Source organism: Anarhichas minor, unplaced genomic scaffold (genome assembly GCF_050575085.1).
Source record: "Anarhichas minor isolate MPS153535 unplaced genomic scaffold, ASM5057508v1 ptg000030l, whole genome shotgun sequence".
Classification (NCBI taxonomy): Eukaryota; Metazoa; Chordata; class Actinopteri; order Perciformes; family Anarhichadidae; genus Anarhichas; species Anarhichas minor.
In genome coordinates this window covers 4499176-4552177 of record NW_027466476.1, presented here as the reverse complement: position 1 = coordinate 4552177, position 53002 = coordinate 4499176, and the positions used below count along the sequence as shown (strand labels likewise).

The 53002-nt window shown below is 39.9% G+C and overlaps 1 protein-coding gene across 1 annotated transcript; it reads right to left on the bottom strand.

Annotated features, from left to right (window-relative positions):
* Nucleotides 1–13728: 13728 nt before the first annotated feature.
* On the bottom strand, nucleotides 13729–52738 carry LOC142964380 (leucine-rich repeat transmembrane neuronal protein 4-like). Its single transcript, XM_076104676.1, is given in 5 exon segments — nucleotides 13729–13811; nucleotides 13814–13897; nucleotides 13900–14059; nucleotides 50654–52194; nucleotides 52687–52738. Coding segments are annotated over 5 exon segments (1920 nt in total).
* Nucleotides 52739–53002: the final 264 nt, after the last annotated feature.

Here is a 53002-nt window from a genome sequence, read left to right as displayed (position 1 = left end):
CGTCCCTAAAGTGACATCAAGTGGGCATTTTCCTTTACATATAGACTTATTGCAACATACTGTAGAAGCAAATGGCCTACGTGGAACCCAACACGTTCTTGATTATTGAATTCTGCATCTCGTGCAACACTTTGGGTCTTGCTGTAAGAAATATCAGAATGGATTAGTAGTAAATTAGTTTGAGAATAATCCCATTTTCAAGAAAAATAATCCAGTCTTTTTTCATCTCTGGGTGTTTTGTGTGATGCCCCATGACCAAGTATGTCACCGTGAGACCTGAACACAGAGCCAGTAGCCATGCACATAAATAGCTGATTTAATTTTACGGAGCTGCATTTGGTTTACACAAGACTAATCCCGTTATCCCCTGCGCTAAACAGTGCCGTATATTCAAGGCCATGTACAACACACATTAATGTAAAGAGGACACGCGCACAACCGACCACAAACCCGAGGAGTCCATAAACAACTGGAGATGGTGGTCTGTGAAGACTATAAATCAAATAATTTGTTCATTTTCATTCCAAATGACATTACTTCAAGGGAATATAATTAAGTAAATGGCCTCTAAAAGAAATGAAAATGTTCAACAAAAACAGATTTGCTGCCTTCAGAGAGCACAGAGCACAGTTTTTCTGCACAGCAATGTTGATCCACCATTTTTTTCTCTTAGTCTCCGTCTCTTTTCCTTTTGTATTTACACCTATAACATACACCGTGTGAGAGGCTGCACAAGGCTGAATGGCACCAGTGCAGATTGATACTGCCCATAGGTCAACTCAGTCTCAGATGCAATTGAGAAAGTGGATACGATGCTGGCAAGGAAGCACAGCTTGACGCCGTTCTTTAAATGAGGGAAAAATGTCACAGAAAAGGTGACATATCCCACACAGGTTATGACGGTGGAGGTGGCTTTTGCATAGTAACTCAATATAGCCTCGGGGTTTTCCAAATTTTCTGTGCTGCAACTTTTTCATGTGATGCTTTTTAAGGCGGATAAAGCAACCACAGGAAGCACAAATAGATGTTTCATTCAGATCTCTTCCGAATTAACTGAATTGGCATCTCCAATGTCATAGTCAGTAAACAAAAATAACCAAAATAGATTTTTGGGTTTCTTGTTTTGTTTGTGCCGTATAATGTGAAAGAAAATTGGTGCAATGTTCCTCTGCTCTGAAGTACGAAGAGCTATTTGAATTCCTGCTGTGCATAATTATGATGGATGTGCATGGGTCTGGGTGGCAGTGGAGGCGGTGAATCTGTGTGTGTGTGTGTGTGTGTGTGTGTGAGGTGTAGTGGATGTCCACTGAGCCTGGTAGCTGATGGGCTGCTAAGGGCAGACAGACAAACGCAGAGATTGTGTGGGTGATCTCTGGAGCTGACAGGTGTGAGAGGTTCTGTGCATCTTTTGTAGGAACATTTTTAATAGATAATGTAATGTGCCTGCACTCAAAGAGGGCTGACACATTTAGACTTTCATCCTCTGACAGAGAAGAATGCATTTTTCTTCATTCCTGCCTCTTACCAATGTGGGCATGCACAGCTGTGAAATGTTGTTATGTCTTTTACGGTTTAATAAATTAGTTTCATACCAGCCTCGTATCAGGTTCCACACATTGCCACGTGGTTAACGTTGTGAGACGATTCAATAGGTTTGAGCATTTAGATGTTATTTTTTTAAATGATAGCGTACCAACGTCACGTTTACTTTTTGTTTCACACGGAAAACGAACAGCTCCTGGGTGAAAGTCCTGTGTTTGTTTGACACTTTCCAGCTGCCCTTGTGGACTTTCTCTTTTATTATCGTCATTTTAAATAACGGTCGTTCGGTATACTACGGAACCTTCTCTGACCGGATGCAAAAATGTGTCGACATTCAATGTATCCGTGGTTTGCAGGAACGTACAAAACCAAACATGTTTCCAGGCGACTGGGCTCCATAAAGAGGACGCACTCCCTATGTAGATATGATGGGCTCATTCTAAGCCAGCAAAAACACAATGATTCTTAGTTTCAGATGATAACACATTAATGAAGATATAATAATGGATATTATATTCAATTTCTGCCAATAAATCTTGAAATCTTTATGTTCATATTTTTGAAAATGAAGCTTAGTGCAAAAGTTCACTACACACTGGCAGAGAAAACCAACCAGTATGAAGGCAGCACATTGTTGTAACAGCCACCTGAGCAAACATCAAAGAATTTCAAAGTTATTGGGTTTGGTGTAGGCACACAGTGGTAATCCTTGAGATTTAGCAACATCTTTGATGTCGATTCCTGTGGTGTTTATGCACTGCACATCCAGAGATCTCTCAAGTTTGGCTTTCTGTAGATGGTGCTCTTTCATTTCTTAAATTTCTTTTATCTGTTCAGCCAAGGTGACTGCTGCTGCTCATGCTAATACCGAAGTCCTCAAGTAGGCACAAGTTCACTCATTAAAATGTTTTACTAATAACATGCACATAACAAATTATTATTTGTTTCATTAGGCCTTTATCAATTAATTATTAACTACATGTGCAGTTAAGCAAAAGTGTCACTGATTACATTTTAATCTTTCAATAGCAGAAGAAAACAAGAGCATGGCCAGACCACAGTTTACAGATGAATGCTTCGTCTCACTTAATCCCTCGTTAGTGCTTTTTGGTCCCAGGTATGGTGATGCCAAAACCAAAACCCAGTCACAAGCTGTGTCCCAAATCCACAACACATACTACCTCTAATCATGTGGTGTGTTCACACTCAAAAAGTGACAAAATTAAGTTTACTCAAACCAGTCACGGTGCATATACTAAAAGTCCTGTGGATGATGGCAAAACAGCAAAATACCTATGTTGAATATACACTGATTGTAAGTCGCTTTGGATAAAAGCGTCTGCCAAATGACTGTAATGTAATGTAATGTATTGTAAAAGGGACGATCCACATATCAAATATATCATAAATATTAAATCCTTAAAAATAAGTTTGTGATGGCTTTCTGAAGTTGTAGTTTGATTGTCATGCGTCTACACATATTGTATCCTTTTCTGTTAGTAACAATGTGTTGATCTACTTTTATATATTGTATGGCAAACGCAACATTCTAAGACACTTATCGTGTAGTGAGAAGAATTAGTATACAGTATAGTATGAAATTGTGACACATTGACAGTATCCCCTTTTCTGCATTTCGCATATCGCTTTGTGTAAAACATGTGTTTCTTTCTTTTTCCCTGTAGAAGACCAACAATTGGCTCCACCACATTCTTTTCCGCCCACATTTATATAAAGCTCTTTTGGGAATTGACTGCTTGTTTTTCATTATTTTTTAAAGATCAGTGAGAGACGTGGCGTAGTTAAATAAAGATGATCAATTCCTTTGCCTTGTGTATCTCAGAATTAAAAAGCCATAAGCAAAAACTCATGTTTTGCCATTCTATTATTATTAGTGGTGGGGGAAGAATTCACACCCTTTATTTAGGTCACAGTAGCTAGCTATGTAAAATACTCTGTTACAAGTAAAAATCCTGCATTGAGAAAATGTCACTTCTAAGTAAGAGTGCGTAAGTATTATTAACAAAATGTCACGGGGCATGATGGTGGACTCAAACACAGACCAGAAGTAGTGTGAAAAGGAATTTAATAAACACTTAACTCAGAACGTGAACACTACAAGAACACACAGGGAATCCAAGGACGAGACAAGAGACGAGGGAGCAAATCCAGCAGGACAGGCAGACGTGGGAAACCGGGAGCAGGACAAGACAAACAGGCGGGGACAAGACAAACAATGACCTGGCAGTGAGCGACTGAGAGACAGGGGTTTATAAGGTGACTTGAACAGGTGAGGAGAGTTGTGCTGATGAGGGAGAGCTTGATTACTGATCAGGGACAGGTGAAGGGAGTTGAACTGGTGTTGAGGGAGTGGCTGAGTTAGACTGGTGCTGAGGGAGTGGCTGACAGGTTGAGTGCTTGATTAGCGGCAGGTGAAGGGAGTTAGGCTGATGCTGAGGGAGTAAGGAGGGTGAAGCTAAACAAAGACACACAGAACACACAAAGGCAAAGCCTGATCGTGACACAAAATGTGCAGTGGCCCTGAGAGCTGAAAACACTGCGAATTCATAAAACACATGCAAATAGACACAACACAAGCAAATTAAGAAACATCGTCACCAACTTGTTGACACACAAAAAACATCAACTTCACGACACTGCATTTAGAATAAGAGCTGCAAAAAGATTACACAGACACATGGCTGGGACATGTGCTGTGTCTGAAATCACATTTGCACTACATACTCAATATGTATTGATGTGTGAATAAACTAGTAACCATTGTAGCCAGGGATCTTATACTTCTATTAAAGTGTTTATTGCGTTACAGAGCTGTGAATGATGTCACCACCGCATTGCATTGTGGGAAATGTATTCCAGTGTAGTGACCAGTGTTTGCATACTGTAATTAATATATCAGGGGAAGTATGAAATGTATGGCTTCTTGCAACGCATATGTTGCCAGATTGATTTTTGTAGTGTGGTGAAGTCTGTGAAGATGTTTCTCCTTTTTCTTGTGTTGAGTCTATTTGCTTGTGTTGTATTAAATTACAGTGTGTTGAGCTTTCAGGGCCAATGTAAAATGTACTTAAGAAGTAAAAGTATCCATTAACTTCCAAAAATGTCCTCTGTGTTCGCTATATCATATTAGAAACTCTTAAAGTCCTGTACGTGCAGGTGTGTGCAAGAATTGAAGTGCCTGTGTTCCTGTGTCACACATTGTGTATGTGCGAGGGATCTTACTTGGCTGCCCTTGATGCAATTTATCATTTTGCTGCACCGATACATCAGTCAACAGTCTCCAGTTCCCCTGTAATATGAGGGATATTTGTGGTTTCTGTGAGGCAAACAATTTAATAGAGCAGTTCATTGCAGTACGTTGCTCCTCAGCTTTACACACAAACAACATGCTGCAGCATATAAACACTCCAAAAGACGGATGAAAAACACAACTAATAAACCGTCTGTAAGGAAGGCTAACTTCTAACTCCACCGTGCATCACAACATTTGTATTCTTGGTACGGTGCTGGAGAAATATGAACCAATAGCTCTAATGGCTAGACTTAACAGCAATTTAAAGAATAAATTCCTGCTGCAATTGCTGGTCTACAATCCTTTTTATATATTTAAATGATTCTAAATTAACTGTGCGACTCTCTTCAACATAATAGAGGAGCAGGAGATTAGCTTAATTTAGTGAGTAAATTGATACAAGCAGGAGAATGACAGCCTCATACGCTCAAATGGAAAATAAATATGTTGGATTCTGACTACACATACATACACAGTGTAAAATAATTACTCACGAATGAAACCCTGCCAGTTCCAAAGAGCCCTTCGTGCTGAAGCTCCCCTCACCGTCACTCGTCAATACGAGCTCTAGCAGGAGATCGTCCTGTTACTTAACCAGGTTCAGTATTCTAATTCATTTCTGATTAAATATCCAAGCTCACTGATTAAACATGATCCGAAGTGCTCCTTCCAGCAGCCTTTCTTGAAGCTCTTGATTAGATTTGCCATGATAGATTCCCAGCCATGTGGAAAAATGGGGTAAAAATGCTGGATTTCCGCAAGTCATGAATTGCCTTCTGCCAGGGAGATGTAAATCATTGTTGCAAGCTAAAATTGATGGAGGGTCCTCTGGTTTTATTTCTGGCCTCTGAGATCACCCCTAATGCCCCAGCCGGTGCTTACAGACGCTAAAAGATGGATTACAGGCAAAAATAAGAGGTGTGAAACAAAGAAATTCAACATCAAATCTATCAATCACTTCCGTCCAATACTGCTTTTTGTGGCACTTAGTTTGTTACGTACTCTGTAATTATGGACACAGCTGAATACGAGGCATGTATCTGTTTTGATCCCCATTGACAGTGCTTGTGTTGAGTTAATTGAGCTCATATCCCAGGATGCACGATGAGAGGCTGTAACATTAGTCGTTTCCTGCATGCAGCTCATTGGGATGCAAGGGCAGTGCTGGCAGAGTAAACTGCGCCTTGGCAGAGATGCTGAGCAGTGGTGGTGCTGCTGCTGCTGCTGCAGGGACATGACAGCTACAGTCTTCCCAGCCATAAATCCCCCCCACACTCCGCAGGGCACACAGCCACACCTGTGTATTAAGTTGAAAGATAGCTAAATTCAATCCGCCCCGTCGTGCCATGACAGTGGGTGAACTTGGTCGGGTGTAAGACATTTGTGCTGTTTCATCAACAGCCCATTATTTATTATGGGTGGCTTTTTTTTCAGATGCTCAGGAGAGGGGGTGGGGGGGTAAGTCACTCAGTCTCCACAGAGTCTGAACCCAATTATGCCACCTACTTCACTTGTCCCACTCAAAATCAAAGCAGTTTGCTCAAAGCCCAATCCAAAGCTTTTCTAACTATGTCAGTCACTGATATAAGAATGTAATATCCTGAATAGACTATGATGAATGTCAAGCTTTTCTCTTTTTTTTCCTTCTTCAAAATAAAACAATCAATCACTGACGAATTTATGGATTGTACTTAATTGTTCATGGCGCCTGTTGATATCAACCACTTGCTGCCGCGGATCAGGACAGGAGGAAAACAGCTTCCTTCAGCAGCTTGCTCCTCTCATTCCGCTCCCCAGCTCAGTGTGATATGACTTTGATTGTCTACTTGCAATTTACCCAGCAACTGCCAGCTCTCTGTCTTCGCCACATCTCATACAGACCTCTTCTCAGATCTCAATGGATTGCCTAGCAACCTTTTTCCTCAGTACAAATACCAATCTGTGCAATACGCAGCGCGTGGTGACCAATATAATTATCATGCAAGGGAGGCTGACCAGAGACGCAACACCTTAAGACACAATGTAGTTATAAATATCCCTAAAGACATATGCCGCACTAACTAGACATTTGATAGAAAGAATAATGATTGATGTAAGTATGTTTTCATGAATGTCTGTCTACGTCATTCCTAGCTCCATTATACCTTGCATGAATTATGAGAGCCACTTCTGGTTATTCCTTTTGCTGAAGCAGTGAGCAGCCTGCTACAGGTGTCGTCCTTTTACTCATAGATTTTTGGGGAAATGAATGATGTGGGAACACAATCTGTCACAACTGAAACGTAGTATCTGTGAGTCAGCGTTAAGGTAAATAATATATGTGTGCAGCAAGATGTTGGAGATGTTCCACCAGTCTGTTGTGGCCAGTGCACTGGACTTCTCCTTAGTCTGCTGGGGGAGCAGCACTGGAGCCGGAGACACCAACAGACTTAATAAACTCCATCATTGGCTGCAAACAAGACTATCTGGAACAGGTGGTAGAGAGGAGGACACTAAAGAAACTATTATCCATATTGGATAACCCGGACCACCCTCTCCACCACCTACTGCAGGGACAGCGGAGCACTTTCTCCAACAGACTGATTCAGCTCCGCTGTCACAAGGACCGATACAGGAGAACATTCCTGCCCTCTGCTATTAGACTCTACAATAAATCACCTCTGGCCAGATCATCCTTCAAATGACAACACCGCTACACGGTTGTTGCCGCTGTTGGCCTTCTTTTGCACTACTGTTTAGTTTAGTTTTCCTACTTAGTTAATTTAATACCATTCTATTTTATTGTATATACTGTGCATTTATTCTGCATTTTTTATTACTTAATGTTCTATAAATGAATAGGTTCTGCTCTGTTATTTTATTGTATTGTATATATTGTGCATTTAAATGAATAGATTCTGCTCTGTTATTTTATTGTATTGTATATATTGTGCATTTTCCATACTTCACATTTTTATTTTACTGTGTAACTTCGTTTGCTGCTGCTACAGACAAATTTCCCCCTGGGGATGAATAAAGTATCTATCTATCTATCTATCTATCTATCTATCTATCTATCTATCTATCTATCTATCTATCTATCCATCTATATTTAGGAAAAGATCCTCGAAGCAAGCCGACCCAATTGTCATCTAAACTGCAGCTGAATGTGAATCTGGATTAAATACATGGGATGGGCCTTGATGAAGAATTGTCACATTATAGCGCACACTGCAACTATAATCCTGACGTGAGCAGAACAAGTGAGTGACATTCAGCCTTTAATATAAACCACACATTACAATACCAGCTTAACTACAGCTCTATTTATCATAATTGATTTGTGTTTTCAACGCTGACTGTGGCATTGAGGCAGATGGATTCTGAAACTATTTCAATAGCAGCCATTAACTATGCATCATCCTGGCTTTCAGGTCTCTGCTACGAGAGAAGAGTGGCTGAAACAGCTGCAATACGTTGTTGTTTTTTGTCTTTTCTATTTTGAAAGGAGGCTGGGCAGTCCCTTTCACCACAGCTAGTACCAAATGTGCTTTCAGTCAAGCATCATCCTGCACTGACCCTGTTCTTAGTGTGTCAACATGTCTTTTTCCAATTGTCTTTTGTTGAAGCCCCATTACAGGAAATCAGTGGAATCAAGGAAAAGCCTCTGTTGCTTATTGGATTTAACCTTCATCCAATAATACTGACATCCTCATGTGAATTGTGTATTATTATTTCAAAAGATGAAGATGTATTTTGTATTAGGATTTTGTTTCTGCATAATGACAATGGGTAAGGGACTGAACCAAACTTATTGGAGGGTGAGAGGAGGTTGGAAACGGGAGAGGGTGTTTTAATTTCTATTTTGATTGGAGGTAGGGCAGTTAGGAGAGCAGGGGGTGAATCTTACATTTTATTCATCCTAAATTCATACTTTATTTTAACCTTCCTCGAATATTTAGATCAATTATTAAATCAAAAAGACAGCTGTCACCAGTTCACCACAAAGGACAGCAATTCTGTCTTTGTATGAAGGTCTTATTAATGTCTACATTGTGGCGCTCATTAGCAGTTCCATAAAGACATTATGGTTTTAATTATGGTACAGTACACAATGAAGCGAATTCTACAAATGTTACATTATTTTATAATTATATGGGGAGGGTGTTTTCAAAGGGTGGGTTCAAAGAACATGCTAATAACCCTGTGAAGCGACTTGCTTTTATTTACAAAGCCCCCCTCCTCACCTCAATCATTTATATATGATGACACTACTGAGTAGATTACTGGTTATACAGGGATAGGCATCTCTTCCCATCCCATTGCAGCATAATGGCCTATACTCAAAGATAGTTTTAATGTATTAACTAGAGGATTCGGTGAATGAATATGAATGTGGGAGTTACAGAACTTTTCAATTTGCTGATTAAAGCAACTTTAAAACCAGACAAACAGAGGTATGAGTCACTGGGAGCGCTAAGAAGCCGCCACACCTTTGACTCTGTTAGTCGATTGCCTTGTGATTCAAGAGACAGTTTAAAAATAAACTAGCAGCACCATTGTCATAGCGAGCTTGTGAGATGCTAAAGGTAATCGCAAAGTGTGGGCATAGCAGCAATAAAGCTCCCAGGGGAAATCAAGCGCTTTCACAGCTGCCCTGCCCGCCAGCAGTTGCAACACAACTCCAAAATGACACGGACAAAGACAGACAGAAACTTGAGCTTGACCTTAAATTGAAATACTTCAAATACACCAGAAACTCGTGGGTGAGACAAAGCCGCATGTTTCCAGATAAATACACCGCTGCCTGAAGTGCAGCCGAACAGGAAAGCGTCTATGGTTTTGCCCTCCAAGTTTGATATGAACCGTACATCTGTTAAGAGTTTTAAAAAATAAACATTGCAACTTGTTTTGTGTTATGCCAACTGCTCTGCATTCGTGAGAGGAATATAGGTTAGACTATGCCAAGAGCAAAAACATCTGGCCCGGTTTTATTGGATTTTATCATCATTTAAGAAAACAGTACAGAGTTACTGTATATGAATCACACAGTTGTTTGGAGGGAAGAGAAAGTACATAAAATGAAGGAGCTATCCTGACTTTTTACACTTTTTCTACCCTATAGTTTATTGTGCTTTTTTTTACGAGTCTTGTAAATGTAGAAAGCTCTCTTGATGACGTCCTGAATCCCACAGAAATAAGATCACTTGAGGAAATCAATGAAACAGAACGAGGGATGAGAAGGTTTTAAGACCACGTAATATAAGTGTTACATTGTCTGGCTTACTTTGACAGCTCTGAAGAGGGAGAAAATAGCTTGTGTCTGCTTTCCTAAAAAATGCCAACAGATTGTCAGGAAGACCAATATGTTGTCCAAATAGATAAAATGTCACGTGAATAATAAACCATAAAACATCTCTTGGCATTACCATGACACTTTGTATTTCCGTAAATTAAGCCAATGATTGAATTGGATATTAACAACAGTCAGTCAGCCACCATAAGGTGCACCGAGCTTGTTGTTCCTTCACTGTACAGGCTTGGACATGGTCCTTTAAAAAGATATTTCAGTGACCCTCTGACTTGAGTGCTCATGCACAAAACTGTGAACAGTTATGTATTTGTTTCTGGGCTATTTCAGTCGATTTTTGATTACAGGTTGAATCGTTTCAAGGCTACAGATGACAGCATTTCTCTATTCGAACGCTTTTTTCCAAAAGCCATCTTGCGACCTGTAAAATCATCGAGCAACCCTCCTGGTTTAGGCAAACTCCAGGACAAACATATCTTGTACTTCTCTTGTGTTTCCATGAGTCACACAGTGGATTTAAGACGTGCTGTGGGTGATAATTATATTCTTATTTTGTGGATGAAGTTGAAGAGACAGAACTGCTCCAGAAGTGGTTATTTATTGAAGCATCACGAGCCATCAGCCTGTTTGTGTAAATGCATGTGAACACATATGTCTCAATGCTATTCTGTTGCATCTGCCACTCCTCCCTGTCCCGACTCTCTCACCCAACGCTCTTCTGAACACTTGAAGTGAGTGCAGTATGTGCAGTCTATCAGCGTCGTTAAACTGTTCCGCATGTGCGGCTACAGAGCAGTTAATCCTCCAGCAGCGTGAATCTGTCATGTGTCAGAACGTGTTGTCATAAGCAGATATATCTTCTGCACTGACGATTTTTTTTTCTTCTTTTTCACAGAGGAACACCAGGCGGAGCATTTACAAAATGTCTGTTATTAGGGGATCATTGAAAATCTGACATACAAGTGTGCAGTTGTACACAATCAATATGTCATTCATTTGTGATAATGATGTTGGATGACTGGTTTTATACAATCAGCATTGAAATATTCAGATTACAGTTTATCCACGACTGTAGATGGACACAGGTTTGATAATGATCTTAAAATATGATGGAATATTGTACATCTCTGGACACATTATGTCCCCTCCCGCCCCAAAAAAACCCAAGGAAAATAACATTCCTATAAAAACAATAGAATAAAAACAAATATTTAATAAATATATAATGTTTAAAGGACAATTTAATTTATGTCACACGTTCAAAAGCATTTTATTTGCTCAAAAAAAAAAAAAAGCCACTCAGCGAAATAGAATTGACCGCTTGCTAAGCCCCTAGTACTGTTGCTATGCCTGTCAAGCCTTCTGTTCTCGCACAGCGTTACCTGGGAAAATTTACCAATCAAAATTAATAGTCATACTGTTGATTTTTCCAGCTGAACTGACAACTAATGCTGGCAGATTGTATCACCTGTAGCTAGCTATAGCTAATTAAGCTGCAAAATGAAACATTTGCTCCGATAATCTGCATCCTCACCAGTTTATAAGAGAACATGGAAATAAACAACCAGTATTGTTCTTGTATTGCAGTGTGGAGCAAGTTAGTTGTCTTAGCTATACTAGTGTAGGTAGCTCCTAAGTATGATGACAGTTTCATACATTTTTATTTTGTTTGTTTCTATTTCCACTTAGCTTACACATGGACAAGTAAGACAGAGGTTACGTTTATGCTTTATTGTTTGTATGTTTGAAAATGATGTTTCACTTTTAACATTACAAGAGAAAAAAGGGTTTTACCAGGACACACAGGTGCGTTTGTGTAATGCTGTCTCTGGTAGTGAGTTTTGACAGGTTGTAAACGTCCAAAAATCCAAAAGCACAACAAGAGCAGGACAGAGCTGCTAAAATTGCCCCACTCTGATATATTAGCCATGCAGTGGGGACATGTGAAAGGCGCTTTTGTTTAACGTAACCTGTAACCCAACAAAATGCAGTGAAACTATAATGAAATGCTCCTTGGCCTTGGACATAATGGTATAGGCATAAGCTATTGGGTTTATCAATGATTGCAGCTTACACTAGAGCAAACAAACACAGTTTAATCCAATTTATAAACTTTTTCTCTTGTGTTTATGGTTCTGGATAGGCTAGATAAAAAGACAGAACCCTCTTACAGCTCCATGTGCAACATTTCAACACGTGGAGATAGCTTGACAGGCCTGCTGCACCTATTATGGTTGCTTAACTATGACTGGACAATTTCTGTTCAGGGGCGTTGTTTAACTAACGGTCAATTCCCAGCTGACACACGTTCCAATTATATTACATTTAGTTTTCCCCAGTTCCATGGCACACTACTTGTGTGTGAAGAACCCAGAGCTGCTGTCTATTAATACCCAGGACCTTAATTGGGTATTGTTTTGTACACAAGTTGTCCTTTCCCGTAAGCAACATAAAAGTCCGTGAGGGACTGAGAGAGAGAGAGAGAGAGTGGAGTATATACTTCAGATAACGGTCACACACAGTCACAGGAGGAGAGAAAAGCAAGTGAAAGTTACCATCGCTAAGGCAAAAAAATAGCACGCATGATTATTTATCAGTCTTGCCTTAAGCGCTGTGCTCTTCAGTCTTAACCACCTACGCAGCTGTTTAAGTACAGCAGACAGTTGGTCAGGTTAATACCTCTGATCTTGATGAATGACACTGTTACTGGTCATTTACCACAGGTTATTTTAGCATATATTACAATGTAACATCTTGTAAAAAGCACACACATGTAGATATATGAGTGCACAATCAGATAATTGGTTGAAGGACACATTTCAAAAACAAAAACAAACAAAAAACCATTAACTACAAGAGTGATTTAAATGGATGGTGAAAAGAAATATCCGAACATCCCAGTGCGCCGAGATCTGGTGTTTATTTTTCATCTGTTTATTTCTCATTAAATTAATTATAACGTGATCAACATCCCAAATCATTAGGGAAATCAAAAGTCACCATGTAAATTATGCTTACTGCCGGCAAGATGTGTAGGCTGTACATTTTATATGACAATTACTGTCCGTTATTTTCTGACTTGTTCCTCTCGTCTTGGGTAATTTCATTTGGGTTGCTCATTTCTTTGAGGTGAAAAACGCCACGGGGATGCGAGTTAGAGAGAGAGACCTCTGATTGACAGTGTGATCAGAAAAAGCAGCCGAAAACCTTTAAGCTTGGCTGATCTTTCATTTGTTCTGCTACTCAACTGCTTATCATGCTGTTTCCCTGCTAATAGCATTTTGCATTTGATTACTTTACCTGACGCAGCAGAGAGCAGATGAGGAGCAGTCGAGGAAATATGTTTAATAAGATTAACAAATCATTAAATTATTAGCCTTAATACTCCTCAAGAGGCAGAGCAGAACGTGGAAAGTCATGCTGCTGCTCAGCCTCCTTTGCTAATTGAGGTCATTGAAAGTCAGGTAGGTCAGAAGCTCACTAATCAATACTGCTGCACTCCTTTATTTCCACCGAGAAATATTTCCACTTTCATTACTCTGGGTCTAGGATGCTCTGCAATAGATTTGTCTCCTTTGCTTCTTTACCAGACCCAGTTCCCTCCCACACAGCTTTGTGTTTCATGTGAGTGGTCCACTGATTCTGTGCAGCAGACATACAGGAGTTTGGACACAGAGCCTCACAGTGTGCACAGCTCAGTGGTGGTGGGGGTGGTTCTAGGGGCAAGGCAGCGCAGGCTCGGAGGGGAGGGGAGCCATTATGCCCGGGCGGTACTTGGCTGGCCGCGGACCTTCCAGCGCCTGAGTTGGGGGCTCCATGCCCACGTTGAGGTGCAGCGACAGGTGGGCATGGCAGTAATCCAGAACCGACTGCTCATACCTGTACAACGTCAGAGCACTCAGCTGCCTCGGTATCTAGACAGAAACAGAAAGCAGAAAAGAGAAAGGAGAGAAAAAGAGAGTCACGCGTAAGCTTTCTAAATCAGCCAAAAAAAGCCTCTGTTTCAACACTTTTATCTGCTCTTAGAATATTTGGAATTGGCTTCATTTACTTCATGCGGTTGTGGCACAGCGTCATCATTAATACAGCCTAGGCAGCTGATACAGTGTGCGCGCCCCAAGACCTGAAAATCTGTGGTGCTCAAAGACCCAGTTTCAGCTGGAGTGATTTATATGCAAGATGAAAGCCTTAAGCAAGAGTGCACACATATTTTTTGCCCTCTTTTAAATGGAGTCAAGGTTCCATTTAGAAGAGAGTGCTTATTACATTACAAGCACTTTGCTGATTCAAAGACCCCTCTTAGTTTTACGTGTTGCTGTGGTCTGAATTATGTCAATTAAATGGAATAAAGCTGCATCGTGGCCTGTGCAATATTGATATTAATACCGTAATGTCTATTAATGCTTTCACACAAAATATGAATGCACTCCCATTCTGCATTTTGAAATGCACAAAGCAACACAATGCAGTGTATAGAAGCATGGCAGGTAATGCAGAGCACATGCGGCACTTGATTTCACACGGAGACATACACTGACATTGAAAAGTTTGGAATCACCCGTTATTTTTCTTCTTTATACGCTGTACTAATATTGTTGTTTCCTTTGGCTCCCAAGTACCCTTTGATTTTGAATTTGTTTGCAGATTATTATCGAACCATAACAGTGTTTGCATAGGGCTCTGTCAATTATATGTTCAGCTGATATTCACTGATTCAATTTGAGGACTTTTTACAATCTAAAAGCATGAAAGACATTGATAAAAAATAAAGAGTAGTCCTCTCAGCCATCTAACTGGCCCCAATCCAGCTTTTGTGGCAAAACGTTTGAATGGCAGTATATAAAAAAATGTTTTAAAAGATGCTAAATTCCAAGTACAGAGCATATCTATGATTGAGGGATTTTCTTCACGCGGCTCTCAGCCGGTGGCTAGCAGCTAACAGCACGAACAATGCAAACAACAGTAACAGTGTTGACCTGGGGGGAATTTCCACTACAATGGTGTCGGGAGTTATAAGCGGTAACCGCCGAATGCGTACAATGCAGAGCAGCGGCCATGAGCTAGCCAGTGGGGCATTCTCACAGAGACTCACATGCACGCCTCACCGGCCCGGCTCTGTGTTGTTTGCTGATATATACTTTAATTGCTCTGAATTTCAAATGGCCTTTAACAGTCTTATTCTGAGCAATTAAGTATTCCCATTTTCAAACACTGCATATTCAACTTCACTATGTGCAGCTTAATACATGAACATACTGTTACAACTAATGTTGTTTATTGTTCGTTAAACCATTTGTTCCAAATTTTTACTGTAAAATCCCACAAGCTGCAGTATTCACAGTGCCTGCCTGAAAAATCACTGTAATATGAGTTGTGGGCATAAAACCTATTGTAAAATATGTTAGATTGGATTACTTTATTGAATCATGAAGCTGATTTGATGCAGAAATGGCTTTTAGTTTTAAGTTTTCTGTGTATCTGGTTAGGTCAAGTTTCACAGCCCTGAGACCATTCAGACGCTTGCATTTTAGATCATAGCTTTCCAAAGGTTATGTTTTCCTTTCATGAAATGATCTGGCTCTGTTTGCTCTCCGCTTTAATAAGAAGATTAGTTGAAAACACTCTATTGTCTATTTCAACAGCTGAACTTTGCACACTACTTCAGAGGCCCTAATAGAAAATGCATGAACAACAATGCTCAGAATACAAAATGAGCTACAGAGAGGGGGTCTGAATCTGGGAGGTCTCGGTAAAAATTGTCACGGGGAAAGACTTGTTTTCTCCAATTATTGAAATAGAGTCAAACATGTAAGTGCAGTCATAAATTTGGTCGGTTGGCTGGTTGAACCAATAGCCCTCTCTCTGTGTGTACAGCAGTAGTTGGCAGAGCGCTTACAACCTTTGTCTCTTCAGCATCTCTTTCCTCCTCTGTTTGACTTTTGCATTGTTAGTTTATCCTGGCTAAAAACCAAAGGTGCCATAAAATAAACTGAGCTGCAGTTACTGAGACAATGAAAGACTTTTTTGGCTTCCATCTACAGATCTCAATCCATCCCTTCAATACATAAATAAGTCTTTGAAAAGATATATATGTCTCCTCACTATAAACAGTATGGACAGTCCAGGCAGCATGAAAAGACTTAAAATAGAAAGCGTATGACCTCCTAAACAGTTACAATAAATCACATAGCCTTTGTTTTGGACCAAAATAGCATTTTGGGGTTTTTGACGGATTTGTGTCATTCATAATAATCAGAATAGCAAAAGAATGCAATGCAACGGTTTAACTGTGACTGCCTGTTTGTTGTGTCAGGTTATTTCTGCTGCTCAAACATATATTCTACTAGGCATCACTGTGCAGATTGATTTAAACCTTCTCAAAGAAGGTGACACAAGTAGCTCTTCCTTTTTTAAAAAAAAACATTATCTTCAGTCTGCGGCAGATGCATCAACGTCAAGGTTTTTGTCTCAGTATGCAATGTGCTGTTTGGAATTGGACCTTTTTTAAAACTCAAAGAAATGAAAAATACTTTATGTGTGTGATATACATTAACCGTAACATTCACAAATGACACGGCAGACATTTCACATGCTGCCAATGTCAAACTCATTTTTTTCCTCTCGCCCAGGAGGTCTAGTGTGATGCAACACGTGTGCTAATGCCTCGGCCTGGACTTTGTGCTGTCAGAGTTGTGACATCTCTCAGCGAGAAGTGGAGTCACTGAATCCCATTTCCAAAATAACATGCATGCACATTTTTTTATTCGTCTATCCAATCAAAACTCACATTGACATGTAGAGATACACACATACACACAAATACACCATGATATCCCCCCTGGCAAGTTTTCTTAAAATACCACACTGTATCACGACCCTGTTCTGTTTTTTTTTGCCTCCTCCTCAACACTTTAGTCAGTTGCTACCTTTTCCAGCACTTTGCTTGAACTGTCACCTACTGTAGCTTACATAATGTGCACTCTTACTCTGAAGCTCACTAAGTTGCAGTCACGTTACAGTCAAGTTCATTACAGTGGCTGTGCTACTGACACTAAAAAGAGACAGAAACATCACTGAATTTGTAACTCTTCAACACTCGTCATCACTCAAAAAGTGAGTGAAGCAGTGGGATGTGAAATAGCAAGATTTCACACTTACAGTAGGAATCGTTCAAATGACATTTCCCTAAATGTGCTCTGCTCCGTTGTATATTTTGGTGCACTCTCCTATATTCTATTTAATAAGACAAAACAGGCTTTCAGAATGGAAAAACAATGCAGCGGGCTGCGACGGTCGAGGTGAGACAATGAAGACGTCCAGGAAGTCCAGTTTGATTAACATCTGCGAATTTGAAGGCCATGCATGCAAAATGAGGAGTAACATTTTGTAGTATATCAGACGAACCATTGTATGACGATACGTTGCACTGCACAGTGTTTTGTAATGCTAACAAGGGCATAATGTTTAACACGTTGACGATGTCATCAGTTCTTTAGGTATTTGGCCGTACACATATTGGACAAATAAGAGTTTTGACCTGATATTGGGGTCAAAACAAAAGATCGAGGATCACTAAAGTGATAACAATTCATATTGAGGGAAACGTTGAATGTGTGTTCCAAATTTCATGGACATACAAAGAATATTAGTAAAGACATTTCATTAAAAATCCCAAATGTGAACCTCATGTGGAGTCAGGGGATCACAAAAGTCAGTAGAATTCACCCATGAATGTCTGTATCATAATTTCCTTGAAATCTATATCAACAAAACAACAAACAGAGCCAGGCTACGTGGCTACAACAGGTTACAAAGTGTCTAAAATGATGAGTGCTGAAGCAGCACAGATACGGATGACTAATGTGCCTGTTTGTATATTTGGGGTATAGAGAGTTGGTCTACTTATTAAAACAAAACAGCTGTCTGGCAACCAAAAGGTCACATTTTAGATTTCAACAACATCATTGTTGTCTTTCAATTAGCCAACCAGTTATTAGGACCTCTCCAGTGTTTTTGTGAAAGATTTCAAGCAGCTTTTCTACCTCAGTTGTATTCTCTCTGGATAAAAGCATCCACCAATTACTCAAGTAGAAAATATAAATGATCAAAACAAAGTCAATTAATTTAATGCCAGCTCTCTTCATTAGTGTGATCAAGTCTCGATGCAGTTAAGAGTCATTAAATTGGAATTAATGCTGTTTAAAATGTTGGCATTGCAAACATTGCATTATAATCATTGTTTGATTCACACTGGGCAGATGCAGCCTCTTGCCATCTCTCCATCAGTGAGATAACGTTTAAATATTTACATTTCTGAGGCAGTAAAAACAGGCTCAGTTTCAGGTCTTAGCACAGAAGAAAGAATAAAAGCCTTTTTGGCTAACTGAGCTGAGTGAGCATTCAGGTTTAATCAGGGATATTGAGGAAATGTTGGCTGTTATGGTTGGAGCTCTTTGAGAGGTGACTCATTGGCTAGCATAGCTTGGACAGCTGCCAACAGAGCTGCTTAGGGCTGAACGCTGCATACAGTATTTTGCCCGAGGCATGATCAGCATCTCTCCTCAACTTTAATGGCTCAGGAAGTCCTTTTCCAATCTAGTTGTGTGACACACAAGCCGATAAATATAAAATGAATTCAAATCTCTTGATTACAATAGCTATCCAAGAATAGCCTTGTTTCCTCTTGACAAGTGTAAGTCGTTATTCAGTGAGTCACTGGCGACTGGCCAAGGCAATAAAGTGGGCATCTGGCATCAGCCCGATCTTGTCCTCACTTTATGTTAACTGTTTAAACTATAGCTCAACCTGTTTACCCTGAGGTGAATTTAAAGAGAACAGAAAACAATGAGTGTCCCATAAAAAGGCTGCTACCTGTGGAAACTACACCTCTATTTCAGGTACTTTATTGAGTGTGTATATTGTGTAATATTTTGATATATGAGGTTAATACATCCCATTTTTTTTTGCATCTTCCTTTCAGCTAGAATGACTCGTTGTTCAACACTGGAAACCTCTGTTTGAATTAAATTATCTTCTCAATTGGTCTGGGAATTGATTTAGGCTTCAAATGGTAACAACTATATAAGTATAAATAAGAATAACATAAAACATCGGGGGAATTTCGGAAGCTGGGAAAGATATATTCCAGTCGGCCTGATGCAGAGACAGAAATCACAGGAGATGCGAGTGTGGTTTTCATACAATTTTAGCCTCAGCAAAACATAAGCACTGAAATCCTCACCCCAGGCAACATGACAAATGATTCACTACCAGTTCTAGCCATTTCTGCCCAACACTGCAGTGTGTGGTTTAAACCTTTTGGTGTAGCACACACCAAGTCATTTTGTATTGATAACATGAGCCATTCTTATGTATGCTGTTGATAAAAAATGCACAAGGTACACAATGCAAAAAAATATTTAATGAATGGTTGACATTTTGAAAAATTCCTATTTGCTTTTTTTGCAGAGAACTAGATGAGAAGATACTTCTTGTCTGTGCGATAAATATGAAGTTCAATATAAAGCAATGCTGTCCAGCTGCTGCTGGCTATCTACAGCTTCATATTTAGCTTATCACAGAGAATGTAAACACTTTGGGTTTTGAACAGATATACAAAAAAAATACAATATGTTAATTGATTAGCTGGTATAGGTGGATTGTGTTACCTTTCACCCAGTTTCTAATATTAATGCTAAGCTAAGCTAGCTGGTGGCTGGCATCCAGCTTCATTTTTACTGTATGACATGAGAGTGGTGTCAATCTTCTCAGCAAAAACTAAATAAGTGCACAGTATTTCGCGAAATGTAAAACTGCTCATTTAACATAAAGATAGGACAGGAAATCTGCCCTTACATCAGCAAAATCTGTTACGTAAAACTGTCTCTGACAAATTCCGTGTTTTACAACAAAAGGTACAATTCTTCGATAAAGCACTCCGCTGGCACACCCTAATGCACTTTACTGCACACGTTTAATCTGGTGACACATCACACAACAATTAATTCAAATTCCTGAGCTATTAACTTTGGATTACTAATGAAAACATTCACATAGGTGGTCCCCCTTTGCACATCTCTGAATGTAGGTCAAGCTGCAGCTAAATGATTCACAATTAGGTGATAGGCAGCTGCACCGTGCCAGCATGGCTCAGACTGGCACGGGAGGCATGAGCTCTCATTGGCATATAAACAACATCCTCCGCCAGAGCCGTGCTGCTGCTCTCTGTCAGCTGGATAATTCACTCAGTGGTCAACGCTGAGGCGAGAGAGCACAAACAAGCCTCTATTATCATGGCTGTCTATTAAGCTACACACACATGGATGCTGAATGGCATGCTAATGGCCACAAGACCTTCTTCCCTGATTGTTGCTTAGCATGGATGAATTTAAAAAAAAGATTTCAGAGTGAGTGACATAGACCTTGAGCTCATTACAAATAAACTAGTTTAAGTGGAGCATACTGTACTTTAGGGTAAATATAAAATTAGATACTGTGTACTCACATCTTTCACGCAATACTGCAGTGTAAAAATACTCGGTTACAAGCAAAAGTCTTGCATTCTAAATATTACGCAAGTAAAAGTATAAAAGTATCAAGATCTACTTACAGCACAAAAAGTATTTAAGTATTAATTTTGCAGAATGGCCCATTTCATTATCATATCCATCAAATTAGTGGATTATAACAACACAATATATATATATTCATGTATTGCTGGGTAGCTTACCTATGATAATCCATATAATGTATTAGTTGAACTATATTTTTGTATTATAGATATTAATCAGCAAAGTAACTGGTTACGAAAGCTATCATATAAATGTAGTGGAGTAGAAGTAATAATTTTTGAAATGGAAATACTAAAGTAATGTTCTGTAAAAATGTACTTAGTTACATTCCACCAACCTTTGTGTATTGTACATGTTATTATGAATGTTACACATATGCATAAAAAAGCCAGGATGAATACTCATTCAGCAATCAGGAGAGAAATAACTGACACCCGTCTGAACGGCAACTGAAAGTTGTACATTATAATACTGCATGTGTTAGAATTCCAGAAAGATCATCTTATACTGACTTTAATATTCACCATGTAATTACATTTCTATTTGAAAAGCGCTTAGCATTTGTCAAAATAACCATAATCCTTCAGATGTGGGGATTTATCTTCTCCTAATGCTGCTCATTCCATTTTCTGCTCATCAATGTTGGCAACACACGGTGAGATTTACTGTTATTTACTGGATGGACAATTTATGAGTCACTACAGAGTCTTTCCTGATGTCTGTAGGTATAAGTAACCTGAATATGGATACCAATAAATATAGATGCATAAATGAATCCCTGTAAGAAGCGATGTGTGCTACGGTTGTTGCTTCATTCTCCCTCACTGACTGTTTTTCTCTCTCTTTACACTCCCACACACGTTCCTGAGTGCACACACACACACACACACACACACACACACACACACAAACATCACATGCACAAGTTGGAGCTAAGCGCTGCTTTCATTCTGTTGCATGCATTGTACTGAGGACTAAAAATTGCTCTCCTTGATACAATTCCAATAACATTTATGACAAGAAAAATAAATCCATAACATAGGCTTTTCATTCAGCCAGAGACCTTAAGTAATCCAATTTGATAAATACCAGATGCCCTACTGACATTCCCACTGTGTACAACATGAAGCAGTTAGGGATTCTTTTTATAATGCTACATGTGGTATTATTTCATCTGGTCTCTGGTTGCACAGGTAGACCAACTCTGCTTTACTGGGAAAATAAAACAATGTGTACCCTTGACCAGTTTCTTCCAAAGCAAACAGAAAAAGTATTCATAAGGCTGCTATAATCAACATTTTTACATTTACAAAGGATCACATCACTACTTGTATGTGAAAGGTAAAATTGTTTTGGTTTTGGTCCGCAACTTTTATGTTTGGTTTGTGCTCTCATAGCGTAATTTTCAATGATAAGTGTACGCTATCTTATTGGACGCTATCTTATTGGACGCTATCTTATTGGTCTTACATTCATCAAGTGGCCAGAAACACGACTCCAAATGGATGATAATCTTGCTCCGTATCAGCTTGATGTATAATAAGCTTCAACCATATCAATTTAAAAGATGATAATGTTGTCACGATCAGGCTTTGCCCTGTGTGTTCTGTGTCTTTGTTTCTTTCTGTAGCTCCTCACTCACCTAATCAGTTCATTCAGTGCACCTGCCAGTCACACTCAGCTCATTACTCTCACCTGCTCACTCTGCCTCCTTCACTATTTAAACCCCTGCCGCGCACACACCCACTGCCAGATCATTGTTTGTTTTCCGACCTACCCGCCCGTTTTGCTCGTCCTGTTCCCGGTTTTCCAGTCTGCCTGTTCTGCCTTTTCCTGCCGGATTTCCCCCTCGTCTTTTGTCTTGTCCCTGGATTCCCTCTTTGTTTTTGGTTCATTAAAACCTTTTTCACTACACCTGCGTTTGAGTCCTCACCATGCGCCATGACAAATGTAAATGATGTATTGATAACCAAGTCAGTTATTATAGGTTTAATATAAATAATTATTCAGTTATGGTCTTAACCCCCTTATTAATTTTCAGGATCACAAAGAGATGGTCCGGCATTCAATGGGAGGAAAGCAGAAACAAGCGAACAGTCGCATGTTATAGAAATACAACAAAGTTACTCAAAAATTAAATCAGATCACTAATAATAGACAACATATTACACGAAAGGTATTTCTTGGACTTATTTTCCTCACCAAAAGAAAAGCGGCTAGTCAAGAGAGACAAACACTCAAAGAAAAACTGAAAGAAATTCAGTGCACCAAGGCCAAGCTATTTCATACTCTAATGGATCTCTGGAGTTTACCAGCCTTGCTTTGCCCAGATGAGATACCGAGCTGATGTTGCAAATCACTGATAATTTAGTACTGTAAGTTCAAAAAGGAAACAAAGGACTAGTCTGACAGACGTGTGTTTAATGGATATGGTAATAATACAATCACCTTGGTTCAGATTGAATGCTCATTGATTGTGCGGATGAGAAAAGTTGGGCAATGTTTCGTTTGACAGGAAGATGTTACGGATGTGTAGTTGGAGTCTCTTATTTGAAACTTCTTGAATCTGTTTGGATTTCAATAACAAGTCTGCAGAGTTCAGCATAACTAAACACTATGTGAAAGTGTGAAATTAAAGTTTGGAGTAGGGGTTAATTTGGGGATTACAGTTACATTTAAAAACAGGGTTTGGGGTTTAGGATTAAAGTGGGGATGGGATAAACTAAACTCAGCTTTGGGGGAGACATCAGTCTGACTCCGAAGAGGCTGCTGCTATAATCCTCCTGTTGGCTTTTTTTACTGTTGCTTTCTGTTTCATTCCACTCTTCTCTCCCGTCTCTGTTGCAGTTGTCGGTGAGACACAACAACATGAAGTAGTCAAGCTAACAAGCTATCTGCCAATTAAGGAAAACTCTGACAAATGCCTGAATTGTGCACAAGGCAGCTAATTAGTCATGAGAAAGCTGTTCCTCGGTTACATCGCTCCTCCACTGCTATATTTAGAGAACGCGCAAAAAAGTTCTGCATCATGAAGATTTAGAAATTCAAATTACTCATGACATATTTTTACATATGCCAGAAAACAGTCTGTGATTGAGGAATGATTTTCTCGCCTGGCCAACTTTGTCAGTTATGGAAGCCAGAAAAATACAAATTTGGGAAAATAGGGATAGGGTTGAGGAGGGAGATGACGAAACAGCAGTGAGATAGGCTACTATTCATGTCAATCAACAAATACCATCCCAAACATAACCTTAAACCAGTATCAGCATTAGAGGATTAATTAACAGTTTTTTTTGCCACTTGGGGGCACCGCAAACAAGCTGTAAACACAAATTGACATAATACTTTCCACCAGCTCCTGAGGGAAATAACTGCCTCTTTAGCAGCTAAATGATCCATTATCTTCACTGGCGAGTTTCTAACTCTGTCTGTCTGCTGTTCGGTGCTGGGGGGGGTAGCAGACTGTGGGATTATCAGAGCTTTTTTTCCACCTGCTACGTCTAGAAACACCAATGAGTGCGGTAACAGTGAACCAACGAAGTAAAGATGCGGGCAGTAAACCACAACAATGAGTTGAAAGACATCATAAATCTGCATAGAACTGCAGTCGAGTGAGAAATCTCTGTGGGTTCATCACTACATCTGCAAGATCATCTACATATGCAGAGTGCAAAAGTAGTGCAGAGAGAAAGTTAGTCTTGCAGTAGTTCTCTAATGGCTTCAGCAAAGTGACACCATCAGACAACTACTTTTCAGTTAATAGTAAATTGAATAAGAGCATTGGACAATAAACATATGGGGGACATATCATACATGTCCTAAAACGTGTCTGGAGGTGAAGCTGGCTTTCTTGAATCTAGAAAGTATCTAGGCTATCTTTGATCCAGCCACGCAGCCTTAGAACCTGTTTGGCTACTCATGTATAGCTGAGTTGCTAATGAAGTCATCACTGCCACTTATTTTTCATTCATCTCCGATAGTCTCTAACAACTCAGAGCTGCATTAGTTCAGTGGTCGAAGCACAGCAACAGATGCACACGTAGTAACAAATAATCTACAGGCTACATTTCAGCATTTCAGGAGTTGACAGATTAAGTTTGTACACGGTGCTAAACCATTTCATATAAATGTCACAGTGGAGGACCCAAGATGCTGTTGTGCCATTGCTCCATCATCCACCATAGTACATGATTTTCACTCCTGTCCAGTTTCCATGGTGATAACTCTAAAGAATGGGCTGTATGTCTAACTGTTATTGCCGTGGAAGATTGTGTGTGTGTGTATCTGTGTATGCCTAATGATATTTTATGTGCTCTGTCATTATGTAAATATCCACTTTCGTTTCTGCTCTGATATTAAAGCTTTAAAGATAGTGACCATAAATCTCATAGAAACCGGCACAAATACACACACACACACACACACACACACACACACACACACACACACACACACACACACACACACACACACACACACACACACACACACACACACACACACACACACACATCATTGTCCTGCTTTTGATTTGGTCTCTGTCCTCATGATTGGTTGACATACCTGCTAGGAATCACTGGAATGCCAAAAATACCCAAGACAATGAAATGCAGAATTGGTTCATCCCCCTGTTGTGTTTGTCTGCTTCCTTCTAAAGAGGACTAGAGGATGGCCATCTGTTTAAGTACTACAGTCTCAAACAGCCTCTGGACTTAAACAGACTTATCCAATATCGATGTGGCTGAAAATGTGAGGCGACAAGAGATGAACTGCAGCCAGCTGTTGGCCTTGCGTGATATTTCCACAGAGGAATGATCTGCACTGAGAGGATCAGGTTTGTTATTAAGGAACAAGGCCCGGCAAAGATTGATGAGATGTGAATATTGCAGAAGGATAATATGCTAGTGAAATGGCGTGAGGCCAGTGCTGTGATACAAATACATTCCCCCTGTCAAACAAAGGGGCGTATGCTACCAGGCGCACAGTTGCACCCTTATAGCAGTGGTATGTGCTTTACCATTGTATTGGGAGCTGGACCACTTCACCTGCTCAACATGTGAGGTCATCCAGCAGGCTATGCTGCCCATGCCTCCAAAGCTTTCCACTTGCCACATATTGGGAAACACCTGAAAGTGTTTTACTGTGAAGTAGCTCAGCCCAGTCGCCAGAAAAGAAGTTGGCATTGTATTTTTCTACAAACCACGGATAGATTGAATGTTGACGTTTTTGCACTCGCTGAGAGCAAGTGACTTAAAGGCCCAGTGTGTAAGATTTAGTGGCATCTTGTGGTGTGTAGCAGATTGCAACCAATTAAACTTTACAAAAAAAAGGAGCTTTTGGCCCATCATGTTGGTCTGCTGGTGTTAACGGAGCAGCGTTGGCCGATTGAATTAGGTTTCACTTTCGTTTACATGTTCACAGATGTATTGATAAAGTATTGGCTTTTTAGTCGCAAATATTTTATTGCATGTATAGAAACAAGGGTAGTTGCCCTCAACTTGAGTATCCTTCACTTCCCCTGGTTCACTTCACCACAGCGGCCTATCTGCTTGCACTTTGTGTGTGTGTTTGTGTCTATGTGTGTGTGTAGTTGGAGGAGCTCAGCCAAACAGAGAGAGCAGAACAGCTGCAGCATGATAATAGATTACATCAAAACCTTAAAAAGTACTAATAAAAACACTAGTAATCTCTGGGTTTATCAATACCGCAGTAATTTAGGACCGGGGCCTGTTTACTAGTTTCGGAACACATCCCTACCTTCAGATAACGTATAGCGCGAAAGGCTCTCACTAGAGCCAGTGTCCGTTCTGCGCCGCTGTAGAAACATGGCGGTGCAAGATTGTGGACTCCGTGGAAGACAACCCGTTCCCTAAGAAGATATAAATGCCTTTTTCTAAGCTAAGGAAAACACTACAATTCTTAGTTTCAGGTGATTATACATTGATTAAAACACAGTTATGAATATTATATTCCATTGCTGCGAATTAATCCCCCTAAGTGTTACACGCTGTTCCTTTTACACAACGAACGACGAGCAGAGTAAGTGATGTAGTATATCAAGTGTTATTGAAAGTTAGGTGGTATAATATATAAATAAATATTATTTTCTGACCTAAACAAAGTAGTTTTGTTACCTAATCATAAGCAATCGTTCACCACATTTACCATGTGGCATTGTGCGTTTCTGCAAGCGTGATACCAGGATGAAATGTATTTCTGAAACGTATTTTCGGTTCAAAAACATTGACATTTAACGGGTCCTGTGGTTTGCAGAAAAGCAAGAACAATGCCAACATTGTTGTGGTTGTGTACCTAGTCACCAAGGTTAGTGACTATCTGCTAACTCAAAGATCTGTCGAGGGATGTGTTTTGCACATTTTTATGAGATCAGTCGAAAATATTCCAGGGAAAGAAGCAGCTTGTTGGATGAGCAGGTAAGAGTGTGCAGGGCGACTAACCATATTGGCATTCAGCATGAGCTGTCACTGCTGTGGTGTTTTGGCATTAGATTACCTGTCAATCAAACAGACATATTGTTCCTTGTATTTTCGGTTAACGGTGATAATATTTGGTTGCTGTTTTCCTTTTGTTTACAATACAGCTTTTCCTAAAAACCCAGTGTTTATTACAGACAAACTGCAGGCAATTAAAATGCATTATTCCCTGTTTGGGAGAATATATCTTATGGGAAAGCCCTTACAGACGGTGGGTGTTTAAAACAGGAATGTAACTGCCGTCGTGAAGTATCTGTACTTTGAACCACTGCTGTGCTGCAGTAATGTTGTGTCATAAAAACATGTATTTATATGAAAGTGTGACAGAATTTCACTTAACAAAATAATAGTGCTGTCGAGCATTTGGGAGTCATTGAATTGTGCTTAGCAGAAGTTCCACAAAATCAGCTTCTCTGCCAGGATGTTGCCAACAGGTAGACAGGTACTGTTCTATTCAGAGGACTGATGGTGGGAAAAGAACATTGTGTTTACAGCTGAGAAGCCTCTCCCAGCCTTGTCTGCTTGTCTCCTCTCCTCTCTCTGTCTCCCTGCATTTCCTCCTCTGTCTAACTAACACCTCTGTGGACACATCAGGGTGATGGTCAACTGTATTAAGATGAATGAATCTCAACTGTCTGACGCCTTCCTTCATTTTACTGCAGAATATCTCCCGTGTGCGCGTCATACTTTAGGTGCTCAGCTGTCACCTTAAGTAGCCTGACAGGATTTCCCTGCAGGTCACCTTGAGGATGTAAGTTCACAGTCCCAGTGCAAACGATTTGTTACCCTTACAAAACTGCTGCAGCATGACTCAGTTGCGCTGTCTGTCTGCTGAACAGGGTGAAATGTACCCAGCAGAATGCACAGCAATAAATCACATGAGAAAAACAAGTGGAGAGAACAAAGGGAACAGAGGAGTGGAGGTCAGCAACCTCAATGTTTTCAAAACAACATGCATTTATAATCAGCGATTTGATGAAGGATAGGGAGGTGTAAAAGATGTCAGCGGGGTCTGCTGTATCCTGCAGTGATATAAGGAGACTTTCTGTTTTTCTGGAAAAAGCAAAACCCTGCATCTGTTCTTTAAGCCATGCAGGATTGAAGATACATGTAATTGTTCACAAGATCTATGGGTTCAGTTTGATTATTTAGCAGTGCTCAAAATAAAGAATTAACAGCAAGGAGACTAGGAGTTGACTATCAAACTATGCTCAGCAATAACATTAACTCAGTTACTTCTGACAGTACTCTGGTTTGAAATCTGGTCGCCTGACAGATTAGTGCCCCCAAAAATCTAAAGGAGAGATACACCAATTTTCAAAATGAATACATGTTATTCCGATGGTCGTAACTCTCTCCCGAATCCAAAAGCCAGAGTGCTGAAACTAAAATGTGTGGTGTCATCAAGTAAAACATTGGTAAAGATGTTATGGATGACACTTAGAGCATAAAGGGGGATGTTCTGAGTATAAGGGTATGTTTTCTGTTTCAGAACTGACAACGCCACAACAGAATTAAGCTCATTTGGGTATTAAAAAGAAAAGAAACTTTCTGTGGATCCATACGATCAGTCTACCATTCATTGTTTTAGAAGCAGCTCCAGACTTTATACTTAATGAAATCACAACTTTGAGAACTACTTCTGGTTTGAGAGATAGCACCTCATGTTCACGAATATTGATTGAAACTTTCCGAGGCCAGGAAATAACATATTGGAATTCTTAATTTAGGGGGTGATCTCGTTTAATGCACCTTTAAAAACACAGTGAAATAAAAATACATTACCCAAATCTAATCCTGTGTCCCTGTTTATCATGCGTCTCTTGTTGCTAAATAAATTACAAAATATCTTTTGAATTATTTTTCTGCGAAACTTCTATTTTATGAAATGTTACAAAATGTTTGATAACTCATCTTGAACTGAGGGGCATATAAATACATTTATCCAATTAGATTTGGAGCAACTCGCTAACCCCGCCCAACATAACCACACTTGACACTTGGCTCAGCTAGCAGAGGGATATCAGGAGGTGTTTGTTTTTTTGTCTGAGGCCTAATTTATTTCTCCCTCCTTTCCTCCCTGATGTGAAAAGGTGGGCGAGGGAGATATACATTCACATAAAGAAGTTCTGACTTCTGTTTCATGGTGACTTTAAGTCTGACTATGTGGAGCTGAGCCTGACAAGAGTCTGAGTTATATGTATAAAGCCCTTTGGTTTAGGTAGGAACATGGTGTTTCCTGTGACGCAAGAATCAGGCCAAGACTTTTAGCCTCAGAGCACTTTCATTAGCCAGCGTCTAAATTCTGTGTGCACACTCCACTAATTACAGGATTACAATGACTGTTCCAGTCCATTGCAGCAAAGATCATGGAATACTGAAAACAATGTAACAAGACAGGCCTTCGTGTAAATGAACACAACTGAACAATACACACAGCTGTTTATTGTATCTATACATACACATCAAGAAGGTGTTCTTTTAAATAGCAATTAAGACATCACTGTACAATCTTTCAAGCAACTGAGGATCCAAGAGGCCTAATTATTCTGAATCGAGTAGAGAATATATCCTGCTGAAAAAAACCTTATCTGTTTTTTCTTTTGCAAACTTTGGGCTCTCTGAATGTGTCTCTCTTTACTGCCAGACGCAGCTGACATTAGTATTCGGATACAGCCTCCCTCAAGCAGTGTTCGGTGCCAGCCACTTAATTTGTCATTTATTGCTCCATGACAACTGAAGTAATTGAACCTCTTGCCCATGGTCGAGATCTGCCAGCCTTGTGGCCGTTTTCTCTCGTTGTGAGAGAGATGGAGCTACAGGACCTTGGTGCAAATAGGGGCACATATCTCATTTTATGTGGCAATGAGATGGTTAGTATGTAACCGTGCCACAAGGGCCTCCGAAATGTTTATTACATGCCTCTGAACCCTAGTAAAAGGCTTAAAAAAAGGATAAAAAGAGGAAATTGGAGATTATAAATAGCTGGGGAAAATGAAGGAGCAGTGAGAGCGGAGGTGAAAACAGACCTGCTGAAATAAGGGTTTTTAAGGAAATCATATAAAAGGATAATTAGGGTGCAGATTAATTGCGTAGCTGCAGACTGGGGATCATTTGCGTGTTTATCTAAAAAAATCATGCAACTGGAAATGAAAGACATTGCGTATTATATAAATCTACACTGACTTAACTATTAGTCTTTGATTTAATTTTTTTTTCTTCTGCAAAAAGTGACCACCTCGGTCTATTTGTCTTTATGGATTATCATCTGACCAATTGCCGAAAAAAAAGAACTTTAAAAGAAAGTTAATTAGAAGACATGTTAATAATATTCACACAGCAAACATTAAGAACAGGATTGATTCCGATGACCCCCGACCTTTCCTCCAGTGCCACCACTGAGGCAAACTGTGAATCCCCTTTAATTATTATTTTATCTTCTCTACACAGTTTTGACTGTGAAAGTAACATATTGACTATACAGTGCAGTTGTTCTGCCATCTACCCAGTTCAGTGTTGACTCCATTAATGCTGTCATGCGTCTTGAGCAATCGAATTATATCTGGATAGGGATTTACACTGGAGAAAGCAGACGTAAAAACGTATTACGAACAGATTGCAATGCAATTACTGCAGGACATGGTCTGAGACACAGCCAGATGTTATACTGTACAAGTGTTGGCACCGGTCTTAAAGCCACACATGATAATCAAAACTCCCTCCAATGTATAATACCACTTCAAATTCCTATATAGCATCCAATGCTGAATAAGCATCATAAATACGTTGTCCAAAACGTGAATGTACAATATGATGGAAAATTGGTGGCATTGCCAAAACTGAGTGACGAGCCTCCATTCAATCCACTGACTCTGATTGTCTGTTGTTTGATGCTGGTCACCTTGTACAGTTTGTTTATCCGTTTTGTTTTATTTTTTCACTGAAAACAGCTACCTGTGATTAAAAATGATATAGATGAGAGCGGTGACAGTGAACCATTCAAGTTGAGGGTCCATGAAACCAAAGCAATGAGCTGAAAGTTGGTAAAAAAAACTCCATAGAAAAAAGGCAGAAAGTGGAGAACAGACAAAGCTGGAGGTTAAGTTGCTATTCACATAGAGGTGGGAAAAGAATGTCACCCTGTGATCCTTTCAGAGCCAGTGCTGGAGTTACTAAATATAGCAATGAAACATTTGCCTCCAGAGGAATCCCAGTACAATAACAACAAACCCAGTAGCTTGGCCTTTCGTAGCTTTTGCTCCCATTTAGGTTTAGATAAGAGGGGCCCCTGGTTGCCCCTGGTTGCCTAGTGAAATCAAACTGCCTATCTATACTATCTATCAGGGAAATGTGTAAAAATACATCACAAGTTCTCAAGTGGTACGCTACAGGCTGCAGCAGCCATGTTGTTATCTATGCTTTCGGGAAAATACAACTTTTTATAACAAACAACTACTGAATTGCTTACACAACATGGCATTCCTTTTTCCAATTTATCGTGTTACGGTTTGCTTGTTTCAGTCAGTGTTATTTTGAATGCTGAAATTATTTCCCAGGGTTTGGATCAGTGGAGCGATTCGCACATGAGAACAGATAATTTCCATCGCTTTAGGATATCATCAATGATGAGACGCATCCTGAAAAAAACGTTATTTAACTACAGTCAGCCATACTTTGACTTTCTGTCTTCAAGCTAGAAGTTGATTTGCTGTGAATAAGAAATGGTGCGAAGCTCTAGCGAAAGTTCAGACTTTACTTCTGAATGCTTAGGCCTGTAGTTTATTTTTAATATGTCTTACCATTCACTCCTCCCACGCAAGCTCACTCATAATTTCCTGCTTTCTTTGTCTGGGACTGTCAATCATGTTATCAGCGGTTCTCATCAGCTGGTCACATCTATTCGACACAACTACATTGTTAGCCTATCATCTTGCTAATGTCTATTTTTAAATAAGAATCTCTTTTTGCTTTTAGTACGTTCATGTGCCCCTTTACCTCCCCACCACTGCCCGGTCTTATACCGCCCACAGATTCCTCATTTCATGCGCCTCATCAGCCAGCTAGCCTCAGCAGAATCATCAGCCACCACCAACACAAGTGTTTGGACTCCATGGGGGGATTTATCTTGCTGCTGCTCAGGGCAGACACCCCCTCGATTACAAGTCTCCCTGTAGAGCTCAAGTGCTATACTGTAACAAATGCTGTTCTCTCACAGGTTTTGTAGCTTTACTTACGAAAACGAATGTGCTGTAATTCTTAGATATCCCACAAAATACCAAACCAGGAAGTATAACCAGGAAGTTTGGACTGGTCAAAGAAAAACATGTCTTTCACTCAGAATAGTGTTCATGTGTTGCTGGACTTTTGAAGGAAAACTCACAATAAATGGTAACTTCTTCATAAGATATTAGAGGAACTGTTGTATGTGTCTCAATAAAGTAAGCACTGTCTGACATCTATGACTCTGAGAAATCATATCTGACATCTTTGTACTTATCTATGTACTTTGTACTAAACAATTTTACAGATCTAAATGCTCAATCTTGACTCATGAGTCATCACAGGCTTTACTCATCGGGCATGTCTCTGCATCCTTGAAATCAATCACTTGAGAAAGACTAATTAGCCCTGTGGTCTTGGCACTCACAGAGCTACAGTGTAATCAGCAAAGGTGAAAAAGTACAAAAGATGTGAACTGACTCATCTTTTCTCAAGTCACAATTCATGAGATCCAAGTCTAAGGCTTGTCACATGTCCACATGAAGCCACTTGTTTAGTCAATTCACAATAGGATTACATTGACAGAACCATGCAAAGATGCAGTTAATTGCTAAGAAGGTGAGCGAGATAAATATCACTTTGACATTAACATTTAGCTCAACACCACTGTAAAGGTACATAGTCTTGTTTTGTAGTACTTGCATTTGCAGTCAATCTATTTAACAATAGAGTGGTGCAGGCGTGACATATTTTTGTAGGCCAACGAGGAAGTTAGCGTTGCAATTTTTCCTTCAACAATGAGCCAATGGGATTTTGGAATCATGCAGAAAATGAGCTCTTGAGCAAACACAAGTTCTACATCTAAGAATCTAACCAAAAACCCATTAAAAAAACATTTCTAAATTTCAATTCAAAATAACCTATATTATGTAAAAGATGAGCTTAGCATGAATGCGGTCACATTTACAAATATGCATAAATAGCCAATTAATTATCACTGAGTAAGTGTAGACAACCATGATTCAAAGTTGTTGCCTCTTTTCTCTGTGTTCTGTCAGCAGGAGAACATTAACATGGTTCAGGCTGTATCGGCCCCCTTCTGAACAGACCAATCACTACGAGGCTACAACAAGTAAACACCACCAACAGTGATCGATGGCCAGTTTTTTTTCTTCTTTTTTAAAGAATACCACCCTCTGCATGCACTGTGTGAAGAAAGTGTGAGGACAACAGGAGGTGATGAACACAGTTAGTAGAGGGCTGACTTCATCGTAGCCCTGTTGGAGGGTGCCGACATTCAGCTTCCATTTCACTGCACGCTCCATATTCTAGTAAGTCATTTATTCCATCTGTATACAAACCCCTTTTACCTGGAATTCATAATGCATCAATCAAGGTTGTATTCAGATGCAGTATGTCCACATTACATTTATATGTGTTGAAAACAATTATAATCCACAACCATTTAGAAATGAGTTTTTGCCTGTGCTGTACTTCTCAACGTGTAAACGCAATTAATTTGGACAGTACTACCTCTCCACAATGCCAGTAAACATCTGTTTTCATTGTACGGCATCTTAAGTCTCATCCACGTCAAATAGCTGGAGCAGATCCCAGTGTGCATTGGGCGGAAGACAGGAAAACACTGTGGACACTGCCGACACACAAACACACACACACACACACATGTGCCTAAGTGATATTTTACACTACATACTGTACACTACACACACCCACACAATCACTGAAACCAAACCAGGTGCATTGATCACTCCAAAACGCTCCAAGGTCTGAATGAGAGCATGACCGTGTGTGTGTGTGTGTGTGTGTGTGTGTGTGTGGGTGTGCACTGGGTATGTTTTACCCATTTTCTGAGGACATGTATCTGTTTACACAGTCACATTGTGGGGACTCACCTTCCTTATGGTTGACAAAATCCATGTCCCCATACCATAAACCAATATGTTTTAGTGTGAGGACTTGGTTTAAGGTGAGGGTAAGGTTAGGTTTAAGTTAAGGTTAGGGTAACCTGGTAGGCTGGTAGCGGTTAGGGTAAGTTTCAAGGAAATTAATATAAGTCAATGTAATGTCCCTATAAGTCATGAAAACACGAGTGTGTGTGTGTGTGTGTGTGACTGATTTGTCCTAAAAAGCTCATCACTGAAAACAAGAAGTGCAATTTGTTATTATGTTTGCTACAATACACTATTCAGCGGGACATCTATTTTCATGAGGTACAGCTCTTGTAAATTTCAGACAAACAGTCAGAGAGAAAAGAGGCAACAAAGTACCAGCAATGTGGATGTTGCTTCTTTGCTTGCTTTACTTCAATGTTCTTATCTCGACTGATTAGACACTGAGTCATACACATGCAGCTGTTTAGGCAGTAATTCACCCCTCAAAAACTGTTAACGCTCAAGTTGTATAGCACTATACAGGAAATTAGTTGTAAAAATATGTCTCAGCAAAAGGAAATGTTTTTTTGTCCTTCTTGAAAATCCCTTTTTGTTGCTGAGCTACTTCTGTCTATATAGATAACACTGACTCAGATAGCATCAATACCAAAATTGAGTGCGGCTTAACAATAAAACGTTATAGATGTCATAAATTCTTTTTGCATTCTTGTTCATCTTAATGGCAAGTGCTATTGCTAAGAATATAAAGGTATGCTTATGTTTCGGTAACGTAAAAAAAAAAACTGTCTTAAAGAAATAGCTAAGCTGCAAAGAAAAGCTTACAGATTCACTGGTGTATTTCAGTTCCAGCGCTCAGCTACAAGAGCCGAAAAACGTCATCATTACCGGCACAATCCGCCAAATGAGATTCCTTTGCAGAGGGGTTGGGCTCACTTTACATAACCGGGTGAGAAGTTCAATGATCTGAGCGGAGCCTGGTGTCCTGCCGATGCGCCACCACATTGAAGAGGGTCGGCTGAGGTTTTTCAGGAACCTGATAACCTGCATCATTGATTCTTGTTAATAGAGCCCATAGCTGTTGGCTTCCACATAAGCTATGATTAATTGAAGCAATTTTGAGATGTCAGGAAGTTCAACTTCAGGATTTTATTTTCTCCAATTTTGCAGTCATATCACGATAGTTGGAGTTCTTCTTGTCCATTTAGTTGCTCAAAAATTCAGAATGTAATTCAGGCCATACATTATGCAAAATTATTACCACAAAAGTAATTCCGCCATAAAGTGGCCCTTGCTGCACTTATTGTAATCCTACTGGAGCTTCCATAATCGACTGTGACAAGCCTTTCTGTGACTGTAACCAGTAGTAATATAAAAACACAGTTAACTATGAGAAAAATTCATGAGACTGAAAAATCTCTCCATTCAGCATCTTTCAAGTACATTAACGGGATCATGATTGAGAGTCAGCCAACACACACTCGCGCTTCAGGGGTTGCTTTAGAGCCCTTGTCATGGGTTTCCAGTATCTGTTGCGGTAATTGTCACTGAATTGGAAAATCTCCAGCCGCCTGACTCGTAAATTGCTGACAAACAGATGATGACTTATTCATGATTTCCACAATGAAACTTGTTTTCCTCCCTTTGCTGTCGGACGTAGCCGCCACCATGTACCAACTCTTTGGTAATGAATGTCACTGTGTCAGTGTGTGTGTGTGTGTGTGAGTAAGCTGTAAGAGAGATGTCAAGCTGGGCATGATTCCAGCAGTATGTTTGAATGTGCTACTCTTTGACTTGTGAGTTGATGCGATGTAGATTGAACTAAATGCTGCTGCTCATAACGATTCATATCAGCAGCCTTGTTTTTCTGCTCACTTGAGACATCTGAATGCATGAAGCTCCTTTCTCCACTAAGTCAAGCATGAAACCAAAATATTAAGTTAGAGAAAAAGGAGATATTTTACAAAGTGTGCTGCTGTATCGCTGTAGCGGATAGCAGAAATAAACATCACTAAAAAGGCATTGTGGGCAATAAAATGCTCTGCAGGGGAAAATAGCTTCCATCATTGAGTCTATAAAATTACATTCTGAAGCTGCTTACATTTGCATTTAAAAATGGTAGATTGGATTTAATTTGCTTTGACAGTATATCTCAAAATCAGGGTTGAGTCAAATAAGGAGCAAAAAACTAACAAAGAAAAAAAGACTGGAAATATGAGGACAGTTTGTGTGCAGTAACTACTACACAGAAGAAAATGACCCCTCAGTTCTGCCACTGCAGCAAGCTGACTCATCTGTGCGATAAGGAAATGGGGACTAACGGATATCAAGAGTCACCAAAAACAGGGAGACAGTTAACGTCAAACATGCATGGGCTGCAAGATCAATACAAAGTCCTGATCTCCAATTGATGAAATGCCTCTCCTCCTGGCTGCAGGGATAATCTCACCCACTGATTTAGCTGCGGTAGCAACGCTCTGCAGAACATGCTGTATCCCTGCACCTTGGTCTCTTGTGTTTTGAATCTATTTGTTACATCAGAATTAGATCCCATACAGACAGTATATGTGGGAGTCTGTCCACCTCAGAGAAACAGAGCTCTGCATCATGAGGGACTTATGACTTTTTTTCTTTTAAACCATGACCATGATCTCTCCCTAACCTTAGACAAGTAGTTATTATTTCATGAATAGTGCGGTGCCTATTGCTTGGCCATGGGGTCTTACTGCTTGCAGCTTTCTCAGGAAATGCTCATCCCAACAACTTTACACTCAACACTTTCCTTCTTCAGGTTCTCAGCAATACACACATCAAGTTTGAAGTCAATTGGATGAAGAGAAAATCAAGAAAGTCAAAGGACATACGTACAGACAGACATATACTCCTTCCATTTTAGAACAGGTAGAGACAGGACAAAAAAAGAAGAAGAGCGATATTTCTGTGAGGTAGCTACACTGTTCTTTTTTTAATGGACTTGATGAAGTGCCAAAATAAAGAATAGGACACAAGTTCAACATATCGCAATTTGAACTGCTCTTGACTCTCTGATAGATCAGAGAAAATCACTGCACTAATATACTGACGCACATGTTATCATGGTAGCCAAATTATTTGAAGAAATATATAAATATATATAGCTTACACAAATCGCTTAGGATCACTTCCTGAATAGTTTGCAACCAGCTCATGGAATTTTTGCTTTTGACTTAAATCTTCAATCATAAAATCCAGTTGGTCAGTTTGTTTCAGAACACATATGACAACGTCAGAGTCCAACTGTAAGCGGGCCGAGAGACTGAGATTTTCAAATGGTCTTGTCTGCACCAGAGTTTGATTGACAGCTTTCACACGAACCGTACTAACCAGGCAAACACACTAGAGCTCGACTGAGCCGAACCAAACAGGTGTTGGCGCGGCATCAACTCTCTAGGTTCATTTTAGGAAATGTAACATTTTCCAATTGCATGCAAGTGATAACATCTTTCTGTGAGGTGCGACTCATTTGATAAAAAAACAAACATTGTTCTATCCGTTTCATCATTTTGATTTGGCCTCATAAAAAAGTTCCCTTTCCATACATCAATAATCTCTATATAATATGGCCCGTTAAAAAACAAAAAAAAAGTTTTTATCTCAATATGTCACACCCAAGTTAATTTGATTGCAGGGTATAGTGGCCGGACAAAAAGAAGCTGATTTTCCCCAAAAACTAGTTCTGGTCCTCTCTTGTCAGTATACAGTATCTCATGAGTTCTTTGTTTGGATTCCCTGCAAAATGTCCTACAGATTTCTACTAACTGTCCAAAACAAGACCAAGTATACTCTACTGTGAAGAAAAGCATCACCTTGTGTTTGTCTACCTACTGCAGGTTACCTGGCTTGTTGACCTGTTGTTTCACTGACTGAGGAAACATGGCCAGAGGAGGATGTTGGTGAAAAAAGACACGGCACTAAAACATGGAGTATGGTACCTGGGGAATGGATAATTGTAGGGAAAGAAATCAACTGAGGTCTGTTTAAATTCTGCTCAGTCAGAGCACATATAATCCTGACAGGATGATCTCTCCCACATACTGCATGGTGTAGATAGTGTTGTTTTTGTTTTCTGCGAATGACCACATTCACTGTCATTTTGCCCAGCATGGAGTGAGATTTTATGCTAATATTTGCCTGATCGCTACTCACTCAAATCCAAAAAGCCTTTTAGATTTTGATTGCTAATGCACCCTGCCGATCAGAGCGTATTACATGCCTTTCACATGGGGCTAGTAACAATGTTCTTCCAGAACAAAGGGCTCACCCATTTGTCTGATTCAAAAAGGAGACATTGGCACACAGAGTGAAAATGGAGAGATGAATCCCTCGCTTTCCTCTACCTGTGCACAATACATGTCACAACAAATTACACGCCGGCAAATATTCAATTTGGTACAGATGGTACACAGAGAAGGAATGCTTCTGACTACAGTGATTCTCCACTTTATTATCAAATATCAAGACCAAACCTTCTGCTGATCCAGCAAAATATGTCAAAATCTACACAATGGATTGGCTCAAAGTGTTGGATTCATCATCTGTGAACATGACATTCATTTTCCCAGATGATGAATCCTCATGACTACCCATGATCCTTTTGAGTTGTGTGATGACTTTTCCTCTAGCGCCACCAGGAGAGTTTTCTGAGTGAAATATCTCGTCAACTGTTTGATTTATTACCATGACATTTGGTACAGACATTTATGTTCCCCAGATGATGAATCCTAATGACTTGGTGATGACCTAACTTTTCATTTATTAGGTCAGAAGTTTAATTTGTCAAATATTTTAGTTAGATACCAAATACTTTCTAAATGACATTCCCATTAGCCTCAGTTGTACTTTGTGTTCAGCGTTAATCAGCTAACGTTACGCTGCTAATAGACTTAGCTAAAACTGTGAATATGGAACATATTAGACTTGCTAAGCATCATAATGTAAACATTGTCATTAGTCAAGTTTTCATTCAAATGTCTCATGAATTTGGACTGAAATCCCCGAAAATTTCACATTAACAGTAAGAGCAAATTAATGCAGTTACTGTTCATGTGAAATTTGAAGTTGGACTCTTCAAGATGAACAGTTGGTTTCGCAAATTCTATAGATGGGTACCATTAACCACTGCAGAAGAAGAGAGTACACACCTTGCATCACAGATCTGATCTTTTAGTCTCTCCAATGAGGGGAAGCACGACTTATGTTTAAGTCACATGCGTCATGTACGTGGTGATTTAATTGCTAAGTCTGTTTTTATTGCACTTCGTTGCATTTTGCTGTTATTGATACATAAACACTTCCACCTCGGCCAAATTTGAAACACACTTATTGCGAGAAATGTTAGTATGCTGACATTATTATTTCGCTCAAAGCACCGATGTTCCCAAGTACAGCCTCACAGAGCTGCTGGCATGGTTGTGGCCGCTTTGCCTTGTTTAACCGTTTCTTTAAACAGTTGTTTTCTCTAGTAAATATCTGTCATTGTGTCAGCGGTGCCTATAGACCACACGGAAGTATAGGAACACCTCCAAATAATAGCGAACAGAAATGTGCCATTCTTAGGGGGGAAATCTCCCTCAAACACATGCAGCTGCCTGACAGGCAATTCACAATGAGGAGGATGAGAAGTTGGCAGATTTGCTGCATCGTTTTCAGTTTGTGCTCTCTGACTCAACGTTTTGTCCCATCAGACAGACTGAGACATTGTGGCTACATGATGAGGGGGCTTTAGTTTCTGGAGAAATCACAATACTATTCTTGAGGTACACTTCCAACATTACATCAAAATCCTGTCTAGTGGAAAGAAATATAAGAAACTGTCCTTTCTTTATGCGGAGGAGGGTTGAGTTACAAACAGCAGTCCACCAACTTACTGGGACATGTTGTAATGTGCCAAGTCAACACTATCCGCTCTCTTTTAAGTATCACTCTTAAGTTATTTTGCAGTGAATGAAAGTGACACAGTAGGCAGAACTACAGCACCTCATGCGAATTAACTTAATAACCCTAATTAAATGAATCATAATAAAATGAAGGGGCTAAATAGGCAGTAACCGCTTGAAGCTGAGTTGAAAAATTAACGTTGCTGCTGTGACCATAAAACAGCATAAAATGTTATGTCAAAAAAGTTCAAGTTGTATTTTTCTCTCTCCCCGCAGCATCCCACTTTTCATAAAATGCTAGATATGCTGTCAAATTATATTAAAGCGGAAATATCACAGATTGAGTGAGCAATTTTTTCAACAAAGAGAATCCAGGGCTTGTGATAACTGATTGTTAGATATGCTGTAATAGGACACTCAATATGGAATTGATATTTTTGAGAAGTTAGGAGAAATTTACTGATTTCTGCAAATACTTTTTTCAGGGGAAACATTGGTCCGGACTCCCAGAGAATTGAAATAGTTATTTTGTTCCTCGGCTCTAACTCAGACTGAAGACTTAATGGAAAAATCTTCTCTTGGATTCACTTACAGTTATGCATTATCAATCTGTGGTGCTCTGTGCATGCCAGAAGAGATTTAGCATTGAGGTGACATAAATTACTTTTTGGCCACCCAACTTCCCTCAACTCGCCACACCGGTTTCGACTTCAGTTAACGATTTCCTGCGTTTCCCTAAATGCCTTTCGAAAACCGCCAGAGAAGTGAGGGTGAGCTTGTTGCTTTGGGCCGAATGTGCCTGTTGACAGAGTCTACACAGTGATAGCATATAGGGAGAGTCAAAAGAGTCACACCCCTCAGTCAAACCACAGCATATCACGAGTCTGCATTGCATTGTGCTCTGTTGAGGCAGCTGTCAGCAGAGAAATTGGTTTCCGTGCCTCTTCTATAATACATTTCTCTTTTATGATGGAAGGTTGAATGCCGGTGTGAAATTGAGCGTCTGTCACCAAAACTAGATGTTCACCCCTGAAGTTGAAATGTTGCAGTGGATGAATTGCATTACATCCTGAAACAACAAACTGAGTCCAGAAAAGCAAGGCACATCTTCAAATATAGCAGAGCATCAAAATTGCTTGATAAAGTAGTTCCTTTAAGGCATTTATAATAATTGCTCAGATAAGACTGGAAATTGACAATTTACGACTGTAGACCAGGGGTGGGCAATTATTCTTCCCAAGGGGCCACATGAGAAACAGGGACTGTTGTGGAGGACTGAACTCAATCCTGCTCAATATTATTCCACCTCTTTATAAAAAGCAGTAAATTGCATGGTTTTGATAAGCTGTGAGATTTAAGAGTAAATATTATGATCAGTGGTGGAATGTAACTAAGTATACTTGCTTAAGTACTGTACTTATGTACAAATTCAAGGTACTTTACTTGAGTATTTCCATTTTATTCAACGTTGTACTTCCACTCCACCACATCTCAGAGGGCAATATTGTACTTTTTACTCCACTACATTTGATTGGCAGCTTTAGTTACTTACTTTGCACATTATAATTTTTCAAACCCTTCCTAACTACCCAAGCTGAACAACAGTGTTTAAAGGTGTTAAATGAGCTCCACCTAAACATCTGCAGCAGGAATAATGATCCAAACTTTCTTTTAATTTTGACCATCATCGTTCCCTAACCTTGACCAAGTGGTTATTATTGTAACCATGACAACAACCCTTGTGCCTAACCCCAACCAAACCGTAACCATAGATATGTAAGATAAGAAAACGGTTTTGGTTTAATTTTAGCATTTTTACAGTAAATAGCTTTTTTATATATATATATATGTATGTGTGTGTGTGTGTGTGTGTGTGTGTGTGTGTGTGTCGTTCTGGAGAGCATTTACAAACGACACATTTTATCGTTTGATTTCGGAATAGTTAGCCCTGCTTGCGAAATTACTTGATGGATGGCAACGTCAAACTGTTGGTGAGGTCTGTTCAGACTGAAATATCTCAACAGCTGTTTGATGGATTGTCATGAAATTGTGTGCATTCGTGGTTTCCTGAAGATGAATCCTAACAACAAATATTACCATTCTAACTTGCTAACCTAAGATTTTGAACATCAGCATGTTAGTCTCTTCGTTGTGAGCTGGGTAGCTTTGAGATCACCGCACAGCTGTGCATGAGCTGCAGCCTAACAATGCTTCTAGCACAGCTGTGCACTTTATTGCTGTAGCTCAACCCTTGTTTTCAATAACACATCGAGTTGATTATTGACATCAGCGATTTTGACCGAGTGTGAGATTTTCAGTATCTAGAGAGGGTTTCCATCAAAACAGACTTTTAATTAACACAAAACCGGTTTCAGCTGATTCACCATTGCCGGAACAAAAACGGCCTCGAACACAAAAGAGAAGAGAAGTTTAATAAGCCATTAAATATTCATCATGGTTTATGTGTGGCTGCAGGAGCCGAGGACCACTAGAGATTGTGTGATGGGAAAGGGTGAATTCGTTTGATTCATCTCAGTGGTCTTTTTCATTTTTACACAAATTAGTTTGGGTAAAGATGGGTCCTCAAACTCCATTTTATAATTTCCAGAGTTATTTGTTACAATACATTGTACAGTACAGTGCATGTACGGACTCACCTGATTTGTTTATAACAGACAAGTTAATTTGATCTTGAGCTTAAGTGAAGGACCAGGTTATTGTGCAATATCAAGTGCATATCAGAGTTAATGATGTTGTCAATCAGTGCTGACCTCAATTTAAAATGGAGGTTTGGAGGTCAACGAAGCGATGACTTTCATTTATTTTTCCTCAGCGGCAAAATGTTTTCTCAGTGATCTACTAGCGACTATCACTCGTCTGGCTTTAGGCTTGCGAGAGTCTGTAATGATCAGTCAGAGACACAAATAGCAGTATACATTCTGTTAATAAGTACATCTAACCCAGAGTGAAATTCAATATTGTCTGTGTTGAAGCGTGGAAGAAGAACATCATATTTTCCGCCTGTGCCAGATTAAGCTATTAGCAAGCTGGGGCATGTTCTATTAGTACATCATAATGAGAATAATAAAAACGGGAAAACATCGATTGGATGAAAGAATAGATGCTAAGATTAATTATTATGAGACAATAGAATTGCCGTATTCATTTTAAACAAACCATGCTAGATGACAGGCACAGATCTTGTTTTGTCTCTTGTGTTGTTAAATGTATTCCACCTACTCATCAGAGCAGACATCACATCTGCCAAAAGTCAGAATCATTAATATAGCAGTGTGTATATTTGGGTGAGATCTCACCCCACGCACAGAACAAGCTGAGAGGTGCTTAACACCAAAGATAGGTCTGAGGTCTGATGACGTGCATTTGTGCTAATGAGTCCCACTGCAATATTTTAACTCGGCATGAAATCACAGCCTTGGCTGGAACGAAATGGGCAACATGTCCAGATCCCAACTGGTCACATGCTGGCGCTTTGTCAGACCCCTTGGCATCACTTTCTAAAGCACTGGGTGGCCCAGCATACTGTCGCAGTAAACACGTGGTCAACGTGTGAATTCAAACAAAAACGCCTTCTTAGGTCTATGCAACAAAATCACTTGGTTAGATGTAGGAAAAACATCATGTTTTGGCTTAAAATAGGTATGTAAATCAATTGAAATATAAACAAGGTAACATGAGTACTGAAAACACATCACAAACATCATAAATGTAACTTCAAAACAATGCTAATTCCTTGCTAGACTTAAGCGTTGCTGTCTCTATTGTATAGTATGTCTGTTACCCTTGCTGGCATATACCAACCCCCTAATTCTAATATCATTTTATTTTAACATGTTTTATGACAAACTAAAATCCTTACTTAATGTACTTACTGTATTAGGGGATTTTAATATGCATTGGGCTGAGAAAACAACCAAAAAAAAAATCTTTGTGATCTCATTCAAAAAATTTAAGGCCCAACCAGGGTTACCCAATCATCACAGATAGATGTTATTTTGTACTAATAAACCTGAAAGAATAATCTGCTTTTAATCTGCTAACAGTTATGTCAGATCATAATCTAGCCTTAACTGGAAGAAATCTAAAACATCGATTTCTATAATGACAAGAGGGTAAACGTTTTTGTTTTTTTTACACCAAAAAAGTCCATTTGAGGATAAATTAAAGCATGTTGGCCTAAATGACGTTCAGCAGCCTGGTGACACAGAAAGACATCTAATATCATGATGGACATAAGCAGTGAGACTAAAAATGAATTTTGCAAAAAGGTCTCACACTCTCGTAAAATAAATATAATCTAGCACGGTTAAATGAGCATCTTTGGAGGTTAATGAAGCTGAGAGACATGAAGGCAGTTCTTGGTTTACCACAAGAGAATATTTTAGGAGTTCAGTTTAGTTAAAAATTGGGTAATAAAGGAACAATCAAGAGCGATAAGAGATAGATATATCAAATCGCTACAATCTTTAATTAATTCTTTGTAGATTGAGTACACGGTTTGGCCAATCATTTTGGTGTAAGATCAAGAGTTCTTGAACCTGCAAATAATGAATTTCCTGTTTTCACAATTGAAAATGTCTCCGAATCTGCTGTAATAAAAGAACTCAATTGCCTAAAAGGGCCTAAGTCTAAGGATGTCTTTGATATTGATGCATGATTTGTTAGAAATTATAAATCCATATTATGTAAGCCTTTTACCCATCTGACAAGTAACACACTCATATGGTTCGTTTTCTTGGAAGGCTGCAGTGGTGACCCCTGTCTTTAAATCAGGTGAAACAACTATCCAGTCAAATTATTGACCCATTAGTATCCTCTCAATAGATTCTAAATTTGCGGAAAATGTAATTTGTGATCAGTTTGTCTCTCATTTAAATGAAAGTAAATTTACTCTGCAATTAGGTTTCTGAAAGGATCATTTGTAAGAAACAGCAAATAGCTTTTTTATTGAACATGTAAAAAGTCATCTTGATAATGGCGTTGTTGTTAGAACTAGTTTTTCGATTTTAAGAAGGCATTTGACAAAGTTAATTATGACAGTTTAAAAACTCTCTAAATTGAATTTATCTTTCAATGACTTATATGGACGGCTTCTTAAATAAGTGGAAACAATGTACTAGAGGGTTCTAAGTGTTCCTCATTTGCTAGTTGTAAAGTAGGGGTCCCTCAAGGGTCTATTTTAGGACCAATATTATTTATTATGTATATAATTAAAAATCTAGGCATCATAATTGACGCAAACCTGTCTTTAGGGTCATCAAGCAATGCTAAGTGTATTCTGAATAACTTTCGGGCATCAGTTGTCTCGGTCCGCTGCACAGCTTTTTGTGCACACAATAATGTTTCCCCATCTGTGTCATTGCATAACAACCTGGTCACAGGTTTGACTACACTCAAGCCTGTGTCCTCACTCTATAAACAAATCCTAAAACAATTTGATTAAAAGCCAAGGGATCATCATGACTGTAATATACTGAAAAAATAAAATAAATGAATACAATTTGTTTTAATAGTGCACTGTCCCTGCAAAAACAATCAAATGAATGAACGTTTCACCACTAATAATGGTGTGGATGGGTTTGTATTGCAGTCTACACAGATGCTAAAGGGTGCCTTGAGCGTCGTTGTCAGAAGCTGAGGGGCGTGAAAAAGCGTCGGTATTTGAAGCCCTGGGAAGGAGAACGGGCTGAAAATGGAAACTGTGTAAATTCCGTTTTTGATACATTTCGCTAAATCTATCTTTGGCATACCTAGAGACTTGTACATAGTTAGTATAGAGTCACTATTGAGTTCAACATTTTGGGAAATACGCTTTTTTGCTTTCTTACTGAAAGTTAGTTTAGAGGATTGGAAACCGGGTGAAATGCCTCTTTCCTTAAAGTCGTTAAGGTTGCCAAGTAAACTATTAAATATTAAGAAATATGCATACAGCTCCCTGTATGTTGCTTTTACACTTTGGTTTTTGCAGATATTTCATTTAAACGAGATATAACTTTGCAGTGAACTTTAGAGGAGCTGTTCGTATATTATTGTTACTGTTACGTCCAGTGATTTTTCCCCTGAACTCTTATTGAAAGAGAGCTGTCTCTCTGTATGTTTCAGGCCTGCTATGCCCCTCCTGATCGATCACACCTGAGTGTCTGAACACCCACACCTGGATCTCATTCAACAATCAGTGGATCTCCCAAAAACGGTGTTCCTCCCCTCTTGGCCCATGAGCTGTGAGTTTCCAGTGCTGCTGTTAATGAGTTTAATGTGTAAAAGACTTGGTGACTTTAAGGAAGCCTTGTAGCCTTGATTCAATAGAATAATTGAGATTTTATTTAATGGTTTGTGTGGGTTCTTTTGTATATTTTGACCTTGGAGATCCTTGATTTTTGCTTCAGTTTCTGTAATATTGTTTTTTTCTGTTCATTTTCTTTCTAAAAAGAATGAATTATTTCACACACACACACACACACACACACACACACACCTTCTCTAGTTTTTGTGCTAAGTGAACAGCAGCACCTTCATATTTCACATACATAAGTGCATTCATTGCCTGTTGCTCTCCTGAGCAGTTTATTTGGCTTGACTGCAGACAAAAAAATATGAACGTGAAACTTGCTTTAGAAAAAAACGTTAAATTTCCATAATTACATGACCGGTCCCCAATGTCACAAAACACATTGAGCCACTGTTATCATGGACAAAAATGTATTAGTGAGTTTAGTATGTTTTTTCTTTCATTTCATTACCGATGACAAGTAATACATTACACTAAAAAATGTTTTGTAAGGGCTGTTACAGCCAATTTACTTAAAAGGCGGTATCTCCCTGCATTTTACTGCATTTGGGTTTGAACGGAGCTGACCAAAGTCCATTTTTCACAAAATCATCAGGTGTGATAAAAGATAAGTGGTCTACTTCTGTGGACCCATGGATCATTGCCATCCTCAGTTGCAGTAAATTTCCGATTCCACCAAACAAGACGATGACCAAGAAAAATGAGGATTAATGGCAAAAGATATTGCTTCTTGTGGAGTTACTAAAAACACAGATTATTTTTGTCATACAGTATGTGTGTTACCTTTCATCGCTGCATGGTGTGTTGTTTTATCATAAATTACACCAATACATGCTTCCTACAACATACAAACTGACGCGTCAAAGAAATGACGCACCCTTTTTTTAGAGGCCGTTCCACTAACCTTTCTTTGGCAAGTGAACAACAAATATTGAAAGCTGTCAAACTTCCTTCGTATGATGGAAGCCTGCCTTCTGTGCATTTACGCACGGATGAAGTACAAGCTGCCATCTTGGCAAGCCGAGGCAGAATATTTTGATCGCTCATCATCTTTGTTTCTTTTTCGTGACATTTCAAAGATGGGGCTCATATTCTAGAGCCTAAAAATTAAGCAAATGTTTGTTGAATAAAATGTACCCACAGCTGCAGGATTTGTAATAGGCAAACACTGATTAGATCCATAGGAGCCCTTAGTTTTGAATATAACCGGGAGCAGGATGCAGGGTGCCACATTTCTGATTTCAAATGCAGGAAAAATAAAAACAACTTAATGCATAATTAAGGCTTGTGCTGGCTTAAATTGTTACTTTAAAAACTAGTTTGCTCATCAGAGTGTTAACATTACAATGATCCTGACCCTTTCACTTGTAAGAATTAGTGAAGTTAAAAAGTGTAGTAATTTTTGGTCTAGCAGTTAAGAGAGCATTTCTATCAGTCAGTTAGATGCACCAGCAGCGGCGCACCTTCCTTTCTACTCACTTCATCTGCTCTCTCACAGCCCACTTTAATAATCTATGAGCAGGATCTGCTCAACTTATTCATTCTTGCAAATTCTGCCCAAGTACAAGAATCTCCTTTGGCTGAGACGGCGGGCTTTTCACTGTAATATTTTCTGAACTAACTTTGCAAGAGATGATCCGTGGGTGGACCCCACGGATCACCACTGCAGCTGCTCTGTGAGCACAGAAGTGGATGGCATTCAAGGGAGAGAGGGCTTTTAATAATGTGCCACAGGAAGACCGTGGAACGACACAGTTCAAAGTGTTCATCGAAATTCATTCTCGCTGAGTTCAGTTTGCAGTTTTCGAAGCCAACTTGCTGAGCTGTGCTGAGGAAATCTATAGAAACAAATTTACTCCAAGTTAGTCTGGGCATGTGCAGAAGATAACAGGCTTCAATTACAAAGCTCTTTCTCCTAATTGAAAATGCAGCTAATAGCCTAAGTGCTTGCTATCTGGGATAGCTAAACTAATGTGCAGGGGGCTCACTATGGGGGCATTTGCTTTTGATTGTTGGTTTTGAACCCTGGAGCAGCCTTTTTTCACATATACAGTATCTCTATCACTTGCATCTTTCTTGACACTCTCCACTGTGTGCCATTCAATAAAACTGAAAGGCATTCTCATATATCAGGAGACACTGTGCTGCATTGCCTGTATTGTGATGCTAATTGCCCTAGACACTATCACTGCACATCACAGGCTTCTTGCAATGTGACCTATACTGAATTCTGATGCAAGTTACATGGCTTTTAAACATTATACTGCATTAGATCAAATAATGCAGCTGTTTGAAAGTATAAACACATCATTCTAACTTGCATACAAATCTGGTTGTGGTTTGGAAAATCCTCTGCTGTAGCATGTGTTCTTACATTACATTGCAGTGTTTGTCACAAAATTGAATACACGCACATACACACAGAAAAAAAAAATCCCATTACATTTTTAACAACTAAGGCTGCTCCCTTGAGCTGTAGAGGGCAAGGAATAACAAAGCTGAGGGAAGTCTCGGCTCCTTACCTCTGATGGGCTATTAGTTATTCTAGCTTGCAAAAGCCCCATTAGGTCTGCCATTTAATGCTCCCATGCCACATTCTCACATGAAGGCTACAAGATTGATGAGCCGACCACCTCACCTCAAGCTTCCTGTGTGTTTGACAAAATGCTCTGCCGCAGATAATCGGACAAAGACCTGATTTAGCTACCTGTGTACCTCGTAGTATTTGACGATACTAAAACAATGAAACATATTTGTGAGGGCCTCTCCAGTGACTTCAGTAAAGGACACTACAAGAATGTAAGTGGTGCTACAGTGCAATCTACTGACTTAAGACATGTTATGAAATGATTTATAGGGTCCAAGTGGAATATAGAAAATGAGCTGTGCGGGAGTGTGAGAGAGAACTTTGTCTCTGAGCTGCGCTCACAGAAAGATGTCTCCTGTCCTTCACAGCAGGTGAGTCCGACAAAATGTGCGGCTATACGATTCCAGTAGAATGACGTCTTTCCCAGCACAACATGTCCTGTTACTCACATTTAACCATACTAGCAAATGAAATGAAGAAAAACAAGATGCTGGACAAAGAGAGACAGATGCATAGCATTAGGGGGGGAAAGACTACACAGGCAAAAAAGCGCCTAATTAAGCATGAGCAAACTGATTAGTCCCTCAGCGTCGTACCACTGGTTCAGAGTCAGCCATGTGAAGGAGTCTGGGATGAGAATTTCAATTTAAACTTTTTGGACAAAAGTCTCACTTGTGTAGCCGAATAGTTTCTTTATCTTTCTGAGATTACACAAAAGCAGCATAATGAAGTTTGTTACTGCAGAAGTACACTAAAGCCGGACAGAAATCAAGCCCAACTGCATAATTTATCTTTTGTTTGGCTGCAGACCTTTATATTGTTCTCCACTCTGCGGTGAATGTTTGAACTTTGTAAATTAAACTCCTGACTGAAATTCTAAGTACATGATTGCTAGAGGCAGAAAATGAGAATGGGACATATAATCAGCTGGTATGATAGTAAATATTAACATATTCAATACAGCACAAAACCAATTTCAAAACTCACAGGACTCGTGTATTTGCTACTACAGCTGTTGTAGCAAATGCACAGGATAGGAAAGGACCCCCTGCACAGTGACTTGATCTTATCATTTTTTATCATTCTATTTTGGACAGCAAGCCATTTGTGAATAAATAATAGGCTGGCTGATAATACGTAGATTCATCAATGGGCTCTTTTATGTCAGGGATGACAGATGTACCTACTTTGTGCATAATGCATCTTGCTGTATGTAAGTTCTCCAAGGAGAGGAGCTGCCACTGCAGTTTCAACTAATGCAAATCATATTTTAGCAATAAAACTGTATGATTCAGAACAACAGCTGGGTAATCATATGGAACCGAACAAACCCAGCATGTTGTAAAACAAGTCACCATGCACTGACCCTTGCTTTCTTATCCCAAAACAGACAAGAGCAGACGAGAAAAAAAAGTAGTTTTCTCCGCAGATTGTTAGAAAATTTACCTCTCATGCCTCGCAGTGGAAATGGATTTTTGTAGGGCAACGGTCATACCTCGCATTCCCTGGAGCCTGAGATGGTGTATGTGTAAGGTCCTGTCCCATTAACCAGCACATCCATAGTCTCTGAGTGTGAAGGTTTGTAGTCCACATAGTACTCTTGCAGTGGTGAATTAAGGGAACGCTCAGTCTCCCGTGCCTTTTTCTGGCGCTTTTTAACCGCCGAGCGCTGCTGAAGCTGTTTGATGCTGCTGGGATAGCGCTTCCATGAGACATAGATTACCAGTAGAATTATAGCCACAGATAAGAGGAGTGCCATGCTACCAGCTATGATCTTGTGGAAGGACACATACTCAGTGTCTGGCAAAGGGATGGTGGGGGAGGCCTCGGAAGGAGTAGGGGAGGCTGTCCTGTTCCAGACCAGCTTCTTATCCACCACAGACTGTGTGGGGAAAGGCAGCAGCTCAGGTTCAAATGCAGAAGTGAGGGGCAATGTCGTTGAGGGGATGGGGGCCGGTGTCACTGTACAGATGTTATAAGTCTCCACCACATCTGTCACTTTCTCACCTTGTGCCTCCTTGGGGCCAGCACAGATCATTGCGGACTCCTTGTTACCCTTAAAGGCCTTGAGCCAGGCCACCAGGGGACATATGTTGGGGTTACAGTACCACAGATTACCAGCCAGACTGATGGTGGTGAGGGAAATCCAAGCCTCCACTGTCTGCTGAGACACATTGCTGAGCTTGTTGGAGTCCAGGTTGAGAGTCTGAAGATTAGGGAGGCATTGAAATGTACTTGGGTCCAACACTTGGAGATCATTTCCAGAGACGTCCAGCTTTTGCAAGGAGGTCCACATCCACGGCAGGCCCTGGGTTAGCAGTTTGATACGGTTCCATTGCAAATAGAGCGCCCGCAGGTTAGTCAGGCGAGGGAAATGAGCAAAGTTTATCTTTGAGAACTGGTTGTGCTCCAGATGAAGCTCGATGAGTTTAAGAAGTCCTGCAAAGGCGTTACGTGTGAGGCTCCGTAGCCTGTTATAGCCAATATCAAGAAACTCCAGGTTACGACAGTCAAGGAAAACTCTCATTGGGACCGTTTTTAAAGAGTTCGACCTCAAATGTAAACTGAGTAGTTTCCGTAGACCCACAAACTGATTAGGCTGGAGAACCTGCAGTTTATTGTAGGAAAGGTCTAGATTACGTAAATTCGGAACGTCGTGAAAAGTGTTGTTTTTTATTTTCGTGATCTTATTCGAGCTGAGAATCAGTTCTTTGAGCCTTCGTATCCCATGAAAAGCCTGGCCGTCCACATCACTGATGTAATTGTGGTCGAGGTAGAGCCAAACAAGTTGACTCAGGCCAGCAAACTGGTGGTCTCTGAGGTTCATCAGGCTGTTGTAACGCAGGGAGAGGCCCTGTGTGCCTACAGACACATTGCTTGGCACGTCAAGGAAGGCATTGGATTCGCAGTATATTATTTTCCCATCACATCTACAGCTCTGGGGGCAGGGACGCTCACGGATGCCGCTTGGAGCAGCAAGCAGCCAGCCGGGCACCACCACTGTGAATACAAGCCATCTGAAAAGCACGAGAAGTCCTGCAGACACACAGAAAAGTGATAGACTGAAGAGCATAAAACACGCACAAATCAGGATGAATAAACAGACGAGAAAAGAATAAAACCGAATGAAATAATAAATTAAACTGAATCTGTGAACCAAACGGTAAAACCCATACTGTGTTCTGAGGCATTTGTTAACAGAAGGGGTTATTTGCAGCCTACCTCATTTGCATCCCTGTGTTCATGTCAAATCTAGGTTCACACTTACATACATTACAACAGCCAAAGTCATTTTCTTGAGACATTGGAAAGGAGATTGATAACCACATGCAGCAGGCTTTATCCATCAAATAGTTGCTGAGAGAAAAAAAACTCCATCAGGTCCCCCAGCCTGCAGTCATCACTCACAAACCGCAGGGGGCAAAGACACCAGCAACATTTGCTTTGAATGAATTGTAATAATGAAAACGACTGAAGACTTTGCGCAGAAATGCAGAACATAAGTACCTTGCTGAACAGAGTACATACCCATATTTGTGCGGTGTCGGCTCCTCCTCATGGTTAGGACTCTCTGTTGCATGCGTCCCAGGTCCACATGTTAGAAGCACTCGGCGTTTTGTCCAAGTAGTTGGACACGCACCCAGGATGCCTGAATGCTCGGAAAATGTACGCACTTTGCGCGACAGCCAGATCTGCTTTGCGCACAGCCGCACACCTGTCGGAGATGTGAGTAGCTCCAAGAGATGCTCATCAACCTCTGTCTATAGTTTCCTACGTTACCGCACAACATCAGCAGGATAATGCATATTTCAGCCCGCCACCTTACAAAGCCCTTGGAAGGACG